Source organism: Oncorhynchus nerka, linkage group LG12 (assembly GCF_034236695.1).
Source record: "Oncorhynchus nerka isolate Pitt River linkage group LG12, Oner_Uvic_2.0, whole genome shotgun sequence".
In the NCBI taxonomy this organism is placed as follows: domain Eukaryota; kingdom Metazoa; phylum Chordata; class Actinopteri; order Salmoniformes; family Salmonidae; genus Oncorhynchus; species Oncorhynchus nerka.
The window spans coordinates 77,331,987-77,398,443 of record NC_088407.1 but is presented as its reverse complement, the minus strand read 5'-3'; the positions used below and the strand labels follow the sequence as shown (position 1 = coordinate 77,398,443).

The 66,457-nt window shown below is 42.4% G+C and overlaps 2 protein-coding genes and 1 long non-coding RNA gene across 3 annotated transcripts in view; all 3 read left to right on the top strand.

The window, feature by feature from the left end:
* The first annotated feature begins 5,808 nt into the window (after positions 1-5,808).
* On the top strand, positions 5,809-26,982 carry LOC135574195 (stAR-related lipid transfer protein 9-like). The gene is made up of 3 exons (XM_065025081.1): positions 5,809-6,043; positions 21,565-21,634; positions 25,436-26,982. The coding sequence occupies exons 1-3, from the start codon at positions 5,997-5,999 to the stop codon at positions 25,571-25,573; spliced, it is 255 nt and encodes an 84-aa protein (XP_064881153.1). The 5' UTR covers positions 5,809-5,996; the 3' UTR covers positions 25,574-26,982.
* A 17,860-nt stretch (positions 26,983-44,842) lies between these two features.
* LOC115138834 (uncharacterized) lies at positions 44,843-45,768 on the top strand. The gene is made up of 3 exons (XR_010465220.1): positions 44,843-45,183; positions 45,327-45,404; positions 45,595-45,768. It is a non-coding gene; the product is annotated as an uncharacterized LOC115138834 (long non-coding RNA).
* A 2,154-nt stretch (positions 45,769-47,922) lies between these two features.
* Positions 47,923-66,457, top strand: part of LOC115138731 (uncharacterized) — a 20,089-nt gene continuing 1,554 nt past the window's right edge. Inside the window, exons 1-12 of the mRNA XM_065025017.1 lie at positions 47,923-47,928; positions 48,092-48,864; positions 49,633-49,850; positions 50,025-50,895; positions 51,003-59,240; positions 59,355-59,570; positions 59,774-59,957; positions 60,219-60,365; positions 64,047-64,146; positions 65,495-65,661; positions 65,795-65,859; positions 66,038-66,240. Coding sequence (XP_064881089.1) covers positions 47,923-47,928; positions 48,092-48,864; positions 49,633-49,850; positions 50,025-50,895; positions 51,003-59,240; positions 59,355-59,570; positions 59,774-59,957; positions 60,219-60,365; positions 64,047-64,146; positions 65,495-65,661; positions 65,795-65,859; positions 66,038-66,240 — 11,188 coding nt within the window. The remainder of the gene's footprint in view (positions 47,929-48,091; positions 48,865-49,632; positions 49,851-50,024; positions 50,896-51,002; positions 59,241-59,354; positions 59,571-59,773; positions 59,958-60,218; positions 60,366-64,046; positions 64,147-65,494; positions 65,662-65,794; positions 65,860-66,037; positions 66,241-66,457) is intronic.

Sequence of the window (66,457 nt, the reverse complement as noted above, 5' to 3'; positions counted from 1 at the left end):
AACATTATTACCAGTATATTACCATACCAATATAACATTATTACCAGGATATCACATACCAATATAACAGTATTACTAGGGTATTACCATAATAATATTACCAGGGTATTACCATAATAATATTACCAGGGTATTACCATAACAATATAACATTATTACCAAGGTATTACCATAACAATATAACATTATTACCAAGGTATTACCATAACAATATAACATTATTACCAAGGTATTACCATAACAATATAACATTATTACCAAGGTATTACCATAACAATATAACATTATTACCAGGGTATTACCATAACAATATAACAGTATTACCAGGATATTACCATAACAATATACCAGTATATTACCATAACAATTTAACAGTATATTACAATATCAATATAACAGTATATTACAATAACAACATAACATTATTACCAGTATATTACCATACCAATATAACAGTATATTACAATAACAATATAACATTATTATCAGTATATTACCAGTATATCACCATAACAATACAACAGTATATTACCATAGCAATATTACCAGGGTATTGCCATAACAATATAACAGTATTACCATAACAATATCCTGTATAACCAGTATTTTACCATAACAATATAACATTGTTACCAGGGTATTACCAGTATATTACCATAACAGTATTACCATGGTATTACCATAATAATATAACAGTATTACCAGTATATTATCATAACAATACAACAGTATTATCAGTATATTACCATAAAGTTATTACCAGTATATTACCATACCAATATAACACTATAACTGGGATATTTCCATAACAATATAACAGTATTACCAGTATATTACCATAACAGTATAACCGGGATATTACCATAACAATATAACCAGTATATTACCATAACACCATAACAGTATTACCAGTATATTACCATAACAGTATTACCAGTATATTACCATAACAACATAACAGTATTACCAGTATATTACCATAACAAAATAACAGTATATTACCATAACAATACTACCAGTATATTACCATGCCAATATAACAGTATATTACCATAACAATATGCCAGTATATTACCATAACACTATAACAGTATTACCAGTATATTACCATAACAACATAACAGTATTACCAGTATATTACCATGCCAATATAACAGTATATTACCATAACAATACTGCCAGTATATTACCATGCCAATATAACAGTATATTACCATAACAATATGCCAGTATATTACCATAACACTATAACATTATTACATGGGTATTACCAATACAATATAACAGTATTACCAGTATATTACCATAACAATATAAGTGTATTACCATAACAATATAAGTGTATTACCATAACAGTAGTACCAGTATTTTACCATAACAATATAACAGCATTACCAGGGTATTACCAGTATATTACCATAACAATATAACTATTACCTGTGGTTTCCCCCAGATCAGAGCCATCCATGTTCTGTGTCATGTGCTTCTTTGCAGTGGAACAACGTCCTATTCCTTGTCAGACAGCTGGTAGAGAGGGAGATTCTGGCAGAGGAGGAAGTGGTCCCAGTTACCCTGGCTAACAGAGTTCATTGAGAAGATTCAGCAGGAGTCTATCCCCACTTTCTCCTCCTCTTCCTCTTTTATGCCTCTGTTACAGTCTTCTTCTGCCCACACCTCCTCCTCCTCCTATTCTCTACCAATGCCTGAGTTCTACAACCACATGGACATCCTGCAGGTCTCACTGCAACCTGTAGAGGGAGCCAACTGACCGCACAGACAGGCAACGGACAAAAAGTATCTCTGTTGGCCAACAATGCCCAGTCTTTTGAGTGAAAGGCTGACAGTAACAGGTGTAGCTGAACTAATGTACTCTGACCAGACCCTGTTGGGATTCCAGATCCCTGAGACAGGAAACATTATGTCCCTGTAATGTGGTTGGCTGGCACAGCCCTTATTGTCCTGTCTAGAGTTGCATAGGGAGCCAGAAAGTCCTACTGATCAGGACTGGTGGTGCCACAAACCAGGGTTTATCATGGAGGTCGACTTTGCATTCTGATTGAAGGTGAGGGGTGCATTATCAATAAAGGGATAATGACATACTTGATGGACCAGCACTTTTAAAAAATGAACAGAAAAAACACAAATAAAACCGAATCCTCTGAAAAAAATTATCCCAAATCCTACCTCTTGGAGTTGTTGATTTGGGATTGGGTGGAGGAATCCATTTATGTTCACAAAACTCAAACAGGTAATAGTGTCATATCTCAAATGATTTCACTCCTGCTATACTGTCCATGTTTCACTGTGTGAGAGTACAATACCTTAGACCTGCTATACTGTCCATGTTTCACTGTGTGAGAGTACAATACCTTAGACCTGCTATACTGTCCATGTTTCACTGTGTGAGAGTACAATACCTTACATTTACATTTACATTTAAGTCATTTAGCAGACGCTCTTATCCAGAGCGACTTACAAACCTTAGACCTGCTATACTGTCCATGTTTCACTGTGTGAGAGTACAATGCCTTAGACCTGCTATACTGTCCATGTTTCACTGTGTGAGAGTACAATACCTTAGACCTGCTATACTGTCCATGTTTCACTGTGTGAGTCCATGTTTCACAATACCTTAGACCTGCTATACTGTCCATGTTTCACTGTGTGAGAGTACAATACCTTAGACCTGCTATACTGTCCATGTTTCACTGTGTGAGAGTACAATACCTTAGACCTGCTATACTGTCCATGTTTCACTGTGTGAGAGTATAATGCCTTAGACCTGCTATACTGTCCATGTTTCACTGTGTGAGAGTACAATACCTTAGACCTGCTATACTGTCCATGTTTCACTGTGTGAGAGTACAATACCTTAGACCTGCTATACTGTCCATGTTTCACTGTGTGAGAGTACAATACCTTAGACCTGCTATACTGTCCATGTTTCACTGTGTGAGAGTACAATGTCTTAGACCTGCTATACTGTCCCATGTTTCACTGTGTGAGAGTACAATACCTTAGACCTGCTATACTGTCCATGTTTCACTGTGTGAGAGTACAATACCTTAGACCTGCTATACTGTCCATGTTTCACTGTGTGAGAGTACAATGCCTTAGACCTGCTATACTGTCCATGTTTCACTGTGTGAGAGTACAATGTCTTCGACCTGCTATACTGTCCATGTTTCACTGTGTGAGAGTACAATGTCTTAGACCTGCTATACTGTCCATGTTTCACTGTGTGAGAGTACAATGCCTTAGACCTGCTATACTGTCCATGTTTCATGAGAGTACAATCTTAGACCTGCTATACTGTCCATGTTTCACTGTGTGAGAGTACAATGTCTTCGACCTGCTATACTGTCCATGTTTCACTGTGTGAGAGTACAATGTCTTAGACCTGCTATACTGTCCATGTTTCACTGTGTGAGAGTACAATACCTTAGACCTGCTATACTGTCCATGTTTCACTGTGTGAGAGTACAATGTCTTCGACCTGCTATACTGTCCATGTTTCACTGTGTGAGTACAAGTACACTGTCCATGTTTCTTCTTAGACCTGCTATACTGTCCATGTTTCACTGTGTGAGAGTACAATGCCTTAGACCTGCTGTCCATGTTTCACTGTGTGAGAGTACAATACCTTACAAGACCTGCTATACTGTCCATGTTTCACTGTGTGAGTACAATGTACAATGTCCATGTTTCACTGTGTGAGAGTACAACCTGCTATACTGTCCATGTTTCACTGTGTGAGAGTACAATGCCTTAGACCTGCTATACTGTCCATGTTTCACTGTGTGAGAGTACAATGCCTTAGACCTGCTATTCTGTCCATGTTTCACTGTGTGAGAGTACAATGCCTTAGACCTGCTATACTGTCCATGTTTCACTGTGTGAGAGTACAATGTCTTAGACCTGCTATACTGTCCATGTTTCACTGTGTGAGAGTACAATACCTTAGACCTGCTATACTGTCCATGTTTCACTGTACAATACCTTAGACCTGACTGTCCATGTTTCACAATACCTTAGACCTGCTATACTGTCCATGTTTCACTGTGTGAGAGTACAATGCCTTAGACCTGCTATACTGTCCATGTTTCACTGTGTGAGAGTACAATGCCTTAGACCTGCTATACTGTCCATGTTTCACTGTGAGAGTACAATGTCTTAGACCTGCTATACTGTCCATGTTTCACTGTGTGAGAGTACAATGTCTTCGACCTGCTATACTGTCCATGTTTCACTGTGTGAGAGTACAATGTCTTAGACCTGCTATACTGTCCATGTTTCACTGTGTGAGAGTACAATACCTTAGACCTGCTATACTGTCCATGTTTCACTGTGTACAATGAGACCTGCTATACTGTCCAATGTACAATTCTTAGACCTGCTATACTGTCCATGTTTCACTGTGTGAGAGTACAATGTCTTCGACCTGCTATACTGTCCATGTTTCACTGTGTGAGAGTACAATACCTTAGACCTGCTATACTGTCCATGTTTCACTGTGTGAGAGTACAATGCCTTAGACCTGCTATACTGTCCATGTTTCACTGTGTGAGAGTACAATGCCTTAGACCTGCTATACTGTCCATGTTTCACTGTGTGAGAGTACAATGTCTTAGACCTGCTATACTGTCCATGTTTCACTGTGTGAGAGTACAATACCTTAGACCTGCTATACTGTCCATGTTTCACTGTGTGAGAGTACAATAGACCTGCTGTCCATGTTTCACTGTGTGAGAGACCTAGACCTGCTATACTGTCCATGTTTCACTGTGTGAGAGTACAATGCCTTAGACCTGCTATACTGTCCATGTTTCACTGTGTGAGAGTACAATACCTTAGACCTGCTATACTGTCCATCTTTCACTGTGTGAGAGTACAATACCTTAGACCTGCTATACTGTCCATGTTTCACTGTGTGAGAGTACAATACCTTAGACCTGCTATACTGTCCATGTTTCACTGTGTGAGAGTACAATACCTTAGACCTGCTATACTGTCCATGTTTCACTGTGTGAGAGTACAATGCCTTAGACCTGCTATACTGTCCATGTTTCACTGTGTGAGAGTACAATCCATGTTTCCTTAGACCTGCTATACTGTCCATGTTTCACTGTGTGAGAGTACAATACCTTAGACCTGCTATACTGTCCATGTTTCACTGTGTGAGAGTACAATACCTTAGACCTGCTATACTGTCCATGTTTCACTGTGTGAGAGTACAATGTCTTCGACCTGCTATACTGTCCATGTTTCACTGTGTGAGTACAATGTACACTGTCCATGTTTCACTGTGTGAGAGTACAATACCTTAGACCTGCTATACTGTCCATGTTTCACTGTGTGAGAGTACAATGCCTTAGACCTGCTATACTGTCCATGTTTCACTGTGTGAGAGTACAATGCCTTTGATCTTAACTGGTGATTGCTTTCATGGATGCTTCCTTGCATTTGTGATAAAGTTTTGTTCATGTTGGACTTCCTGTATTATGATTGTCTGCTGCTTTTAAACTGTACATTTTTTATGCTGCATGTCACGTATTGAAAGCAAAAACATACAACGTGTTCTGAGTTGGTCTATGCCGTTTAATTAAGACTATTTGGGGGCAGGGGACTCAATTTTTCAATGTCATATTTGTCATACTGTATGTCTCTGTAGGCCAACTGTATTTGCATGAACACGTTTTCATGAGCGATTGCAACCAGTTCCGAAATGTCAGATGCCCCAACATGTATTCTAATGGCAAGGCAAGCATCCTCTGCTCCGCCTCACTCAGGTCTATTTGTAGTGACTCCAGTCCAGCAGGCAGTTTTGTTCAGTGTTGTTCAACGGTCCGTTGAGCGTCGGGAAGAAGCGGGATCTTTACTGGGAGAAATGGCTTGAATGGCCGGCGAGTAAGACACATTTTCCCGTTTCATCGGGTGAACGTTTTAACTTTGGAGGTTTTAAATCCTGACGAATTGCCTTTACCAAGTAAGGAACTATGGCAAACGTGAAAGTCGCCATTCGAGTTCGCCCTCTCAACGCAAGGTTGGTAACGTTAAATGCAGTCTATTTCAATTCTACAGAGTCGCTATCAAAGTTGGACGAATAACTTTGATTAATATGCAAATGACTGGACAGATGATCTAGTCTATGATCCTTTCTAATAGATAATTGATATGATTAATTGTGCTGTTGTAAATGGTCAGTGTTGCTAAGCATGGTGACTGGGAAGCTCTGGCTGTGCGCTATCGAGCACATCCAGTCGATCTCCGAGCCTACTTGTTGATACAATATATTTAATGAAATTATGATGCAAAGTAGATAGCCTATGTATGCCTCAAATTGGCATTACTACTGTACTGTGCTCTGTGCATACACCCTAGATCAGTTAGCAAGTTACTTCTTCAAAACCCATGATAGCCATGTACACTGACAGAATATATTATAAGTAAATATATCATTTTAAAATACTTTTGACATTTTGAAAAATCGATTGGCTCTCTACTCACTCTGTTACTTTGCAATTACAACGCTACAGTTACAACACCATCGTAATTACAGTGTTACAGTGTGTATTGTCTTTACATTTACATTTTAGTCACATAGCAGACACTCGAATCCAGAGCGATTTACTCAGTACATTCATCTTCATGAATACACTTATTTTAGTGAATATACATCATTTTCTTAATGTTAGCCTACTGTTGTTATATCACACACAGTTATATCGCAATCTACTATGCAACCTTAATTGGTGAAACACTCATAGAAAAACGTTTAAAAAATATATTCTCAATTTTACAGTGCCATAAAACAATATTGGGGGAGCTAGACTAGTGTAGTAAGCAGTGTGCCCCTACCCCACAATCACCCCCTCTCTAACCGCCCAAATGACAACAGTATACTGAGTTACCACCCTGCATCCCGCGATCCCGCGGCTGGCTTGCCTCTGAAACTAAGCAGGGTTGGTCCCTGGATGGGAGACCAGATGCTGTTGGAAGTGGTGTTGGAGGGCCAGTAGGAGGCACTTTCCTCTGGTCTAAAAATAAATATTCCACTGCCCCAGGGCAGTGATTAGGGACATTTCCCTGTATAGAGTGCCATCCTTCAGATGGAACATTAAAGGGATGTCCTGACTCTCAGTGGTCACTAAAGATCCCATGGCACTTATCGTAAGAGTAGTGGTGTTAACCCTGGTGTCCTGGCTAAATTCCCAACCTGGCCCTCATACCATCATGGCCACCAAATCATCCCCATCTTCCAATTGGCTCATTCATCCCTCTCCTCTCCACTGTAACTATTCCCCAGGTCATTGCTGTAAATGAGAATGTGTCAATTTACCTGGTAAAATAAGGGTAAAATAAAAAATAAACAAGCTGTTTGGGTTTTTAAGCGGTGGGGTTGTAGAGGTAAATTAAATATAAGTTGAACTGTATTTTGCCATTGCATTTGCCCTAGCTATATAGTATAGTAATATAGATCTAGCTATATAGTATAGTAAAATAGGTCTAGCTATATAGTATAGTAATATAGGTCTAGCTATATAGTATAGTAATATAGTATAGTAATATAGATCTAGCTATATAGTATAGTAAAATAGGTCTAGCTATATAGTATAGTAATATAGGTCTAGCTATATAGTATAGTAATATAGGTATAGCTATATAGTATAGTAATATAGGTCTAGCTATATAGTATAGTACTATAGGTCTAGCTATATAGTATAGTAATAAAGGTCTAGCTATATGGTATAGTAATATAGGTCTAGCTATATAGTATAGTAATATAGGTCTAGCTATATGGTATAGTAATATAGTATAGTAATGTAGGTCTAGCTATATAGTATAGTAATATAGGTCTAGCTATATGGTATAGTACTATAGGTCTAGCTATATGCTATAGTAAAATAGGTCTAGCTATATAGTATAGTATGCTATTCTAGCTATATAGAATAGTAATATAGGTCTAGCTATATGGTATAGTAATATAGGTCTAGCTATATGGTGTAGTAATATAGGTCTAGCTATATGGTATAGTAATATAGATCTAGCTATATAGTATAGTAATATAGATCTAGCTATATAGTATAGTAATATAGATCTAGCTATATAGTATAGTAAAATAGGTCTAGCTATATAGTATAGTAATATAGGTCTAGCTATATAGTATAGTAATATAGTATAGTAATATAGATCTAGCTATATAGTATAGTAAAATAGGTCTAGCTATATAGTATAGTAATATAGGCCTAGCTATATAGTATAGTAATATAGTTATAGCTATATAGTATAGTAATATAGGTCTAGCTATATAGTATAGTACTATAGGTCTAGCTATATAGTATAGTAATATAGGTCTAGCTATATGGTATAGTAATATAGGTCTAGCTATATAGTATAGTAATATAGGTCTAGCTATATGGTATAGTAATATAGTATAGTAATGTAGGTCTAGCTATATAGTATAGTAATATAGGTCTAGCTATATGGTATAGTACTATAGGTCTAGCTATATGCTATAGTAAAATAGGTTTAGCTATATAGTATAGTATGCTATTCTAGCTATATAGAATAGTAATATAGGTCTAGCTATATGGTATAGTAATATAGGTCTAGCTATATGGTGTAGTAATATAGGTCTAGCTATATGGTATAGTAATATAGATCTAGCTATATAGTATAGTAATATAGATCTAGCTATATAGTATAGTAATATAGGTCTAGCTATATTGTATAGTGAAATAGGTCTAGCTATATAGTATAGTAATATAGGTCTAGCTATATTGTATAGTAAAATAGGTCTAGCTATATGGTATAGTAATATAGGTCTAGCTATAATGTATAGTAAAATAGGTCTAGCTATATAGTATAGTACTATAGGTCTAGCTATATAGTATAGGAATATTGGTCTAGCTATATGGTGTAGTAGAATAGGTCTAGCTATATAGTATAGTAATATAGGTCTAGCTATATAGTATAGTAATATTGGTCCAGCTATATGGTATAGTAATATAGGTCTAGCTATATAGTATAGTAATATTGGTCTAGCTATATGGTGTAGTAATATAGGTCTAGCTATATAGTATAGTAATATTGGTCTAGCTATATGGTATAGTAATATAGGTCTAGCTATATTGTATAGTAAAATAGGTCTAGCTATATGGTATAGTAAAATAGGTCCAGCTATATGGTATAGTAATATAGGTCCAGCTATATGGTATAGTAATATAGGTCCAGCTATATGGTATAGTAATATAGTATAGTAAAATAGGTCTAGCTATATAGTATAGTAATATAGGTCTAGCTATATGGTATAGTAATATAGTATAGTAATATAGGTCTAGCTATATGGTTTAGTAATATAGGTCCAGCTATATGGTATAGTAATATATGTCTAGCTATATAGTATAGTAATATTGGTCTAGCTATATAGTATAGTAATATACGTCTCGCTATATAGTATAGTAATGTAGTTCTAGCTATATGGTATAGTAATATAGGTCGAGCTATATTGTATAGTAAAATAGGTCTAGCTATATAGTATAGTAATATAGGTCTAGCTATATGGTATAGTAATATAGGTCTAGCTATATGGTATAGTAATATAGGTCCAGCTATATGGTATAGTAATATAGTATAGTAAAATAGGTCTAGCTATATAGTATAGTAATATAGGTCTAGCTATATGGTATAGTAATATAGTATAGTAATATAGGTCTAGCTATATGGTATAGTAATATAGGTCCAGCTATATGGTATAGTAATATATGTCTAGCTATATAGTATAGTAATATTGGTCTAGCTATATAGTATAGTAATATTGGTCTAGCTATATGGTATAGTACTATAGGTCTAGCTATATGGTATAGTAATATAGGTCTAGCTATATAGTATAGTAATATTCGTCTAGCTATATAGTATAGTACTATAGGTCTAGCTATATAGTAATATAGGTCTAGCTATATAGTATAGTAATGTAGGTCTAGCTATATAGTATAGTAATATAGGTCTAGCTATATAGTATAGTAATATTCGTCTAGCTATATGGTGTAGTAATATCGTATGGTAATATAGGTCTAGTTATATGGTAAAGTAATTGTTAGGGTTTTCCTGTGGTGAAGGATAGTCGGACCAAAATGCGGCGTGTAGATTGCGATCCATGTTTATTAAACTGAAGCAACACGAATCTAAATACAAACACTACAAAACAATAAACGAAACGAAAACCGAAACAGCCTAATACTGGTGCACATAAACACAGAACAAGGACATCAGGACACTAAGGACAATCACCCACGAAACACTCAAAGAATATGGCTGCCTAAATATGGTTCCCAATCAGAGACAACGATAAACACCTGCCTCTGATTGAGAACCACTTCAGACAGCCATAGACTTAACTAGAACACCCCACTAAGCTACAATCCCAATACCAATACACCACATACAAAAACCCATGCCACACCCTGGCCTGACCAAATAAATGAAGATAAACACAAAATACCAGGGTGTGACAGAACCCCCCCCCCCCCAAGGTGCGGACTCCCGGACGCACACCAAAAACCATAGGGGAGGGTCCGGGGCGGGACGTGGACCCCACTCTATCAAAGTCTTAGTCCCTCCTCCTCGCGTCCTTGGATAGTCCACCCTCGCCGCCGACCATGGCCTAGTAGTCCTCACCCAGAACCCCACTGGACTGAGGGGCAGCTCGGGACTGAGGGGCAGCTCGGGACTGAGGGGCAGCTCGGCACTGAGGGGCAGCTCGGCACTGAGGGGTAGCTCGGCACTGAGAGGAAGCTCGGCACTGAGAGGAAGCTCAGGCAGGTAGTTGGATCTGGCAGATCCTGGCTGGCTGGCGGTTCTGGCAGATCCTGGCTAACTGGCGGACCTGGAAGAGTCTGGCTGACTGGCAGATCTGGAAGAGTCTGGCTGACTGGCAGATCTGGAAGAGTCTGGCTGACTGGCAGATCTGGAAGAGTCTGGCTGACTGGCAGATCTGGAAGAGTCTGGCTGACTGGAAGAGTCTGGCTGACTGGCGGATCTGGAAGAGTCTGGCTGACTGGCGGATCTGGAAGAGTCTGGCTGACTGGCAGATCTGGAAGAGTCTGGCTGACTGGCAGATCTGGAAGAGTCTGGCTGACTGGCAGATCTGGAAGAGTCTGGCTGACTGGCGGATCCTGGCTGACTGGCGGCTCTGGAAGAGTCTGGCTGACTGGCGGATCTGGAAGAGTCTGGCTGACTGGCAGATCTGGAAGAGTCTGGCTGACTGGCAGATCTGGAAGAGTCTGGCTGACTGGCAGATCTGGAAGAGTCTGGCTGACTGGCAGATCTGGAAGAGTCTGGCTGACTGGCGGAGACTCCGGCAGCGCTGTAGAGAGGGGGGGTCTGGCAGCGCTAAACAGGCGGGAGACTCCAGCAGCGCAGTAGAGAAGGAGGGCTCTGGCAGCGCTGAACAGGCGGGAGACTCCGGCAGCGCTGTAGAGGAGGAAGGCTCTGGCAGCGCTAGACAGGCGGGAGACTCCAGCAGCGCAGGAGAGGAGGAAGGCTCTGGCAGCGCTGAACAGGCGGGAGACTCCGGCAGCGCTGTAGAGGAGGAAGGCTCTGGCTGCGCTGAACAGGCGGGAGACTCCGGCAGCGCAGGAGAGGAGGAAGGCTCTGGCAGCGCTGAAGAGGCGAGGCACACTGTAGGCCTGATGCGTGCTGCTGGCACTGATGGTACTGGGCCGAGGACACGCACAGGAAGCCTGGTGCGGGGAGCTGCCACCGGAGGGCTGGTGTGTGGAGGTGGCACAGGATGGGCTAGACCGTGAAGGTATAGTAAAATAGGTCTAGCTATATAGTATAGTAATATAGGTCTAGCTATATGGTATAGTAATATAGTATAGTAATATAGGTCTAGCTATATGGTATAGTAATATAAGTCTAGCTATATAGTATAGTAATATAGGTCTAGCTATATGGTATAGTAATATAGGTCTAGCTATATAGTATAGTTCTATTGGTCTAGCTATATAGTATAGTAATATAGGTCTAGCTATATAGTATAGTAATATTGGTCTAGCTATATAGTATAGTAATATAGGTCTAGCTATATGGTATAGTAATATAGGTCTAGCTATATAGTATAGTATTATAGGTCTAGCTATATAGTACAGTAATATAGGTCTAGCTATATGGTATAGTAATATAGTATAGTAAAATAGGTCTAGCTATATAGTATAGTAATATAGGTCCAGCTATATGGTGTAGTAATATAGGTCTAGCTATATAGTATAGTAGGAAGGAGAGCGAGGAAGAGGGAGAGAGAGAGGGAAGGGGAGAGAGAGAGGGAATGGAGAAAGGGAGCGAGAGAGGGAAGGGAAGGAGAGAGGTAGAGTTAGTGTGAAGGGGAGAGAGGGAGAGAGAGATGGAAGGGGAGAGAGGGAGAGATAGAGAGAGGTAGATGGAGAAGGAAGGGGAGAGGGGGGAGAGAGAGAGAGGGAAGGGGAGAGAGAGAGAGAGAGAGAGGGGCAGAGAGAGGGAGATGGAGAGAGAGAAGGAAGGGGAGAGAGATGGAAGGAGAGAGAGAGAGGGAAGGGGAGAGAAAGAGAAGGAAGGGGAGAGAGAAAGAGGGGGAAGGGGAGCGAGAGAGAGGGAGATAGAGAGGGAAGGAGAGAGGGAGAGGGAATGGGAGAGAGAGAGAGAGAGAGAGAGAGAGAGAGAGAAGGGGGGAGCGAGGCAGAGTTAGAGAGAGAGGGAGAGAGAGATAGCACAGAGCTGGAGAGAGACAGACCAAAAGAGAGGACAGCACTAGCTACTACATGTTCTACACTGTGTTAAACTATTACAGAAATAGGCCTATTTCTATTTCTGTTTGCTTCAAAACAGAAGAGGTCTCGTTTTCTTTTCCATCTCCTCTCATGCTTGTTGAGCTCCAGTTAGAAGGCGTCTCTCTGAGGTTGTAGTGGTTTAGGGTTGGGCCGTTGGGCCGATGCCTGGGTTGGCAAAATGATTCCCACGTGGTGGAGCATCTGCTTACTACAACTTACAACATAGCCCCTGGTCTGATATCTACCTCACGTACAAACAGACAAACACAGGGACACATGCGCACACGCACGCACACACATACACACACACACGCATGCAAACACACACACACACACACACACACACACACACACACACACACAGAGTGAGAGACACACAGACAGGCTTTTGTCCCAGAAAAGCCTTAAGCTTCATCGCCCGAGGGACACTTTGCTGGGTCCATTTTGGACTGTTTTCTTTTGAATAAGAACTGGTCAGTGGTCAGATCTACTCTGATTCAAGGCTTTTGTGAATTCCCTTTCACACACACTTCATGTTACATCATGTGATAGTCTCATGTCACTTAACTAGATTTGCTAGATTTGTCTGTTGTCCCTATTCCCCTTTCAAAGTCACAACAACAAACTAGTTCAAACGTAGTCACAACAACAAACTAGTTCAAACGTAGTCACAACAACAAACTAGTTCAAACGTAGTCACAACAACAAACTAGTTCAAACGTAGTCACAACAACAAACTAGTTCAAACGTAGTCACAACAACAAACTAGTTCAAACATTGTCACAACAACAAACTAGGTCAAACGTAGTCACAACAACAAACTAGTTCAAACGTAGTCACAACAACAAACTAGTTCAAACGTAGTCACAACAAACTAGTTCAAACGTAGTCACAACAACAAACTAGTTCAAACGTAGTCACAACAACAAACTTGTTCAAACGTAGTCACAACAACAAACTAGTTCAAACGTAGTCACAACAACAAACTAGTTCAAACATAGTAACAACAACAAACTAGTTCAAACGTAGTCATAACAACAAACTAGTTCAAACGTAGTCACAACAACAAACCAGTTCAAACGCAGTCACAACAAACTAGTTAAAACGTAGTCACAACAACAAACTAGTTCAAACGTAGTCACAACAACAAACGTGTTAAAACGTAGTCACAACAACAAACTAGTTCAAACATAGTCACAACAACAAACTAGTTAAAACGTAGTCACAACAACAAACTAGTTCAAACGTAGTCACAACAACAAACTAGTTCAAACGTAGTCACAACAACAAACTAGTTCAAACGTAGTCACAACAACAAACTAGTTCAAACGTAGTCACAACAACAAACTAGTTCAAACGTAGTCACAACAACAAACTAGGTCAAACGTAGTCACAACAACAAACTAGGTCAAACGTAGTCACAACAACAAACTAGTTCAAACGTAGTCACAACAACAAACTAGTTCAAACTTAGTCACAACAACAAACTAGTTCAAACGTAGTCACAACAACAAACTAGTTCAAACGTAGTCACAACAACAAACTAGTTCAAACGTAGTCACAACAACAAAACTAGTTCAAACGTAGTCACAACAACAAACTAGTTCAAACGTTGTCACAACAACAAACTAGTTCAAACGTAGTCACAACAACAAACTAGTTCAAACGTAGTCACAACAACAAACTAGTTAAAACGTAGTCACAACAACAAACTAGTACAACAACAAACTAGTTCAAACGTAGTCACAACAACAAACTAGTTCAAACGTAGTCACAACAACAAACTAGTTCAAACGTAGTCACAACAACAAACTAGTTCAAACGTAGTCACAACAACAAACTAGTTCAAACGTAGTCACAACAACAAACTAGTTCAAACGTAGTCACAACAACAAACTAGTTCAAAAATAGTGTTCATCTGGCATTTAAAAGATGGTACCAATTGAATTACTGTCTCTGTAGCAGCCTTGAATCTAATAATGATAAGTCTCTAACAGTCATGAATCTAATAATGATAGGTCTCTGTAACAGTCATGAATCTAATAATGATAGGTCTCTGTAACAGTCATGAATATAATAATGCTAATCTAGTAATGATAGGTCTCTGTAACAGCCATGAATATAATAATGATAGGTCTCTGTAACAGCCATGAATATAATAATGATAATCTAGTAATGATAGGTCTCTGTAACAGCCATGAATCTAATAATGATAAGTCTTTAACAGTCATGAATATAATAATGATAGGTCTCTGTAACAGCCATGAATATAATAATGATAGGTCTCTGTAACAGCCATGAATATAATAATGATAATCTAGTAATGATAGGTCTCTGTAACAGCCATGAATCTAATAATGATAAGTCTTTAACAGTCATGAATATAATAATGATAGGTCTCTGTAACAGCCATGAATATAATAATGATAATCTAGTAATGATAGGTCTCTGTAACAGCCATGAATATAATAATGATAATCTGTTAATGATAAGTCTCTGTAACAGTCATTCATCTATTAATGATAGGTCTCTAACAGTCATGAATATAATAATGATAGGTCTCTGTAACAGTCATGAATCTATTAATGATAGGTCTCTGTAACAGCCATGAATATAATAATGATAATCTGTTAATGATAAGTCTCTGTAACAGTCATTCATCTATTAATGATAGGTCTCTAACAGTCATGAATATAATAATGATAGGTATCTGTAACAGTCATGAATCTATTAATGATAGGTCTCTGTAACAGCCATGAATATAATAATGATAATATAGTAATGATAGGTCTCTGTTACAGTCATGAATCTAATAATGATAGGTCTCTGTAACAGTCATGAATCTAATAATGATAGGTCTCTGTAACAGTCATGAATATAATAATGATAGGTCTCTGTAACAGTCATGAATATAATAATGCTAATCTAGTAATGATAGGTCTCTGTTACAATCATGAATATAATAATGATAATCTAGTAATGATATGTCTCTGTTACAGTCATGAATATAATAATGATAATCTAGTAATGATAGGTCTCTGTTACAGTCATGAATATAATAATGATAATCTAGTAATGATATGTCTCTGTTACAGTCATGAATATAATAATGATAATCTAGTAATGATAGGTCTCTGTTACAGTCATGAATCTATTAATGATAATCTAGTAATGATAGGTCTCTGTTACAGTCATGAATCTAATAATGATAGGTCTCTGTAACAGTCATGAATCTATTAATGATAGGTCTCTGTAACAGCCATGAATATAATAATGATAATCTATTAATGATAGGTCTCTGTAACAGTCATGAATCTATTAATGATAATCTAGTAATGATAGGTCTCTGTAACAGTCATGAATATAATAATGATAGGTCTCTGTAACAGCCATGAATATAATAATGATAATCTATTAATGATAGGTCTCTGTAACAGTCATGAATCTATTAATGATAATCTAGTAATGATAGGTCTCTGTAACAGTCATGAATATAATAATGATAGGTCTCTGTAACAGTCATGAATCTATTAATGATAGGTCTCTGTAACAGCCATGAATCTAGTAATGAATGGTCTCTGTAACAGCCATGAATCTAGTAATGATAATCTATTAATGATAGGTCTCTGTAACAGTCATGAATCTATTAATGATAATCTAGTAATGAATGGTCTCTGTAACAGTCATGAATATAATAATGATAGGTCTCTGTAACAGTCATGAATCTATTAATGATAGGTCTCTGTAACAGCCATGAATCTAGTAATGAATGGTCTCTGTAACAGCCATGAATCTAGTAATGAATGGTCTCTGTAACAGCCATGAATCTAGTAATAAATGGTCTCTGTAACAGCCATGAATCTAGTAATGAAGGGTCTCTGTAACAGCCATGAATCTAGTAATGAATGGTCTCTGTAACAGCCATGAATCTAGTAATGGATGGTCTCTGTAACAGCCATGAATCTAGTAATGAATGGTCTCTGTAACAGCCATGAATCTAGTAATGAATGGTCTCTGTAACAGCCATGAATCTAGTAATGAATGGTCTCTGTAACAGCCATGAATCTAGTAATGAATGGTCTCTGTAACAGCCATGAATCTAGTAATGAAGGGTCTCTGTAACAGCCATGAATCTAGTAATGAAGGGTCTCTGTAACAGTCATTCATCTATTAATGATAAGTCTCTGTAACAGCCATGAATCTAGTAATGAAGGGTCTCTGTAACAGTCATTCATCTATTAATGATAAGTCTCTGTAACAGTCATTCATCTATTAATGATAAGTCTCTGTAACAGCCATGAATCTAGTAATGAAGGGTCTCTGTAACAGTCATTCATCTATTAATGATAGGTCTCTGTAACAGCCATGAATCTAGTAATGAAGGGTCTCTGTAACAGTCATTCATCTATTAATGATAAGTCTCTGTAACAGTCATTCATCTATTAATGATAGGTCTCTAACAGTCATGAATATAATAATGATAGGTCTCTGTAACAGTCATGAATCTATTAATGATAATCTAGTAATGATAGGTCTCTGTAACAGTCATGAATATAATAATGATAATCTAGTAATGATAGGTCTCTGTAACAGTCATGCATCTAATAATGATAGGTCTCTGTAACAGCCATGAATATAATAATGATAATCTAGTAATGATAGGTCTCTGTTACAGTCATGAATCTAATAATGATAGGTCTCTGTAACAGTCATGAATATAATAATGATAGGTCTCTGTAACAGTCATTCATCTATTAATGATAGGTCTCTAACAGTCATTAATCTGTTAATGATAAGTCTCTGTAACAGTCATTCATCTATTAATGATAGGTCTCTGACAGTCATGAATATAATAATGATAGGTCTCTGTAACAGTCATGAATCTAATAATGATAGGTCTCTGTAACAGTCATGAATATAATAATGCTAATCTAGTAATGATAGGTCTCTGTTACAGTCATGAATATAATAATGATAATCTAGTAATGATATGTCTCTGTTACAGTCATGAATATAATAATGATAATCTAGTAATGATAGGTCTCTGTTACAGTCATGAATCTAATAATGATAGGTCTCTGTAACAGTCATGAATCTATTAATGATAGGTCTCTGTAACAGCCATGAATATAATAATGATAATCTATTAATGATAGGTCTCTGTAACAGTCATGAATCTATTAATGATAATCTAGTAATGATAGGTCTCTGTAACAGTCATGAATATAATAATGATAGGTCTCTGTAACAGTCATGAATCTATTAATGATAGGTCTCTGTAACAGCCATGAATCTAGTAATGAATGGTCTCTGTAACAGCCATGAATCTAGTAATGATAATCTATTAATGATAGGTCTCTGTAACAGTCATGAATCTATTAATGATAATCTAGTAATGAATGGTCTCTGTAACAGTCATGAATATAATAATGATAGGTCTCTGTAACAGTCATGAATCTATTAATGATAGGTCTCTGTAACAGCCATGAATCTAGTAATGAATGGTCTCTGTAACAGCCATGAATCTAGTAATAAATGGTCTCTGTAACAGCCATGAATCTAGTAATGAAGGGTCTCTGTAACAGCCATGAATCTAGTAATGAATGGTCTCTGTAACAGCCATGAATCTAGTAATGGATGGTCTCTGTAACAGCCATGAATCTAGTAATGAATGGTCTCTGTAACAGCCATGAATCTAGTAATGAATGGTCTCTGTAACAGCCATGAATCTAGTAATGAATGGTCTCTGTAACAGCCATGAATCTAGTAATGAATGGTCTCTGTAACAGCCATGAATCTAGTAATGAAGGGTCTCTGTAACAGCCATGAATCTAGTAATGAAGGGTCTCTGTAACAGTCATTCATCTATTAATGATAAGTCTCTGTAACAGCCATGAATCTAGTAATGAAGGGTCTCTGTAACAGTCATTCATCTATTAATGATAAGTCTCTGTAACAGTCATTCATCTATTAATGATAAGTCTCTGTAACAGCCATGAATCTAGTAATGAAGGGTCTCTGTAACAGTCATTCATCTATTAATGATAGGTCTCTGTAACAGCCATGAATCTAGTAATGAAGGTTCTCTGTAACAGTCATTCATCTATTAATGATAAGTCTCTGTAACAGTCATTCATCTATTAATGATAGGTCTCTAACAGTCATGAATATAATAATGATAGGTCTCTGTAACAGTCATGAATCTATTAATGATAATCTAGTAATGATAGGTCTCTGTAACAGTCATGCATCTAATAATGATAGGTCTCTGTAACAGCCATGAATATAATAATGATAATCTAGTAATGATAGGTCTCTGTTACAGTCATGAATCTAATAATGATAGGTCTCTGTAACAGTCATGAATATAATAATGATAGGTCTCTAACAGTCATTAATCTGTTAATGATAAGTCTCTGTAACAGTCATTCATCTATTAATGATAGGTCTCTGACAGTCATGAATATAATAATGATAGGTCTCTGTAACAGTCATGAATCTAATAATGATAGGTCTCTGTAACAGCCATGAATATAATAATGATAATCTAGTAATGATAGGTCTGTGTAACAGTCATGAATATAATAATGATAATCTAATAATGATAGGTCTCTAACAGTCATTAATCTATTAATGATAGGTCTCTAACCGTCATGAATCTAATAATGATAATCTAGTAATGATAGGTCTCTAACAGTCATTAATCTATTAATGATAGGTCTCTAACCGTCATGAATCTAATAATGATAATCTAGTAATGATAGGTCTCTAACAGTCATTAATCTATTAATGATAGGTCTCTAACCGTCATGAATCTAATAATGATAGGTCTCTGTAACAGTCATGAATCTAATAATGATAGGTCTCTGTAACAGTCATGAATCTAATAATGATAATCTAGTAATGATAGGTCTCTGTTACAGTCATGAATATAATAATGATAATCTAGTAATGATAGGTCTCTGTTACAGTCATGAATATAATAATGATAATCTAGTAATGATAGGTCTCTGTAACAGTCATGAATATAATAATGATAGGTCTCTGTAACAGTCATGAATATAATAATGATAGGTCTCTGTAACAGTCATGAATCTAGTAATGAATGGTCTCTGTAACAGCCATGAATCTAGTAATGGATGGTCTCTGTAACAGCCATGAATCTAGTAATGAATGGTCTCTGTAACAGCCATGAATCTAGTAATGAATGGTCTCTTTAACAGCCATGAATCTAGTAATGAAGGGTCTCTGTAACAGTCATTCATCTATTAATGATAAGTCTCTGTAACAGCCATGAATCTAGTAATGAATGGTCTCTGTAACAGCCATTAATCTATTAATGATAAGTCTCTGTAACAGTCATTCATCTATTAATGATAAGTCTCTGTAACAGTCATTCATCTATTAATGATAGGTCTCTTACAGTCATGAATATAATAATGATAGGTCTCTGTAACAGTCATGAATATAATAATGATACTCTAGTAATGATAGGTCTCTGTTACAGTCATGAATCTAATAATGATAGGTCTCTGTAACAGTCATGAATCTAATAATGATAATCTAGTAATGATAGGTCTCTGTTACAGTGATGAATATAATAATGATAATCTATTAATGATAGGTCTCTGTAACAGTCATGAATCTAATAATGATAGGTCTCTGTAACAGTCATGAATCTAATAATGATAATCTAGTAATGATAGGTCTCTGTTACAGTGATGAATATAATAATGATAATCTAATAATGATAGGTCTCTGTAACAGTCATGAATCTAATAATGATAATCTAGTAATGATAGGTCTCTGTAACAGTCATGAATCTAATAATGATAATCTAGTAATGATAGGTCTCTGTTACAGTCATGAATATAATAATGATAGGTCTCTGTTACAGTGATGAATATAATAATGATAATCTAGTAATGATAGGTCTCTGTTACAGTCATGAATCTAATAATGATAGGTCTCTGTAACAGCCATGAATATAATGATGATAATCTAGTAATGATAGGTCTCTGTTACAGTCATGAATCTAATAATGATAGGTCTCTGTAACAGTCATGAATCTAATAATGATAGGTCTCTGTAACAGTCATGAATATAATAATGATACTCTAGTAATGATAGGTCTCTGTTACAGTCATGAATATAATAATGATAATCTAGTAATGATAGGTCTCTGTTACAGTCATGAATATAATAATGATAATCTAGTAATGATAGGTCTCTGTAACAGTCATGAATATAATAATGATAGGTCTCTGTAACAGTCATGAATATAATAATGATACTCTAGTAATGATAGGTCTCTGTTACAGTCATGAATCTAATAATGATAGGTCTCTGTAACAGTCATGAATCTAATAATGATAATCTAGTAATGATAGGTCTCTGTTACAGTGATGAATATAATAATGATAATCTAGTAATGATAGGTCTCTGTAACAGTCATGAATATAATAATGATAATCTAATAATGATAGGTCTCTGTTACAGTCATGAATATAATAATGATAGGTCTCTGTAACAGTCATGAATCTAGTAATGAATGGTCTCTGTAACAGCCATGAATCTAGTAATGAAGGGTCTCTGTAACAGCCATGAATCTAGTAATGAAGGGTCTCTGTAACAGCCATGAATCTAGTAATGAAGGGTCTCTGTAACAGCGGCCATGCTCTACCAACTGAGCCACATGGGACAAAATGAGCGTTTTTGTGTTCAACTAAAGTATAACGATGTCTCCTCTCTTTCACAGGGAAAGCGTGGGTGGAGGGAGGCTAGCTGTCCAGGTAGAGGACAAGTTGGTGAGGATAAAGAATACCAAGGTGAGTGTATTATTACACAGATAAATGTTTAACTGTACAGATGCTATTGTCATCACCTCATCAGGTGTTATGTGTGTTATACATGTTAAGGGCAGGTGGGGGGCAGCAGGTCTCTGTGAGGAGGGAGTAGAAGGGGGCGTCTAGAGGGTGTCTTTTACTGTATCTCTGTCACACAGGATGTTTACAGTCAGGACTGGCCACTTCCTGTCTGATTCCTCTGTTGTTTGTTATGAGTGTGCAGAGCCTCACACAAACTCTGAGACACTGTTTAGAGGGAGGGACCTTCCTGACACACACACGTTCTAACAACACACTCACGTTCTAACAACACACTCACGTTCTAACAACACACTCACGTTCTAGCAACACACTCACGTTCTAGCAACACACACAAGTTCTAACAACACACCCACGTTCTAACAACACACCCACGTTCTAACAACACACACACGTTCTAACACACACCCATTCCAACAACACACACACATTCCAACAACACACCCACATTCCAACAACACACACACATTCCAACAACACACAACACAACACACATTCCAACAACACACAACATTCCAACAACACACACAATTCCAACAACACAACACACATTCAACAACACATTCCAACAACACACACAATCCAACAACACACACACGTTCCAACAACACACACATTCCAACAACACACACACATTCCAACAACACACACACAATCCAACAACACACACACATTCCAACAACACACACACATTCCAACAACACACACACAATCCAACAACACACACACGTTCCAACAACACACACACTCCAACAACACACACACGTTCCAACAACACACACACATTCCAACAACACACACACATTCTAACAACACACACACGCTCTAACAACACACACACATTCCAACAACACACCCACATTCCAACAACACACCCACATTCCAACAACACACCCACATTCCAAAAACACACACACACGGATTCCAACAACACACACACATTCCAACAACACACACACATCCCAACAACACACACACACGGATTCCAACAACACACACACATTCCAACAACACACACACGGATTCCAACAACACACACACACTCCAACAACACACACACGTTCCAACAGCACACACACATTCCAACAACACACACACATTACAACAACACACATTTACACAAACAATACAGGAACCATTTGAAGAACACTTTCTGGTTCCAGGTAGAACTCTTTTGGTTCCAGGTAAAACAATTTTGAGTTCCAGGTAGAACCCTTTTTGGTTCTAGGTAGACTATTTTGGGTTCCATGTACAACCCTCTATGTAAAGGGTTCTACATTGAACTCAGAATTGTTCTACCTGGAACCAAAAGAGTTCTACCTGGAACCAAAAATGGTTCTTCAAATGGTTCCTGTATGGTTCTACATAGCACTTTGTGACAAGACAGCTCGGCGTCGACTTAACCACAGACACACCGGCCCACAATACACTGCAGTAATAAACAGGAACCCATTTTATTATTTTTCTCTCAGTGACTTAGCAGTCCATCTATTGTAACACACTGTCTGTACTTGTCTCTAGTAGTAACTTATTGTAACACACTGTCTGTACTTGTCTCTAGTAGTAACTTATTGTAACACACTGTCTGTACTTGTCTCTAGTAGTAACTTATTGTAACACACTGTCTGTACTTGTCTCTAGTAGTAACTTATTGTAACACACTGTCTGTACTTGTCTCTAGTAGTAACTTATTGTAACACACTGTCTGTACTTGTCTCTAGTAGTAACTTATTGTAACACACTGTCTGTACTTGTCTCTAGTAGTAACCTATTGTAACACACTATCTGTATTTGTCTCTAGTAGTAACTTATTGTAACACACTGTCTGTACTTGTCTCTAGTAGTAACTTATTGTAACACACTGTCTGTACTTGTCTCTAGTAGTAACTTATTGTAACACACTGTCTGTACTTGTCTCTAGTAGAAACTTATTGTAACACACTGTCTGTACTTGTCTCTAGTAGTAACTTATTGTAACACACTGTCTGTACTTGTCTCTAGTAGTAACTTATTGTAACACACTGTCTGTACTTGTCTCTAGTAGTAACTTATTGTAACACACTGTCTGTACTTGTCTCTAGTAGTAACTTATTGTAACACACTGTCTGTACTTGTCTCTAGTAGTAACTTATTGTAACACACTGTCTGTACTTGTCTCTAGTAGAAACTTATTGTAACACACTGTCTGTACTTGTCTCTAGTAGTAACTTATTGTAACACACTGTCTGTACTTGTCTCTAGTAGAAACCTATTGTAACACACTGTCTGTACTTGTCTCTAGTAGTAACCTATTGTAACACACTATCTGTACTTGTCTCTAGTAGTAACTTATTGTAACACACTGTCTGTACTTGTCTCTAGTAGAAACCTATTGTAACACACTGTCTGTACTTGTCTCTAGTAGTAACTTATTGTAACACACTGTCTGTACTTGTCTCTAGTAGAAACCTATTGTAACACACTGTTTGTACTTGTCTCTAGTAGAAACCTATTGTAACACACTGTCTGTACTTGTCTCTAGTAGTAACTTATTGTAACACACTGTCTGTACTTGTCTCTAGTAGTAACTTATTGTAACACACTGTCTGTACTTGTCTCTAGTAGAAACCTATTGTAACACACTGTTTGTACTTGTCTCTAGTAGAAACCTATTGTAACACACTGTCTGTACTTGTCTCTAGTAGTAACTTATTGTAACACACTGTCTGTACTTGTCTCTAGTAGTAACCTATTGTAACACACTGTCTGTACTTGTCTCTAGTAGTAACCTATTGTAACACACTATCTGTACTTGTCTCTAGTAGTAACCTATTGTAACACACTGTCTGTATTTGTCTCTAGTAGTAACTTATTGTAACACACTGTCTGTACTTGTCTCTAGTAGAAACCTATTGTAACACACTGTCTGTACTTGTCTCTAGTAGAAACCTATTGTAACACACTGTCTGTACTTGTCTCTAATAGAAACCTATTGTAACACACTGTCTGTACTTGTCTCTAGTAGTAACATATTGTAACACACTGTTTGTACTTGTCTCTAGTAGAAACCTATTGTAACACACTGTCTGTACTTGTCTCTAATAGAAACCTATTGTAACACACTGTCTGTACTTGTCTCTAGTAGTAACATATTGTAACACACTGTCTGTACTTGTCTCTAGTAGAAACCTATTGTAACACACTGTCTGTACTTGTCTCTAGTAGAAACCTATTGTAACACACTGTCTGTACTTGTCTCTAGTAGTAACATATTGTAACACACTGTCTGTACTTGTCTCTAGTAGTAACTTATTGTAACACACTGTCTGTACTTGTCTCTAGTAGAAACCTATTGTAACACACTGTCTGTACTTGTCTCTAGTAGTAACCTATTGTAACACACTGTCTGTACTTGTCTCTAGTAGTAACCTATTGTAACACACTGTCTGTACTTGTCTCTAGTAGAAACCTATTGTAACACACTGTCTGTACTTGTCTCTAGTATAACATATTGTAACACACTGTCTGTACTTGTCTCTAGTAGAAACCTATTGTAACACACTGTCTGTACTTGTCTCTAATAGAAACCTATTGTAACACACTGTCTGTACTTGTCTCTAGTAGAAACCTACGGTAATGGACAAAGTATAATGTGTACGTTTGTAGTTTTAAACTCTCAAGTCCTTGTCTGTATGTCTGTCTGTCTGTCTGTGCCCTTGTCTAACTGTCCGTCCATCTCTCCTCTCCCTGTCTTTCTCTCCACAGCTGGATGGACGTCACGACGGCCCTGGGGAATCCAGGGAGAAGGTGCTGGAGTTTGGTTTTGACTACTGCTACTGGTCTGTTGCCCCAGAGGAACCACACTACGCCTCACAGGAAGAGGTAACGAGTCCTGAGACCTGAACTTCGACTGTAGTTCCTCGACTGTAGTTCCAGGTCCTGCCAAACCTGGGCCCTTCTGTACACCAACTCTTCAAACTCCCGCACCGCTAGAGATTCCACATCGGCTACAATTGTTTAGTTACAGTGTTTTTGTGTCATGTTTTGTGCCTTCTGGGTGAAGGCAGCCCCAGTCATCTGCGTGTCAGGCAGCCTGGGGACGTTGGGTAGGGTGTGCAATCACAACCACTGGGCCGTGTTCAATAGGGCATTTAAACGAAAACGAAAATTAGGGTTTCTATTTGTACAAATCCAGGTAGTCACTCCCTGTTTTTTCCCCTTTGGTGCCTAATGAACATGACGCTCGTCTGAAGGAAGAGCCCAGGGGAATTAACACTGTCGTCCCCCCACTAAAGGGATAGGATATCAGCTCCATCTGTTCTCCAGAGTTCTGTTGAGCATCACGTTTCCTTTTATGTCTCTGTGATTGGCTGATTAGATCTGTTTGTGTTTCTCTGATTGGTGGGTGCTACCTTTTTCCTGGTACTGAGCGGAGGAGGAGCCAGAATAAGACCCACCCCCTCGGAACACAGACTAGTGGACATCGTTTCTCTTATCGCGCCACGGCAGGAAAATGTACTACAACATTGTGTCATGTTAGTTAGGGTTCCATTTATAGAACTCAAACTTGATGAATGCTGCATTGTCTTGCAGCTCTGATTCCCGGCTGATTTATTTACAAACCAACATTTCATCAAGGACAAGCTATGCAAGCAGTGTAGCAACATGGGGAAAAGTCTTCACCCACCCGGCCTGGTCTAGATGTCCCACAGTGTTGTTCTGGTCTCTGTCAGTGGAGACTGTGAAGACTTTCTGCTTCTCAATTCAATTGAATGGCTTTATTGGCATGGGAAACATATGTCAACATTGATCTTTATTGGCATGGGAAACATATGTCAACATTGATCTTTATTGGCATGGGAAACATATGTCAACATTGATCTTTATTGGCATGGGAAACACATGTCAACATTGATCTTTATTGGCATGGGAAACATATGTCAACATTGATCTTTATTGGCATGGGAAACATATGTCAACATTGATCTTTATTGGCATGGGAAACATATGTCAACATTGATCTTTATAGGCATGGGAAACATATGTCAACATTGATCTTTATTGGCATGGGAAACATATGTCAACATTGATCTTTATTGGCATGGGAAACATATGCCAACATTGATCTTTATTGGCATGGGAAACATATGTCAACATTGATCTTTATTGGCATGGGAAACATATGTCAACATTGATCTTTATTGTCATGGGAAACATATGTCAACATTGATCTTTATTGGCATGGGAAACATATGTCAACATTGATCTTTATTGTCATGGGAAACATATGTCAACATTGATCTTTATTGGCATGGGAAACATATGTCAACATTGATCTTTATGTCAACATTGATCTTTATTGTCATGGGAAACATATGTCAACATTGATCTTTATTGGCATGGGAAACATATGTCAACATTGATCTTTATTGGCATGGGAAACATATGTCATCCACCTCTGGCCTGCTCGCCTCCCTACCACTGAGGAAGTACAGTTCCCGCTCAGCCCAGTCAAAACTGTTCGCTGCTCTGGCCCCCCAATGGTGGAACAAACTCCCTCACGACGCCAGGACAGCGGAGTCAATCACCACCTTCCGGAGACACCTGAAACCCCACCTCTTTAAGGAATACCTAGGATAGGATAAAGTAATCAAGTAACCTCTCACCCCCCTTAAAAGATTTAGATGCACTACTGTTCCACTGGATGTCATAAGGTGAATGCACCAATTTGTAAGTCGCTCTGGATAAGAGCGTCTGCTAAATGACTTAAATGTAAATGTAATGTCAACATTGTTGAAGTAGATGATAAACAAAAGTGAAATAAACAATAAAAATAACATTACACTCACAGAAGTTCCAAAAGAATAAAGACATTTCAAAGTCCAAAAGGGAAAATAAATAACCATAAATATGGGTTGTATTTACTATGGTGTTTGTTCTTCACTGGTTGCCCTTTTCTCGTGGCAACAGGTCACAAATCTACTGCTGTGATTACACACTGAGGTATTTCACCCTGTAGATATGGGAGTTTATCAACATTGGGTTTGTTTTCTAATTCTTTGTGGATCTGTGTCTCCTCACTCTCTGTCTCTCTGTCTGTCTCACTCTCTCTCTCTCTCTCTCTCTGTCTCTCTGTCTGTCTCACTCTCTCGCTCTCTCTCTCTGTCTGTCTCTCTCACTGTCTCACTCTCTCTCTCTCTCTGTCTGTCTATTAAATTAAATTTAAATTTCCTATCACCCTCTATCGCTCTCACTGTCACTCTCTTTCCTCTCTTTTCTCTATCGACCCATTCTCTCCATCTGAGTTGTCGGGGCGGCCCCACCACTACATTCCTCTGGTGACTCGTGGTGGGCGAGGAGGAGGGCAAACTTGGGCATGGGTTTTCTATTTAATTCTGTGGAGCACGGTCACTGGATCACATGCTGACCTCTGAGGCCTGTGAGTGTGTGACTGTTCCACACAAAGCCTGACACAGTCAGTGGCACCAGAGCCGACATTTATCAGTCACACGTCACAAATAGTTGCTAGGACTACCCTTCTCTCTAGCCTCATCATTTCTACAGTCGTTAATTGCATTAAAAAAGTGTCACTATTTTAGATACGTGTTGGGTTTTAAGTGTAGTGTTTTTCTCAGGCACTATGTCAGTGTGCTGTAGTGTAGTTTTATGCTGTAGTGTAGTTTTGTGCTGTAGTGTAGTTTTGTGTATCCAGGGTATCCTGGCTTCACTTCCTGTGGAGTCCTGTGGGACTGAGTCAATCTGAGACCCATGGTAGAGAGAGAGAGAGAGAGAGAGAGAAAAAAACACCCTATGCTAAGCTCCAGGCTGACGTCATTCTGTTCACACAAATCTAACTGTGAAAAATGACTTATTGGAGCGGCTGTGAGTTTGGCAGACGAGAGATGGGGGGGCTGCAGAGGTTCTGTCAACCCCCTGCCCATTCCTCTCCTCCACCTCTGAAATGCACTGTTTGTCTCTCTCTCTCTCTCTCTCTCTCTCTCTCTCTCTCTCTCTCTCTCTCTCTCTCTCTCTCTCCCTCTCCCTCCCTCCCTCCCTCAATTGAATGGCTTTATTGGCATGGGAAACATATGTTAACATTGCTAAAGCAAGTGAAGTAGATAATAAACAAAAGTGTAATAAACTATAAAAATGAACAGTAAACATTACACTCACAGAAGTTCCAAAAGAATCAAGACATATGACATATAATGTCATATTATGTGCAAATAGTACAAAATGGTGTTTGTTCTTCACTGATTGCCCTTTTTTTGTGGCAACAGGTCACATATCTTGCTGCTGTGATGGCACACTGGTATTTCACCCAATAGATATGGGAGTTTATCAAAATTGGATTTGTTTTCGAATCCTTTGTGGATCTGTGTAATCTGAGGGAAATATGTTTCTCTAATAAGGTCATACATTTGGCAGGCGGTTAGGAAGTGCAGCTCAGTTTCCACCTCATTTTGTGGGCAGTGTGCACATAGCCTGTCTTCTCTTGAGAGCCAGGTCTGCCTACTGTGACATTTCTCAATAGCAAGGCTATGCTTACTGAGTCTGTACATAGTCAAAGATTACCTTGATTTTGTATATATTTTTCTCAAGGTTTTTAAATTCTCTCTCTCCCTCCCATGTGTAGGCAGGCATGAATAATGCATGAATAATGTTCAGAAGCCTGTGTATCTGTGTAGCTCTCAGTGTCTCTCCCTCTACACACCATCATATACACTGAGTAACCCAAACATTAGGAGCACCTTCTTAATATCGAGTTACACCCCCTGCCCCTATTGCCCTCAAAACAACTTAAATTTGTCAGGGCATGGAATCTATAAGGTGTTGAAAGCGTTCCGCAGGGATGCTGGCCATGTTGACTCCAATGCTTCCCACAGTTGTGTCAAGTTGGCTGGATGTCCTTTGGGTGGTGGACCATTCTTGATACACACGGGAAACTGTTGAGCGTGAAAAACCCAGCAGCGTTGCAGTTCTTCACACAAACAAGTTTGTCTGGCACCTACAATCATACCCTGTTCAAAGGCACTTAAATATTTTGTCTTGCCCATTGACCCTCTGAATGGAACACAGGGACTCCTGAGTGGCACAGCGGCCTAAGGCACTGCATCTCAGTGCAAGAGGTGTCACTATAGTACATGGTTTGACTCCAGGCTGTATCACATCCGGCTGTGATTGGGAGTCCCATAGGGCGCCGCACAATTGGCCCAGAGTCGTCTGGGCTTGGCCGGATCAGGCTGTCATTGTAAATAAGAATTTGTTCTTAACTGACTTGCCCAGTTAAATAAAGGTTAAAAAACATACACAAGCGGTCTAAGGTACTGCATCACAGTGCTTGAGGCGTCACTACAGACACGTGTTCAATCCCAGGCTGTGTTACAGCTGGCCATGACTGGGAGATCCATGAGGCGGCGCACAATTGGCCCAGCGTTGTCCGGGTTAGGGGAGGGTTTGGCCGGCAGGGATGTCCCATCATGCACTAGCGTCTCCTGTGGCAGGCCCGGCGTAGTGCTGGCCTGGTGCACGGTGTTTCCTCCGACACATTGGTGTGGCTGGCTACCGGGTTAAGTGGGCATTGTGTCAAGAAGCAGTGCGGCTAGGCTGGGTAGTTTTTTGGAGGTCGCACGACCTTCGCCCCTCCTGAGTCCGTACGGGAGTTGCAGCGATGGGACAAGACTAACTACCAATTGGATACCATGAAATTGGGAAGAAAAAAGGGCAATTAAAAAGTATATATATTTGTATTTTTTTTTACCCCTGTCTCACGGGCCGGATTGAAGTGCCCGGCGGGCCCCCCTTGCCATGCACAATGCCAAACGTTGGCTGGAGTGGTGTAAAGCTCACCGCCATTGGACTCTGAAGCAGTGGAAATGTGTTCTCAGGAGGGATGAATCACACCATCTGGCTGTTCGACAGACGCTACCTGCCCGAGTGCATAGTGTTAACTGTAAAGTTGGGTGGAGGAGTAATAATGACATAGGGAAGTCTTAATGCTACCACATACAATGAAATTGGTTCTCTAGATCGGTGTGGAAGAACTTGACTGGCCTGCACAGAGCCCTGACCTCAACCCCATCGAACACCTTTAGGATGAATTGGAACACCGACTGTGAGACAGGCCTAATTGCCCAACATCAGTGCCCAACCTCACTAATGCTCTTGTGGCTGGATGGAAGCAAGTCCCTGCAGCAATGTTCCAACAAGTGGAAAGCCTTCCCAGAAGAGTGGAGACTGTTATAGCAACAAAGGGGGGACCATATTAATGCCCATGATTTTAGAATGGGATGTTCAACGAGCGGGTGTCCACATACTTTTGCCATTTTAGCCATGTAATGTAGCTCATTGTAATATTTTTTCTACTTTACATTGCATTTTAGTTACACTGTTTATACACACTGCATATTTATTTATAAACTGAATTCTTAACATAGACATATTTGTGGACTTTTTAAAACATTTTACTGCATTGTTAGGAGCTAGTTACATAAAAATAATTCTGAACCCGCTATAACATCTGAAACTAAACTGTATTCACAACCAATAACCCTTCCCCATCCCTCCTCCACCTTCCTCGTCCTTCCTAACCCTTCCCCATCCCTCCTCCACCTTCCTACCTCTTCCCTCTCCTTCCTCGTCATTCCTAACCCTTCCTTCTCCTTTCTCTTTCTTCCTAACCCTTCCCCATCCTTCCTCCACCTTCCTACCCCTTTCTCCTCCTTCCTCGTCCTTTTCCTTCCCCTCCTTCCTCACCCTCTCTCCTCCTTCCCCCCTCTTCCCCTTCTCCTGCCTCACACTTCCTCCTCCTTCTATATTCTGCTTTCCTCTCTTCATTGTGAAGCATGTTTTAATTAGTTTCATTTTTTTCAAGAGAAGGAAAGCAAACCTCAAGCCTTTTGTCAGATGCCATTTCCTCTGGGCTGGTTGGACCTACACACACACACAAACACACACACGCACACACACACAGACAGATCCTTTCTGTTGATGCAAGTGTTTAGTCTTTCCCTGTGTGTTTTGGTCATTTATTCTAGACTCTGGTCCTTCTCCTCTGTTTCTGTTGGCTCTCTGGCTCAATTCTTTATGACCTGCTTGAATCTGGATCATCCGTTAGTCCAACCGTCCCATAATGCATTGCATTTCTTACCTTACTGGTCTGCTTTGTTGTCCACATACCTCCAGGTTTGCTGTGCCACCACACCTGTAGTCCAGGCAAGGGTTCTGTGATAGTAGGTTATAGCAGTGAGAGCCTATTGTGGTCTTTCAGGGATGCTTTCTACACAACAGCAGGGATTTCCCTCTACCAAATAATTGTAATATGACGAGACACAATAGAGTGTTTCAGATGAGAGTATGTCAGGGCCAGTGTTATTCATATTCCATAGAATACTCCCTGCCTGTGGAACTCAAAATGGAGGTGTGTGTGTGTCTGTCTGTCTGTCTGTCTGTCTGTCTGTCTGTCTGTCTGTCTGTCTGTCTGTCTGTCTGTCTGTCTGTCTGTCTGTCTGTCTGTCTGTCTGTCTGTCTGTGTGTGTGTGTGTGTGTGTGTGTGTGTGTGTGTGTGTGTGTGTGTGTGTGTGTGTGTGTGTGTGTGTGTGTGTGTGTGTGTGTGCGCGTGCGTGCGTGCGTGTATTCTCCTGGTCTGCATAAAAAAGAGGCGAGTGGGAGTTAACAGTAGTGAAGTGGAGTTCTATGCTGTTTGTATGCTGAGACATGACCACTACCCCCACTTCATGACCACTACCCCCACTTCATTACCACTACCCCCACTTCATGACCACTACCCCCACTTCATGACCACTACCCCCACTTCATTACCACTACCCCCACTTCATGACCACTACCCCCACTTCATGACCACTACCCCCACTTCATGACCACTACCCCCACTTCATTACCACTACCCCCACTTCATGACCACTACCCCCACTTCATTACCACTACCCCCACTTCATGACCACTACCCCCACTTCATTACCACTACCCCCACTTCATTACCACTACCCACACTTCATTACCACTACCCCCACTTCATTACCACTACCTCCACTTCATTACCACTACCCCCACTTCATTACCACTACCCCCACTTCATGACCACTACCCCCACTTCATGACCACTACCCCCACTTCATGACCACTACCCCCACTTCATTACCACTACCCCCACTTCATTACCACTACCCCCACTTCATTACCACTACCCCCACTTCATTACCACTACCTCCACTTCATTACCACTACCCCCACTTCATGACCACTACCCCCACTTCATGACCACTACCCCCACTTCATTACCACTACCCACACTTCATTACCACTACCCCCACTTCATTACCACTACCTCCACTTCATTACCACTACCCCCACTTCATTACCACTACCCCCACTTCATGACCACTACCCCCACTTCATGACCACTACCCACACTTCATTACCACTACCCCCACTTCATTACCACTACCTCCACTTCATTACCACTACCCCACTTCATTACCACTACCCCCACTTCATACCACTACCCACACTTCATGACCACTACCCCCACTTCATGACCACTACCCCCACTTCATTACCACTACCCCACTTCATTACCACTACCCCCACTTCATGACCACTACCCCCACTTCATTACCACTACCCCACTTCATGACCACTACCCCCACTTCATTACCACTACCCCCACTTCATTACCACTACCCCACTTCATTACCACTACCCCCACTTCATGACCACTACCCCCACTTCATGACCACTACCCCCCCCACTTCATGACCACTACCCCCACTTCATGACCACTACCCCCACTTCATGACCACTACCCCCACTTCATGACCACTACCCCCACTTCATTACCACTACCCCCACTTCATGACCACTACCCCCACTTCATGACCACTACCCCCACTTCATTACCACTACCCCACTTCATTACCACTACCCCACTTCATGACCACTACCCCCACTTCATTACCACTACCCCCACTTCATTACCACTACCCCACTTCGTGACCACTACCCCCACTTCATGACCACTACCCCCACTTCATGACCACTACCCCCACTTCATGACCACTACCCCCACTTCATTACCACTACCCCACTTCATGACCACTACCCCCACTTCATTACCACTACCCCCACTTCATGACCACTACCCCCACTTCATTACCACTACCTCCACTTCATGACCACTACCCCCACTTCATTACCACTACCCCCACTTCATTACCACTACCCACACTTCATTACCACTACCCCCACTTCATGACCACTACCCCCACTTCATGACCACTACCCCCACTTCATGACCACTACCCCACTTCATGACCACTACCCCCACTTCATTACCACTACCCCCACTTCATGACCACTACCCCCACTTCATTACCACTACCCCCACTTCATTACCACTACCCCCACTTCATGACCACTACCCCCACTTCATTACCACTACCCCCACTTCATGACCACTACCCCCACTTCATTACCACTACCCCCACTTCATGAGAGAAACTGTGCCTGGATGTTTTATTTTTTTAACCAGGCAAGTCAGTTAAGAACAAATTCTTATTTTACAATGACCGCCTACCCCAGCCAAACCCTAACCCGGACGACGCTGGGCCAATTGTGCGCCAGCCACCCTATGGGTCTCCCAATCACGGGCGGTTGTGATTCAGCCCAGGATCTAACCAGGGTCGGTAGTGACACCTCTAGCACTGAGATGCAGTGCTTTAGGCCGCTGCTCCACTCGGGAACCCTTGGCCGTCTCCCTATTCAAGTCTCCCTTCAGGGACTGGTTACCTGCCTGTCAAGGACAGATGTCAGGCAGATCCACCCGCAGTGCCCACCTTCTCTTTATGCCACAGGCCAGGACTGAGAGATCACCCGTATCCTACCTAACTAATCAACAAAACTCTTTGAGTCTCCCAAATGTACATATTGTCATGAATTGTACTTGTGATTTCAATGTAAATAGTTTATTGTGTGTGTAGTGTAATATCATGTATTTCAGTGACCTTGACTGACATGTGGATATCAGAACGTGAACCTTTTACTACATGGTGACGTAGATAGACTGTTACTGCCATTAGGATTTTCCTGTTAACATGTGGACATGTCTTAGCTGAGATTCTGTGTGTTATGGTTGTTTCTGTTATGGCATGTGGTCAATGGCAGTTTGATAAGACATGAGACTACTGCTACTAGCTGTGTTGGTCTCCATGTTCACTGACTGACTGACTGACCGTCTGACTGACTGACTGACCGTCTGACTGACTGACTGACCGTCTGACTGACTGACTGACTGGCTGACCGTCTGACTGACTGACTGACTGGCTGACCGTCTGACTGGCTGACTGACTGACCGTCTGACTGACTGACTGGCTACACATCTCTGGTCAATATTGACCCTCTTAGCTGGCGGGAGAAACTTTGACGTTGTTGATTTGACCTTTTACCTTACCTTGATTATTAACACAGTTCACACAAAGGGGCCTCATTGTCATTGAAACCTGACCTCTGACCTCACTGACCTCCTTACCTTTTGGTTATCATGTGAAGCTTATTGAAGTGGCTTTACATGGACTGTAATAAAATATTTGAGGGCTATATCCAACCATAACACCTTCCCTGGATTGGTGTAGATGTAACCGGTGTGAAATGGCTAGCTAGTTAGCGGGGTGCGCGCTAATAGCTGTTCAATCGATGACATCACTTGCTCTGAGACCTTGAAGTAGTTGTTCCCCTTGCTCTGTAAGGGCCTCGGCTTTTGTGGAGCGATGAGTAACGATGCTTCGTGGGAGGCAGTTGTTGATGTGTGCAGAGGGTCCCTGGTTTGAGCCCAGGTAGGGGCGAAGAGAGGGACGGAAGCAAAACTGAGGAACAATGTTTGATCCTGTGTGATACTGGCTCTGGATCAGGTTCCTGCTGCTGGTGGTGTGTTTACCTGGGCCTAGCCCGGGACCTCCTGGGCTGCTGGGTGCCATGCATATCCGTAGGCCTGGGGCCTGAGCGGCGGGTACTCCTCCAACCCCCTGATCTCGCCCTAGCCGAGGGGAGGAAGGAAAATAATACGCCCAGACTGGCTATGTGTCTACGTGTATGGGACTTTCTCCGGATCTCTGCACAATCAGATCCTTCTCCTCAGGGAGGTTTATTTTTCTGCCCAACAACTAGCTTTCAAATCCCCCACCGTTGCGGCCCTGCCACCCGGCCTCCCATCCTGCCACCCAGCCTCCCGTCCTGCCACCCGGCCTCCCGTCCTGCCACCCGGCCTCCCGTCCTGCCACCCGGCCTCCCGTCCTACCACCCGGCCTCCCGTCCTGCCACCCGGCCTCCCGTCCTACCACCCGGCCTCCCGTCCTGCCACCCGGCCTCCCGTCCTGCCACCCGGCCTCCCGTCCTGCCAACCGGCCTCCCGTCCTGCAGGACCCGGCCTCCCGTCCTGCCACCCGGCCTCCCGTCCTGCCACCCGGCCTCCCGTCCTGCCACCCGGCCTCCCGTCCTGCCACCCGGCCTCCCCCGTCCTACCACCCGGCCTCCCGTCCTGCCACCCGGCCTCCCGTCCTACCACCCGGCCTCCCGTCCTGCCACCCGGCCTCCCGTCCTGCCACCCGGCCTCCCGTCCTACCACCCGGCCTCCCGTCCTGCAGGACCCGGCCTCCCGTCCTGCCACCCGGCCTCCCGTCCTGCAGGACCCGGCCTCCCGTCCTGCCACCCCGCCTCCCGTCCTGCCACCCGGCCTCCCGTCCTGCCACCCGGCCTCCCGTCCTGCCACTCTCGCCCATGCCCCCGTCTTCTAACTGTAGCCCTTAAACATTGAACTTAATAAACACTGCCTGTCGTTGTGTTGTTGTGACCCAACACTTTCCCATCTTTACTATATAGTAGTTGGGTTTGTGTGCTCTCCTGTAGGTGTTCCAGGACCTGGGAGTGATGGTGCTGGCTGGGGCGTCAGAGGGCTACAACGTCTGTCTGTTTGCCTACGGGCAGACTGGCACTGGCAAGACCTACACCATGATGGGCACACTGGTGAGGAGGGGATTATAACTATCATATGGTAACACTTGACTTAATGCAGGCATAATGCATTATGATGCAGTTATAATGTGTTGTAAGGAAAGTGTTACCTATCATATCATCTGGAACATGGCTGTTGGCATTCTCCGCTCTGCTATATGTGTTGAAAGAAGACACAGTGTCAATGGAGTTAATGACTCTTCTCTTTCCCTCCCTCCCTCACTTCCTCCTCCTCCTCTCAGGACTCCATGGGCCTGACCCCCAGGATTTGTCAGGTAAGGAAGTGGTCCTATAATTCAGTCTACAGGGTCCTGGTGAGGTAGTGTTCTGGTTAATGACCAGTTCTACCTGTCTGGTCTTTACAGGGCCTGTTCAAATCTGATGACACATTCCCCGAAGGACACAACTCAAGCAGGGTTGAGATCAGGTAAGAGGGGTCTGTGTGTCTGAGGTAAGAGGGAACATTGTATTTGAGGTAAGGGGGAACATTGTGTTTGAGGTAAGGGGGAACATTGTGTTTGAGGTAAGAGGGAGCATTGTGTTTGAGGTAAGGGGGAAGAGGGAACATTGTGTTTGAGGTAAGGGGGAACATTGTGTTTGAGGTAAGGGGGAACATTGTGTTTGAAGTAAGGGGGAACATTGTGTTTGAGGTAAGGGGGAACATTGTGTTTGAGGTAAGAGGGAACATTGTGTTTGAGGTAAGGGGGAACATTGTGTTTGAGGTAAGGGGGAACATTGTGTTTGAGGTAAGAGGAACATTGTGTTTGAGGTAAGAGGAACATTGTGTTTGAGGTAAGAGGAACATTGTGTATGAGGTAAGGGGGAACATTGCGTTTGAGGTAAGAGGAACATTGTGTTTGAGGGAAGGGGGGAATATTGTGTTTGAGGTAAGAGGGAACATTGTGTTTGAGGTAAGAGGAACATTGTGTTTGAGGTAAGAGGAACATTGTGTTTGAGGTAAGGGGGAACATTGTGTTTGACGTAAGAGGAACATTGTGTTTGAGGTAAGAGGAACATTGTGTTTGAGGTAAGAGGAACATTGTGTTGAGTGATGGTCTGACTCCGACTATCAGTGAGTGTATTATTTACTATTCTTCACCCACAGTTTCCTGGAGATCTACAATGAGCGTGTTCGTGACCTGCTGCGAGGCAGAGAGCAGCAGAAGAAACCCTCCCTACGGGTTAGGGAGCATCCTGAGAAAGGACCCTATGTACAAGGTGAAGTACAGAACAAGTGTCTACTAACAAGTGTGCACTACACTTGCTAGCTGACAGCTGACAGATTTGAACTCTGTGTTTGTCTTCAGTTGTACAATTTGATTACCTATACATTTCTTGCTAATATAATCGTGTTAATCTCACTCTTAACAAGCAGATAGTTGTTATTCTGCATGACTTCTCTCTCTCTCTCTCTCGCCCTCATCTCTCTCTCTTCCCCTTCTCCCTCTATTCCTTCAAGCCCAACATCCACTCATTGTCCGTGTCAGGAGATATCCCAGAGTATCACAGGAAGTGATGTCACTTCCTGATGGTATTAAGGAGCACATTGCTCTACTCTACACACTGAACACATTGTAATGTTTGGTTCTCCAGAGTCCCTTTGTCTCTCTCTCTCGTTCCCAAACCCTAACCACCGTTAAGTCTCTTGGTCTAAGAAGCATTCTAAAACATTTTCATCATCACTGATTTCTAAATTTACTGCAGAAAAAGAATGATGTCATAATTTGGAAATTAGAAGTTGAGGGTTACTGTGGCTGTGAAACAAAACGTATGCAGCTCTGTGCTGGGAGTTTTTTCTACTGACAAACCGGAATCCTGAGGCAACAGAACTTAGTTGCTCATCACTTCCTAATCCCACACCACTGCCATCTCAACCAGGGTTGTTTAATGAAAGATTTGTTGGTCTGTCCTCTCCTCAGACCTGTCCCAGCATGTGGTGTCTGACTACAAGCAGGCGGTGGACCTATTGGAGGAGGGCATTGCCAACCGCATCACCGCGGCAACACACATCCACGACGCTAGCAGCAGATCCCATGCCATCTTCACCATCCAGTACACCCAGGTGAGGTCACAACCCGGTGTCAATCCAGTCCCAGCACTTAGATTCACTCACCCAGGTCACGACCCTGTTAATTCACCAATCACAGTAGTTCTTACTGCAATTAAAGCATTGAAAAAGTATGTTTTTTTTGTCCCATACAGTCTATTCTGGAGGACAACCTTCCCTCAGAGATTGTAAGCAAGATCAACCTGGTAGACCTGGCTGGCAGGTGAGTTTGTTAAAGAGGTTGCCATGCTTATTCAGAATCAGAATCATCTTTATTCGCCAAGTACGTACTCAGAATATTACTTGGTGATTTGGTGCTGCTAGTGATAGACAACATTTAGAGACGGATATCAGCCTAGTCATTCCAGAAGGTCTTTGTATGCATGACCAAGCTGCCCCCTAGTGGAGCTCTTCTGCCACGACTGTGTGTTCACTGAGCCGGCACTTTCATTTTATCACAACACAGCTTTTCAGTAGATACCATTTCCATCACAGGAGGTTGGTGGCACCTTAATTGGGGAGGACGGGCTTGTGGTAATGAGTGGAGTGGAATTAGTGGAATGGTATCAACATCAGACTCATGGTTTCCTTGTGTTTGATGCCATTCCATTTGCTCCATTCCAGCCATATTATGAGCCGTCCTCCCCTTTGCAGCCTCCACTGATTTCCAGTGTTGCGTTTCTCTGTAGACGATGTAATCTCCAGTGTGTGTTGTGTTTTATTGCTCTGAAAGTGAGAGAGCAGACCCCCACTACTGCAGAGACAGACTCACTGAGGGATCCAACATCAACAAGTCCCTGGTGACACTGGGTATCGTCATCTCTGCTCTGGGTAAATAAAGGGGACTTTTAATTTGAAGTACTGACTTTTATTCTCAAATCCCTTCAAATCCCATCTCTGTTGTTCCATCTCTTTGTCAGAATTTAGCTTATCGTACAAAACAACATACTGAACATAAATGAACATATTTAATTCATACCGGGTGAAATGAACATCTTTAATTCATACAAGGTGACATGAACATCTTTAATTAATACAGGGTGATGTGAACATATTTCATTCATACCGGGTGACATGAACATCTTTAATTAATACAGGGTGATATGAACATATTTCATTCATACCGGGTGACATGAACATCTTTAATTCATACCGGGTGACATGAACATCTTTAATTCATACAGGGTGATATGAACATATTTCATTCATACAGGGTGACATGAACATCTTTAATTAATACAGGGTGATATGAACATCTTTATTGCCTGCATCCGTAATGGGTCAGCGGTCAAACGACCTCCACTCATCACTGTAAAACGCCCCCTGAAACACTTCAGCGAGCAGGCCTTTCTAACCGACCTGGCCGGGGTATCCTGGAAGGATATTGATCTCATCCCGTCAGTAGAGGATGCCTGGATATTTTTTTTTAAATGCCTTCCTAACCATCTTAAATAAACAGGCCCCATTCAAGAAATTTTGAACCAGGAACAGATATAGCCCTTGGTTCTCCCCAGACCTGACTGCCCTTAACCAACACAAAAACATCCTATGGCGTTCTGCATTAGCATCGAACAGCCCCCGTGATATGCAGCTGTTCAGGGAAGCTAGAAACCATTATACACAGGCAGTTAGAAAAGCCAAGGCTAGCTTTTTCAAGCAGAAATTTGCTTCCTGCAACACTAACTCAAAAAAGTTCTGGGACACTGTAAAGTCCATGGAGAATAAGAACACCTCCTCCCAGCTGCCCACTGCACTGAAGATAGGAAACACTGTCACCACTGATAAATCCACCATAATTGAGAATTTCAATAAGCATTTTTCTACGGCTGGCCATGCTTTCCACCTGGCTACTCCTACCCCGGTCAACTGCACTGCACCCCCAACAGCAACTCGCCCAAGCCTTCCCCATTTCTCCTTCTCCCAAATCTGTTCAGCTGATGTTCTGAAAGAGCTGCAAAATCTGGACCCCTACAAATCAGCCGGGCTAGACAATCTGGACCCTTTCTTTCTAAAATTATCTGCCGAAATTGTTGCCACCCCTATTACTAGCCTGTTCAACCTCTCTTTCGTGTCATCTGAGATTCCCAAAGATTGGAAAGCAGCTGCGGTCATCCCCCTCTTCAAAGGGGGGGACACTCTTGACCCAAACTGCTACAGACCTATATCTATCCTACCATGCCTTTCTAAGGTCTTCCGAAAGCCAAGTCAACAAACAGATTACCGACCATTTCGAATCTCACCATACCTTCTCTGCTATGCAATCTGGTTTCAGAGCTGGTCATGGGTGCACCTCAGCCACGCTCAAGGTCCTAAACGATATCTTAACCGCCATCGATAAGAAACATTACTGTGCAGCCGTATTCATTGATCTGGCCAAGGCTTTCGACTCTGTCAATCACCACATCCTCATCGGCAGAATCGACAGCCTTGGTTTCTCAAATGATTGCCTCGCCTGGTTCACGAACTACTTCTCTGATAGAGTTCAGTGTGTCAAATCGGAGGGTCTGCTGTCCGGACCTCTGGCAGTCTCTATGGGGGTGCCACAGGGTTCAATTCTTGGAACGACTCTCTTCTCTGTATACATCAATGAGGTCGCTCTTGCTGCTGGTGAGTCTCTGATCCACCTCTACGCAGACGACACCATTCTGTATACTTCTGGCCCTTCTTTGGACACTGTGTTAACAACCCTCCAGGCAAGCTTCAATGCCATACAACTCTCCTTCCGTGGCCTCCAATTGCTCTTAAATACAAGTAAAACTAAATGCATGCTCTTCAACCGATCGCTACCTGCACCTATCCGCCTGTCCAACATCACTACTCTGGATGGCTCTGACTTAGAATACGTGGACAACTACAAATACTTAGGTGTCTGGTTAGACTGGAAACTCTCCTTCCAGACCCATATCAAACATCTCCAATCCAAAGTTAAATCTAGAATTGGCTTCCTATTTCGCAACAAAGCATCCTTCACTCATGCTGCCAAACATACCCTTGTAAAACTGACCATCCTACCAATCCTCGACTTTGGCGATGTCATTTACAAAATAGCCTAAATTACCCTACTCAACAAATTGGATGCAGTCTATCACAGTGCAATCCGTTTTGTCACCAAGCCCCATATACTACCCACCATTGCGACCTGTACGCTCTCGTTGGCTGGCCCTCGCTTCATACTCGTCGCCAAACCCACTGGCTCCATGTCATCTACAAGACCCTGCTAGGTAAAGTCCCCCCTTATCTCAGCTCGCTGGTCACCATAGCATCTCCCACCTGTAGCACACGCTCCAGCAGGTATATCTCTCTAGTCACCCCCAAAACCAATTCTTTCTTTGGCCGCCTCTCCTTCCAGTTCTCTGCTGTCAATGACTGGAACGAACTACAAAAATCTCTGAAACTGGAAACACTTATCTCCCTCACTAGCTTTAAGCACCAACTGTCAGAGCAGCTCACAGATTACTGCACCTGTACATAGCCCACCTATAATTTAGCCCAAACAACTACCTCTTTCCCAACTGTAATTTATTTATTTATTTATTTTGCTCCTTTGCACCCCATTATTTTTATTTCTACTTTGCACATTCTTCCATTGCAAAACTACCATTCCAGTGTTTTACTTGCTATATTGTATTTACTTTGCCACCATGGCCTTTTTTGCCTTTACCTCCCTTCTCACCTCATTTGCTCACATTGTATATAGACTTGTTTATACTGTATTATTGACTGTATGTTTGTTTTACTCCATGTGTAACTCTGTGTCGTTGTATCTGTCGAACTGCTTTGCTTTATCTTGGCCAGGTCACAATTGTAAATGAGAACTTGTCAAAATTCATAGAGGGTGACATGAACATATTTCATTAATACAGGGTGATATGAACATCTTTAATTAATACAGGGTGATATGATTATCTATAATTAATACAGGGTGATATGAACATCTTTATTTCAGACAGGGTGATATGAACATCTTTATTTCAGACAGGGTGAACATATTGATATGATATGAACATATTTCATTCATACAGGGTGATATTTGTAGATCATGTTCTCTAGAAGTATGCCTCACGTAACTGACCCAGTGCCCTACAGTCTACACTGTGAGATGAGCCAAGCGAGACTACCCTACTTTTAACACAATCCGTTACACTGTCCCTGTATCTCTCCCTAACTCTGTCTCAATATTGTTCCTGTCTCTTGACCTTCCCTCTCTCTACCTGTCCCTTTCTCTTTCCCTGTCTTTGTCTCTGTTCCTGTCTCTATAACCCAACCCTCCCCTTGTCTCTGTTCCTGTCTCTATAACCCAACCCTCCCCTTGTCTCTGTTCCTGTCTCTATAACCCAACCCTCCCCTTGTCTCTGTCCGTTCCTCTCTAGCCCAGAACTCTCAGATGTCCAGTAGTTGTCAGAGCATCAACAGTGTGGCCAGTGAGGGCGGGGCAGCAGTGTGGCCAGTCACACCAGCTGTCTGTCTGGTGGTGGTGGTGGAGGAGGGAGAAGACACTGCTTCATCCCCTACAGGGACTCAGTCCTCACCTGGCTCCTCAAAGACAGCCTGGGAGGAAACGCTAAGACCATCATGATCGCCAGTGAGTTGTAGTCTGTTCCTACAACCGCCGTGTGGAACACTGCCACCGAGTCTGGCAAGCGAGACTATCCAGTCACAAACATTGGCTAAACACATTTGAGTAAACTAGTGGGACTAGAGGGAAGTACTTGATCAAATCAAAGTTTATTTGTCACGTGCGCCGAATACAACAGGTGTTCACCTTACAGTGAAATGATTATTTGATGTAATAGTGCCAATGTTTGTTGGACTTTGGAATTATAAGATGGACATTGTCTTTTTTTCCAGACCAATAGTAGTTGTTGATATAGTCACAGAGGTTGTCATGGCTGTAGTGTTATTGTTACAGTATTGAGTCACAGAGGTTGTCATGGCTGTAGTGTTATTGTTACAGTATTGAGTCACAGAGGTTGTCATGGCTGTAGTGTTATTGTTACAGTATTGAGTCACAGAGGTCATGGCTGTAGTGTTATTGTTACAGTATTGAGTCACAGAGGTTGTCATGGCCATAGTGTTATTGTTACAGTATTGAGTCACAGAGGTTGTCATGGTGAGTCACAGAGGTTGTCATGGCCGTAGTGTTATTGTTACAGTATTGAGTCACAGAGGTTGTCATGGCCGTAGTGTTATTGTTACAGTATTGAGTCACAGAGGTTGTCATGGCCGTAGTGTTATTGTTACAGTATTGAGTCACAGAGGTTGTCATGGCCATAGTGTTATTGTTACAGTATTGAGTCAGAGGTTGTCATGGCTGTAGTGTTATTGTTAGAGTGGTAAATGTGATTCCCTGTCTGTTGCAGCTGTGTCACCATCCAGTAGCAGCTACAATGAGACTCTCAGCACCCTGCGCTACGCTGCTCACGCTAGGAACATCGTCAACAAGCCCAGGGTCAATGAGGTAAGGCTTCTGGAGATGTTGTTCTGTATTTGTGGGGCCATTGTGTTACGAATCCCTTTTGGCCCGACAGTCTAGGGGGATGGTAATGAGACCCGTAACATAACTCATGCAAATTATTATGGTGACAAAGTAAAAGTGTGCACGAAATAACCACGACAACAGAAATCTACCGTCAAACTCTAGGTTTATTTATAAACACACGGTAATGGGGGGAGCAGGAAAAGGAGCTGGACCCAAGGAAAGAAACAATAAGTATTCAAAAACACCCCTAAGCTAGACTAGCCTACTTTAACAACAGCTAACTAACTAACCAAAAATACAGTGGGTGGTCCGCCCAGTTCTAACTAGTGTATTTAACAAAGTTCACCTACGGGTAGTGTATGCCCATGGGCGACTTGTCTTGGTTTCCCCCTTTTCCCACCAGCAACAAACAAACAACATAACCAAAAACAATACTCACAGGTGATGACAAAGTGCTATGAGGTGCTTAAACAAAAGAGAGGTTAAGACACAAAGCGAGAGTGAAACACAGAGACCTCTAGACATGGCATTTACAGAGAGATTCAGCAATAGAGATTGAGCTAGAGATTGCTCTAGAACAAACAAATGATGGGGTTTTTAAACCATGGTGAAGGAACTGTGATAGGATAGGAAGTAGGAGGAGGTGTGTCTTCTGATTGATGATTGATTGTTGACTGATTGGGGAGTGATGGTTTTCACCTGTGAGGGGAGAAGGAGAGAAAAGTAACACACACACAGGATACACACACACACAGGATAACTGCATCCGTAACACATTGCCTTGTCATGTCATCCACTGCCTTTTATTACTGTGAGGTCTGAATTTGTTCAGTTGGGGACACCGTAGAGAAACGTTTTCAGATGAAAAGGGATGTCTTTCTACAGGATGCGAGTGTGAGGCTGATCCGAGAGCTACGTGAGGAGATAGACAGGCTGAAGAGAACGCTTCTCAGCTTCCAGATGGTACTTATCGTCCTGGATTATTATTAGGAATCATCTGAGATCACCTGGTTTTGATGTCAGATTATTAGTGCTCACTGCCTTCATGTTATTTGTCTTTGCTAAATTGACCAAAATGTATTATTTCTCCTTTAATTCCATCGTAGCAACGGAATCCTGGCCCTTTTCTGAGTGATCAGAGAGATGGGAGTCTGTCTGACATCGTGTTACAGAACCAACAAAAGGTAGAGTAACGATATATTAGATATCTACTTGACGCTGCTCCAGAATTGTATTCTCCACTTTGACTTATTTTATCCTTTCCTGACATCACTACTCTCTACTATACCTGAACCTACTGTCTCCAGCTGAAAGGACTTTACATGTATTTTCTATTCATTCAAACCAATCAATCAATCCTCTTCCATCCTCCAGGTGGATGAGCTGACGAAGGACTGGTCAGAGAGCTGGCGGGACAAGAAGGAGCTGTTGGAACAGTACAGTGTGGATATCAACAGAGACCGGGGTGGGTTCCTCATCCACTCCCTGTTACCACATCTCATTACCCTGGACCGGGACGTACTCAGCACCGGGGTCACCTTCTATCACCTCAGGGTATATACAATACACACTTTAGGATATTAACACATACTTCCTCATCCACTTCCTGTTACCTTCTATCACCTCAGGGTATGAGCACACACACATGAATACACAGACCATAATCATACACACACACACACGGAACCGCGGAACCATTGACATTCTTCTATACTACCTCTGTACATTCTGTTCTTGACTTTCTCTGACTAAAATGTCTCTCTTTTGGTCTATTACATTCTGTTCTTCCTTCTCTCTGTTCTGCTCGCTGTACCAGATGCATCTCACTCCATCCTCTCATGTTTCTCCCTTGTTCCTGGTGTTTTCACTTCTCTAATGGCTGAATGTGATTGGATAAGAGGCCGTTGTGAGGCGCTCAGGGGACGTAGCTACGACTGTCCTGATTCTCACAGCGGCTAGAATGTCTTTAGTGGCGATTATACCACTGTATTTAAAGAGTGGAAACCACCTGGGAATCCATAGTGTTCCTGTAGTTACATAATATAGCCATTTTTCCCACAAGATAGCATTTGATAAACAAATACTTGTTTTGCTGACAGGTAGCCTAAGTGTAGGGGTCAGAGTTTAAAGAAATATTTATGTCATTTAGCAGACACTCTTATCCATAGCAACTTCCAGGAGCAGTTATGTGCTTTTCTCAAGAGACACCGATAGATTTTTCACGTAGTCGGCTTTGGGATTTGAACCAGCAATCTTCCAGTTGCTGGCCCAACACTCTTAACCGCTAGGCTACCTGACACCAGAGTTCTGTGGAAGTCATATTTTGACATAGTAGAACACTGTGTGTTAGTCATTTTATCTCAACCCACCTATTTCAACCCAACTGTGCGTTTGTTGATTTTTTTTTCCCCTCAACAATCCACTGTTTCAATTCTCTGTCATCCTAAACTCTTGGCTGCCTTCTGTCTGTTGTAGGAGGGGGTAACAAGGATTGGACCTCAGGACAAACTGGTTGAATCACAAATAGGTAGGCAGATGTCATATAGATATTGCACATGCAATACATGTATTTTGGGGAGAATTGCAACTTCAAATGTGTGTTTTATTTTTGAGTCCTTGTGGTATGTCTCTCCTCTCCAGTCCTCCAGGGCGGCACCACCTGTGAGATAGAGAACCAGTCTGGGGTTGTGACCCTGAGGCCGCTGCCAGGGACTGTCTGCATGATCAAAGACAGGGAGGTGACGGAGCCCTGCAGACTGGCACAAGGTAGGCCCTCACCTGGTTCTCACACACGTTTTAATCCCTGGTTAAAGAGATTCTTTCTCGTTACACTTCATTTGACAGGGACAATTCAGTTGATGGCTTACAGAACCCAAAGGAGCATTTAGAGTAGCCCTTTGGGCCTCAACACGTCAATTTTTCAGTTTGTATCTCTATCTATCTTCAGGGACCTTGATCACTCTTGGAGGTGTCCACAAGTTCCGTTTCAACCACCCAGCAGAGGCTGAGGTCATGAGAGAACGGAGACAGGTGGGTGCTACTGACCAGTAATGTTGTGATCGTGAAGAAGCTCCTGATTTTTGGGGGATTGATTGGTAACTCATATTATCCGCTTGACAGGCCAGTGAAGGTGCACTGAACTGCAGCTACAATGATTTTCAAGCCTTGACCTCTGATTCCAGGTAAACACACACACTGAATGTAAACTCACCACTAACCACTGACAATCACAGGTCAGGAGCATCTTTGAATTCTGCTCACTACACATGTGCTAAAAAGATTCTGCTGAGTAAAGCCCCATTGGCCAAACCCTCCCCTAAACCTGACGACGCTGAGCCAATTGTTTCTGCTGAGCTCCCATAGTAGACCCATTGCATACATATTTGATATCTAGTCTTTGTAGTACAACCTACTGATGGTGCAGGTGCAAGGGATATAATGGTGAATGCTTCATACATGTTGTTTATTTATGAGAGAGAGAGAGAGAGAGAGAGAGAGAGAGAGAGAGAGAGAGAGAGAGAGAGAGAGAGAGAGAGAGAGAGAGAGATCTACTACCTCTTAGTTATAGAAAGATATGTTTTGGTTTGCTCAGCTCAAATGTTTGTAGATCAAAAGGCAAATACTGGAAGAAAGGGGAAAAAACACACTCACTGAAATATTCTTTCAGCTTAAATGTAAAAATGTTTTGCAGCAGAGGTCAAAATGAGCGTATGCGTTGCGGCGGCAGACTCCGGCAGCGTTTGGAAAGAAGCTTCAAATGAAGAATAATATACAAAAAAAAGGCACCTGTTGCTCACAGGAGTTCTTCATTAAAGCCTCTAGGGATCTGTGTTTGTAAGACATAGATAGAAAATGGCCCTCTGTGTAACAGCAACTTTTCTCTATCACCTACTCTCTTAAATGGCTGTACGACTTCTACACCAAGAAACCTCAGTTGACACACATCATGTCCGACCGCATTGAAGTGTCTGACTACAGGGGACTTCTCATCACCTGTTCTGACTACAGGGGACTTCTCATCACCTGTTCCGACTACAGGGGACTTCTCATCACCTGTTCCGACTACAGGGGACTTCTCATCACCTGTTCCGACTACAGGGGACTTCTCATCACCTGTTCCGACTACAGGGGACTTCTCATCACCTGTTCCGACTACAGGGGACTTCTCATCACCTGTTCCGACTACAGGGGACTTCTCATCACCTGTTCCGACTACAGGGGACTTCTCATCACCTGTTCCGACTACAGGGGACTTCTCACCACCTGTTCCGACTACAGGGGACTTCTCACCACCTGTTCCGACTACAGGGGACTTCTCACCACCTGTTCCGACTACAGGGGACTTCTCACCACCTGTTCCGACTACAGGGGACTTCTCACCACCTGTTCCGACTACAGGGGACTTCTCACCACCTGTTCCGACTACAGGGGACTTCTCACCACCTGTTCCGACTACAGGGGACTTCTCACCACCTGTTCCGACTACAGGGGACTTCTCACCACCTGTTCCGACTACAGGGGACTTCTCACCACCTGTTCCGACTACAGGGGACTTCTCACCACCTGTTCCGACTACAGGGGACTTCTCACCACCTGTTCCGACTACAGGGGACTTCTCACCACCTGTTCTGATGTTGCTCTTGTGTTCTGTAATAATATTACTTTCAATTGTCTCAGACACTTTCCAACATAATAGCCACATAGACACTTCAGTAAATAGACCACAAATGTTCATTTTAAAGGAAATTCTACCCCATTTCTTTCCTTTCCATTGATTATTGCATCACAGTTCACACAATTATGACATGGAAAATTGCTTGAGGGGAGGGTAGATAGACAATTCTGATGGGGGTACATATTATTCTGAGCTTACCAGGCAGTCCCTTAGGTTTCTGGCACATTTAAAAGTGAATTGAGGGATATTCTGAAAAGCCCCGCCCACAGAGGGCTCTATACACGGAACATGCCATTGTCTTTGCTAACCAGTACATCCAAAGAAGAAACAGTTTCTACATTGGATTCCAGAGTGAATTTCATAGTAGGCAACCTGAAATGAATGTACAGTCTGAACTCTTTCAGTTGCTCATATGTCCCACTCCAAATTTTAAAAAACATTAATGTTGCGGAACCAACATTTCAAAAGGGGGAAAAGTGTATTAACATTATAAACCAATCGTCAAACTTCCCCATAAATAAATGTGCGTAATTCTGTGGGAATGGGGACCCCATCGCAGTGCCCTGTGACTGGATGTAGAAAACATTCTCAAAGCCGTTTTTGGTTAACACCACTTGAGCCACGTAAAAAGTCAGCAGGAGGCCCATGTTCATCTCTCTTGTCTACCTCAAAGTATAATTGTGTATAACTGTGTCATATATGTGTGAAATATTATTTGTGTATCTGTATGTGAACAGGGCTGGAGGAGAGGCAGTCCAGGGGCAGACGGGTGACCGTGAGGCTGAGGGGAAGGAGCCTCCCCCCAGGCAGCAGTGTGTTGTGGACCAGCTGCGGTGCGTGGAGGAGCAGAGGGGGTATGTGGAGTGTCTACGCCAAGAAATCCAGACTGAACAGAGACGAGCTGAGAGAAATCTAGAGCGAGAACAGGCCCATCTGAGACAACGACACACTGACAGTGAGTACACCTCTACTTAAATATAGGCTACAGTGCTAAATACATAGGATATACTTTGAGAGAATAGCTTAAATATTTATTTATTGTATGTGTCTCTGTACAATTAAGTTATACAAGGAAATGATCACTTTTTGTATGTGCATGTTAAATATGCTCTGTTTTATCTGCCTTCAGTCCAGCAGTGGATCTTACAAGAGAAGCAGCGTCTGGCATCTATAACCTTAGAGGAAAGAGGAACTCAGGAGTTTAGTGTACAGACTGATCCTTTACAGGCTGATCCTTTACAGACGGATCCTATACAGACGGATCCTTTACAGACTGATCCTTTACAGACTGATCCTTTACAGACTGATCCTTTACAGACTGATCCTTTACAGACTGATCCTTTACAGACGGATCCTATACAGACGGATCCTATACAGACTGATCCTATACAGACTGATCCTATAAAGACTGATCCTATGCAGACTGATCCTTTACAGACTGATCCTTTACAGACCGATCCTATACAGACCGATCCTATACAGACTGATCCTGCACCAGCTGATCCTATACCAGCTGATCTTATACCAGCTGATCTTATACCAGCTGATCTTATACCAGCTGATCCTATACCAACTGATCCTATACCAACTGATCCTATACCAGCTCCCATCCTAGACAGCCTGCTAACGGAAGATTCTGAAGGTTCTGATGAAGAGTGTGATCAAAGAGTTGCTCCACCCTCTAAAGTGGTTCTATACAGGAAGAAGGTGGTTCAGGAGGAGTTGTTAAGACATCATACCCTGCGGCGCGCCGAGAGCCATGTTCGACGCAAAAGGCTGCACTACCAGCTGGAGAGGATCGCTCGTAAGCGCCATCTACTGGACGCTAAGAGGGAACTGCAGAGGCTAGAGAAGGCCCTGCCACCTGGACTAGAGAGCCCTGTGTCTCCTGGCCTGGGGTCCCCCTCAAGGTCAAGAGGACGTCAACCTGTTTTGCGCAGGCATTCTGTCTCATCAGACCTGCTGTCCCGCTTATACCCCCAACACACCCCAATCTTCAGGTCAGCACAAGTAGGCTAGTCTCCCACATAGATATTTATTCAAGCTAATATTTATGTTGTAAATGATAATGTCCTTATCCCTTGTTTTGTTTTGTTTTCCCCAACAGCCACTTCCTGAAGAGAAACAGACTATCTGAACTGACATTTGGATCCATCTGTTCCAGACAGTGGGTGTCTGATGAATGTCTTCCACGCGAGAGGACAAGGAGTCGCTCCAACACATTCTCCTCAGGAACACAACACAGTAGTCAGGTGCATGGGTACAGGAGTAGAGCAAGTTCCTCAGAGAACCTCAAGCCGCCTGTGAAGGAGGAGGCTCTAGTTCAGCCGCCATGCCATGAAAGACCAGAGAGGAAACCACTGCTTCCAAAACATGGACTTGAATTTACATTCAAGAACAATCAGAACCCATCACCATCACCAAATGGAGCGACTCTACAGTCAAGCAGTAATGTCATCATAAAGGGACCCACAGTTACAGTAAGCGAATCTATCAGTCAGACTCAGCGGGCTTCATGTCAGGGAGTGAAGAACCTTCCCCGTGGTAGTAGCAAAGGCTTGGAAACGATCCAGAAGGTCTTATCACGCTCAGTCGGCCCTGGGATAAAGACACCGTTAGCCAGGGTGTTTAGAAAACCACCATCAGGATTGAGTATTGGAGGCAGAGGGACCAAGCCTAGTGGTAAAACAGCAAGCCGATTTCACTGGAAACTAAAGAGAGGTGTAGAAGGCGTCAAGATGAGCAGGAAGAAATGCACGATGAAAACAGCTGTCTCATGTGAGGACCTTGATAAGAATCCTTCACATGATTGTGGGTGGAGACAAAGATGGTGGCATAGTGCAGAGACTCTGGTGAACCAGACCAGCATCCTAAGGTGGGTGGAGAGACTGCAGGGATTGGGACTGGCAGGATCGGAGAAGTATGACGGTGAGGAAGAAGAAATGGGGGAAGAAGAGGGAGACCAATCCTCAGACTGTGACAGCTTGTTCTCTGTGGACTCCCTGTCCTCAGTCCACGCTACAGCCCTGGCAGAGCAGCTGAAGCAGGAGGAGGCTATCCAGAGCGAAGGAGAGAGTGAAGACAGTCAGATGTTGAAGGACTCAATGGCTATGGAGAGCAGAGGGAAGCATATTGCAGCAAGGCCTGCACAGAGACGGACTGTGGTTGTACCCAGTCACTCTGTGGTGAGGGATTGTCTCAATCCCTCGATTGGAAAAACTATAAACATGGCGTCGGAGATTCAGCCAACTGAAGAGGGAAGAGAAGACATTGGGAAACCTAATGAAATGCCAGCAGAGGCTTCCTGGAGCCATCATGGCGGCCCTAAAACCCGAGTCAATAAAGCAACTGGCGCAACAAGGGAATCACTGTACCAGAATCAGCCAGCAACAGAACCCAGGTGTAGGGACCCTGTATCAAAGCTGAGTGAAGAGCTTGGGCATGTCCACACCATGTTGACCAGCAGCCCTTGCTCTCTGAGCAGCTGTAGTGTGGGGGAACCAGAGAGTTTGCTAGTGCTTACAGATGAATGGTCCTACACTGATGCAGCAGATAGTCCTAGGATCCTTAGGGACTCTGCCGTGTTGAGGAGGAGGATGGTATTTAGTCATGGTGCGTTGGACCTCAACAGTAGTCCTAGCCCCATCAGTGTGGATCTGTCTGACTGTCAGTGTGGATTTGGATCCACTGGATCCCATAGCTCTGCATCTACCGACAGCACAGAGGGCGAACATGTTCCAGTAGAGGAACAAAGACTTGGGGTTTCAACTGATTCTTTGAATTTCCCTGATTCTCAGCTTCTCCAAATGTCACCGCTACGTTTGATGATGCCATTGAATCACGAGGCGGTGTGTTGTAAGGGCTATTTTGAACGTCAGTTAGTCAGTTCAGAAGGTTTGCTGAAGGGATCTATTAATGATCCAGGTTTACACCAAAATCAAAGTAGAGATGTCTCAGCAGAGCTTCTTTCACATAGATCTGCATGTGCTCCAACCATTGACTATAAGATTCAATGCACCCCATCAACATCAACATTGGAGGCTGACATTTTTCATGGGCCTCAGATGCAGCAGGTCACATTATCTCCAGAAGTGATGTTTGAGGGAGTAGCAGACCTAACAAACTACACCAATACTAGTTTGTCTACCTACAGTCATCTGTCAAAAGCCAGTCTGTTAACTTACCCTAAAACTGAAGGTGAGATGTTGAATGAGACACCTGCCATCGAAAGTGCCCCAAATAATTATTCTGGAGATAATGAACTATGCAATTTAGATGGAGACATGGAAGAAGTCAGAGAAGAGGAGTTTTGCGAAGCAAGCAATACCAAAGACATATCACTTGAAAGTGAGTTTAAAATTCTGCAAACGCTTGAAGCCAAAGTCACAGAGCAGGACTGTGTGTTGCCAGAGCAGGACTGTGTGTTGCCAGAGCAGGACTGTGTGTTGCCAGAGCATGAGTTTTTCAAAGTGTATTGTAAAAATTCCATAAAGAAGAACAAAGGCCTGCAGGACAATTTCATTGGCAGCTTGAAAATTCCAAAGAGGAGCAACGGAGGGGACTTCACAGCGCTGTCTACTGTAACAGTCAAGAACAGCCAGGAAGTTATTTCACCAGATGACAACAATAACACCAGTGAATTAAAAGACAAACAAACTTCCTCTGCAGTCGATTCATTTAAACTAAATCTGAGCTGCAATGAAGGTCACTTCCAACGAGATACCTCGGCTTTAGTAGCAATGTCAGTGTCTGTGCACATATCCCATGAAAATCTCTCTCCATGTGGCCATAAAACCATTGACACGGGTGGCCATAAAGAGTCTCCTTTTGGAGAGAAGGCCGTTATTGAAAAGAGAAGAGAAGTAGAACAAGTTGAAGAAAGAGAATTTCAAGGGCGGGGTGAAAAGCTCAACTCAGGAAGCAAGAGAAGAGAAGTAGAGAATGTTAGATTGGGACATCACCATGGTGATAGTAACTGTAGTACATCAGACCACCGAATCTCAGAGGTGATGAAGGAGGATATGAGGATGTCATTTATAGATGGGGGTGGAGACAACAGTAACAGTGAACTGGACAGTCAGAGTAGTCAAATCCTTAATGCCTTGCCAACAAGCAATCCTAACAAATGTGATTCACCAAAAGGTCTACAAGCAGTGAAGGATCATCAAATAGCTGATGATCCACTGGTAATCATTAAGCCAGGCTCTTGTTCAACATCAGAAAAGTCTTGTATCGATTCTGAGATTCTAAAAATGGACAACACGAGCCACGGAAAGGTTCTTAGACCCTCTACTTCCATCAAATTCAATTCTATGAATCAACTAAGTTTGATAAGTAAAGAGAATGATCCAGACCATAGGACAAAGATCTCTTCGGGGTCCCAGTTAAGTAAGAGCTTTCAAGAGAACATGAGAGAAGTGCAACTGAAAAATGGAATAACTGATGTTGATGCAAGGGAATACAAGGGTCAGGATGCTTCTGGCTGTTCTGTCATTACACCAAATGCAAGTGTCAATTCTGGTGCAGCATCTTTCACCGTTAAAAGCCATGAAATCCAATTAAGTCTGGCATTGAACAACCGAGGGAAACCTGAATACATCAACAAGCCTGTACTGCTGCCAATGGGATGTTCTTCAATGTCTACTTCCACCCCCACTGCACCCAAAGAATTCTTACTTTCTCCAGGGAAAGTGTTTGAAAGGGATGTCCCTTTTTCGCATATGGAGAACATAAAGAAAGAAACAGGTCCTGAGAAGTATCATCCTCATCATGCTTGTCTTAGTAATAACGATAAACAAACTGTCAACCAGGCCGCTTCACCTGAGCAAAACCTGAAATCTAGTGCTCTACAACCTCTCCAGAACTGCCCAGGAACAGTGTCCTCAGTGACTACGCCACCCAATATGGCCTTTGCACATGCAAGGGACCTCATAATGGATTCAGAATATGAGGTTCAAGGCGAAAACAAGAACCAATGCAAATTGACCTCAACGGGTGCAAGTGGACAACTTTACTTAAATGATTGTCATCGGCAAGCACTCTCAAATAATTTCTGTGAATCACAGAAGCTACAGGAGACAGGCAGAAAAAATCACATTGAGGTCAGAAATGAGCTCCAAAAAGACCCTCCCTATGCAACAAATCTGAGTCAGGAACTACCACAGTCAAAGTGCTCACTGAGTCAGGAACTACCACAGTCAAAATGCTCACTGAGTCAGGAACTACCACAGTCAAAATGCTCACTGAGTCAGGAACTACCACAGTCAAAATGCTCACTGAGTCAGGAACTACCACAGTCAAAATGCTCACTGAGTCAGGAACTACCACAGTCAAAATGCTCACTGAGTCAGGAACTACCACAGTCAAAATGCTCACTGAGTCAGGAACTACCACAGTCAAAATGCTCACTGAGTCGGGAACTACCACAGTCAAAATGCTCACTGAGTCAGGAACTACCACAGTCAAAATGCTCACTGAGTAAGGAACTAGCACAGTCAAAATGCTCACTGAGTCAGGAACTACCACAGTCAAGATGCTCACTGAGTCAGGAACTACCACAGTCAAGATGCTCACTGAGTCAGGAACTACCACAGTCAAAGTGCTCACTGAGTCAAGAAGTACCACAGTCAAAATGCTCACTGAGTCAAGAACTACCACAGTCAAAATGCTCACTGAGTAAGGAACTAGCACAGTCAAAATGCTCACTGAGTCAGGAACTATCACAGTCAAAATGCTCACTGAGTAAGGAACTACCACAGTCAAAGTGCTCACTGAGTCAGGAACTACCACAGTCAAAATGCTCACTGAGTCAGGAACTACCACAGTCAAAATGCTCACTGAGTCAGGAATTAACACAGTCAAAATGCTCATCTGAAACTCAGGTTGACAAATTTCATAAGACTTTTGTGACCGTCGATCCTGATCCTAAAAATAAACATCCCAGTGTAAAACACAAAACATGTCATGTTGAAAAATGGCTGAAGACTCAGTGCAATGTGAGCAACTTTGCCTCTGACAATACCAAAGATTGCCAAATGGCTAAAAATGAAGAAGGGTCAAGGACTGATGGATCTCTGGCAAAATCTCCTGAAACCTTGTTTGATGTACCAAGTAAAATAAATAGTATTGGATCTTCTCCGTCCCAAATAACACATGGAAGTAGTGATGCTAATATGAAGATATTGGGTGACATTTGCAGAGATATCATGTCCAGAGAGGGAAATACCAAAACATCTAATTGCAGGCAATCTCATCAGTTCTGTGGCAGTAGTGTTGTTCATTACAAGAAGGGAAAGTCCAAGAGGTTCAGAAGGTCCAAAGCCCAGGCACCTCCTAGCTCATCCTCTGACTCCACACTCAAGTCTTCCTCAGATGAAGAAGAGAAAACCCCTCCCAGGTTGGATCAAAACAGGTCTTCATCAACAAGAATGAAGTCAGGAACTCAAACTAATGGAAAATTAGAGGAGATGATTCAATGCAATGGTGGAGAAATGTCTCTAGTGAAAAGACAATCACCACAGTCAAAAGACAATCACACTCTGGAAGCTTGTACTGACCAGACCCCATATAAATATGATGATAAAGCTGGAGTTGGCATCAGTTTGGGTCAGAAAGAACACAGCCCCAATGGACAATCACCACATATAGAGAAAAGGACAAATCGGGAGAAAATCATGTCTTCCAGTATCAAAGAAACTGAGATGTCACACTACACACCAAAGACTCAAGATTTGCCAATGCATTTTGCCTCCAGCGACATCAATCCCTTTGCTCACCAATGGCAAGAAGAAGAGCCAAACCAAAGCTGCTACAAGAACCAGGTGTTTGGAAGTGCCGCTGACATTTCTTGTAAATCACCGCTGCTGGATTCCACTACCAAACATATCACTAGATGCTGCAGAGTCGACAATGGTTTAAACGTGCAGAACTCTCTTTTCAACTCTCACCTGAGCACTTACGCCAACAACAAGGGACTCTCCAGCACCCTGAGCAGCATGGAGGAAGATTTCAAAGATCAAACGTCCCTCAAAGCCCATCTGAAAGAACGTACTAACCAAGTCTCCGGTGTTGACGATCACAATCAACAAGTGACTCCGACCATGAGCTGTAACTCATCTTCTTGCTACAATGTATTTGGAGATCTTGGTAACAGCACTGGCCAGGTGGATGAGATCATGTTGGTTTATGACTCTTCAGAGCGGGCGTTTCAGGGTAACGGGTTTCAGAGGTCTGAAACAAACACCAGATGTGACCAGAGCACCCAGACAACCTTCACTCAAGAAACCACGACTCAGACAACGATCAACCATGGTGATCTACAGAGGAGAAACAACCGTCACAGAAAGAGCAGCACTCAGGTACCAGTGTTGCAGAAGACCACAGAGGCCTGTAGAGAGACCACCACATGGGCCAGCCTTCAGAACATGTCTGAGCATCTCTCACAGCTGATAGTAAACACGTCTGATCTTCTGGGGAATGTTCAGGGTATGAGGTCTGGCGAAAGCCTCAAACATAGCCTGATAAGAAATGTTAAATCTTCATCTCATCTGTACTCCTCCACAGATTGGATGAAGAGAGACTGCTCAACCAAAACTGCAGTAGATATTGGGATCCAGACCAAAAGGACTTTAACACCCGTTCAAGACAAAATGTCTATCCCCCAAACTCTGTCCACAGAGAGGTCCAAAGCCCATGAAGTTAACGTGATAGTCAAAGTGATTGGCTCAGAAGTTCTCACTGTGTCACAAGACAAAGGGCTTCCTCTTCAACATCAACTCAAGAAAAACCTGGATGATAATATTCAGAGCATGCCTGACCTGCGACTCAATGGCTTCACTGTTAACCAAAGATCTATCTTGGAACCAGAGAGTCTCCCACACAAAGTCCCTTCCCTGGAGACTGTCCAACGCCACAATCATTCAAATCCTGCCATTCGTCATATAAGCAATGAGGACTGCAATCCTGAAAGAGTGTCCTCCTCCAAAAGCTTGGGAGTATCTGAAGTCTGCCATCATTTGTCAGAAATACTCAGACCAGAATGCCATAATATCTTGAGAAGGAGTGACCCGGGAATAGGCTATAGAAAACAAGTGAGCTTCACAGACCGTGCATGCTCACCCATTCTCACTGTGCGTCCCAGGGCTGGTTCCAACCAGAGCAGAATAAAGTATTTACAGAGTCCCAAAGAAGAACATAAGTTTGAGACGCAAAATAGAAGTAAACACCACATTTCGGACCAGTCAACACCTTGTTTAAGTTACAGCGGACACAAAACATGCATGTCTTTCATAAAGAATGATAAGATATCAGGACATGACTCCCTTCATCTGTGTGACAAGCCAGGTGATAACTCCACCACAGAATCAATGGGATTGATATTCCTCGAGAATGTGAGTGCCCTCAGCCATTCAAGACCAAAAGGGTCTGATGGATGCTCAGGAAGTCTTAGTTCGTCCATCGACAATTACATCCACAATGAAACCAGCGTTGTCATCCAGGACGAAGAAAAGGAAATGAGCATATGGCACAAAACCAGGCAACGTCCAATATGGTCCCTTCCTTCTGTTCTAAGCAGTAACAGAGTCGCTATGCAGAACCACACCTCTCTCGTCTTTAGTCAGACTGGTGAGTCCAAACACGAGGAGAAATCCTTCTCTACTTTTGGAGATCAACTAAGCTACAGAAGACATTCAATAGATTACCACAACAGTAGATCATCAGAGCGTCCAGTGGAGCACTTCACTGGTGCTTATGAACATTCCCCTATCAGTGACAGCACCATCCATGTTCAGGAGGATGACATGGTGTCGTTGGGCCCAAGCGAGTGCAACACAGACATTCTAGTGAACACCAACCCAGTCACCCACACTCCCAACTTCCAACACTCCCCATGCCAGCTAGATCACCAGCGGCTCCCTGAGGACCTACCTGTGCACAACAAGTTCACCAACTGGTCTGGTATCAGTCAGCATCCCTCTGAGATAGGACGGACTAATAGTTTAATGAAACCAGCCGTGTATCTACCTACTGGTCATGAAGCACAGAGGAACCAGCCAGAGTGGGCTGAGCTGGAGAGCCAGGAGTCAGAGTCCAGCTTGAGTCCAGAGCCCATGTTCCATAAGGACAAGAAGACAAGAGAGATAGAGAGGCTACGTAAAGAGCGCGAGCAGGTCATGGCTACGGTCCAACTGAACATGAACCCTCATCATCTGACCTTGGAGCTGACTGAAGCTAAGCTGCACTACGGTCTGGGAGAGATGGACACGTTGTTAAAGATGCTGACATCTGGTGGAACCAAGGAGGAGGAACAGTCCCCTGTCCCTACCAAACAGCAGCTCTATGACCAGTAAGGTTAAATGTCCCTAAGGATGTGATTGTGTTGATATTATGATGTAATTAGATGAATTTAAAATTGTAGTTTATAAAATGTAAATGATTCCCTATGTTCCTCTTGTATCAGGCACCGGAGGAGCATTGAGAGTTTGAGAAAGGACAGGGAAGCTCAGCTTCAGACCTGCCGTAGGACTCGCAGCCTCAGCCCTAGCAAGCACCACTTCACCCGGTCCCCTCCTCAACCCAGATCCCCTCCTCAAAAAGACCCCAGAGTTTCAGCCCTGCCTAGTCGCTGCAGAGGCTACCTTCAACAGCTCTGTCAGGAGGTAGTGACGAGTAGGATGTAAGACACTCCACAATCCACACCAAGTCACATTTTGGTTTTGATTATTTCTACGTTGCTCAACGGTTTTCCATGTCCAATTCTCAAGTGTCTGAAGTGTAAAACATTTTGTGACAAATATTATTCTAAAAAGGACTTTATACAGTTGTTGATTGATTGATTCATCAATTGATTGATTGTAAATCTTCCTCATCTTTCCCCAGGATCCCAGATCCATCCAGAGGAGAGGGTGAATATCCCCCTGAGATAGAGCATCTTCTGCGTGACTACGGCCGTGCACATGAGGAGGCCATGACAGAGATATACCGTGCACGGGAACGGTTCCGCGAGAGGACAGAGCAGGAGAAAAGACGGCTCCAGCAACAGACTCTGTCTCAGATGGTCAATGTTAGTCACAGCAAGAAGCCATAGTTTCACACTCCATAGACAGTTGAAAGCCCAAGATGTGTTCAGCATATTTTCTCCATGGATTCTTTTCTTTTTTCACATCGACTAGAAGACGGAGCTCTTTTTCATGGATCCGACACAAAGGACCATGAAAGAAAACTCACCTTATAGTCAGAGACTTACGTTGTCCTCTGATCAGTTGCTGTTTTCCTAAAACATCTTTCTCTCTTCTCTGTCAACTGATCATTTATTCACATTTAGGATGACTTGCGGTATCGGACCAGAGTCAGCAGCAGTACACTGTACACTGGGTCGAGTCTGAGCCTATCCTCTGGACCAACCTCTGGCTACAACAGTGGCAACACAGCTCAGCTGAGGGACGGCAGTAGACACCCACTGACACAGGAGGTACTGTACTAGTCTTTGAAGATGTTTTTGCTGCTTTCTTAAACTCAGGGACTGCACTTGAAAACAGGCACATTTACATAATGTTGATTAATTTGCACTGTCCCTGAACAACTAAATTCAATAAAGTAAAGATAATCCTAATGGCTGGTTCATAGTCAATTTGACAACAGGTCTATAGAGCACAACACTCTAGAGAAAAAAGGGTTCCAAAAGGGTTCTTCCGCTTTCCCCATAGCAGAACCCTCTTTGGTTCCAGATAGAACCCTTTTTTTATAGGCAGAACAATTTTGGGTTCCATAAGGAATCCTCTGTAGAAAGGGCCCTACATGTAACCCAAAACAGTTCTACCTGGAACCAAAAGGGTTCTTCTACCTGGAACCAAAAAGGGTTCTTCAAATGGTTATTCTATGGAGACAGCCGAAGAACCCTTTTAGGCTCTAGATAGCATATTTTTTCCCCAAGTGTGAAGAATATTACACATATCTATGGATAGTCGGTAGACTTACTGTAAATTAACCTTAAGGGTGTTGGAATTTACAGCAGACTATATTCACTATGGTGCAATGCATCAGACAATTGTTTATTCAAATCAAATCAAATTGTATTTGTCACGTAGACATGTTTAGCAGATGTTATTGCTGGTGTAGTGAAATGCTTGTGTTTCTAGCTCCAACAGTGCAGTAATATCTAACTAAATGCTTGTGTTTCTAGCTCCAACAGTGCAGTAATATCTAACTAAATGCTTGTGTTTCTAGCTCCAACAGTGCAGTAATATCTAACTAAATGCTTGTGTTTCTAGCTCCAACAGTGCAGTAATATCTAACTAAATGCTTGTGTTTCTAGCTCCAACAGTGCAGTAATATCTAACTAAATGCTTGTGTTTCTAGCTCCAACAGTGCAGTAATATCTAACTAAATGCTTGTGTTTCTAGCTCCAACAGTGCAGTAATATCTAACTAAATGCTTGTGTTTCTAGCTCCAACAGTGCAGTAATATCTAACTAAATGCTTGTGTTTCTAGCTCCAACAGTGCAGTAATATCTAACTAAATGCTTGTGTTTCTAGCTCCAACAGTGCAGTAATATCTAACTAAATGCTTGTGTTTCTAGCTCCAACAGTGCAGTAGTATCTAACTAAATGCTTGTGTTTCTAGCTCCAACAGTGCAGTAGTATCTAACTAAATGCTTGTGTTTCTAGCTCCAACAGTGCAGTAGTATCTAACTAAATGCTTGTGTTCCTCGCTACAACAGTGCAGTGGTATCTAACTAAATGCTTGTGTTTCTAGCTCCAACAGTGCAGTAGTATCTAACTAAATGCTTGTGTTTCTAGCTCCAACAGTGCAGTAGTATCTAACTAAATGCTTGTGTTCCTCGCTACAACAGTGCAGTAGTATCTAACTAAATGCTTGTGTTTCTAGCTCCAACAGTGCAGTAATATCCAACTAAATGCTTGTGTTTCTAGCTCCAACAGTGCAGTAGTATCTAACTAAATGCTTGTGTTCCTCGCTACAACAGTGCAGTAGTATCTAACTAAATGCTTGTGTTTCTAGCTCCGACAGTGCAGTAGTATCTAACTAAATGCTTGTGTTTCTAGCTCCGACAGTGCAGTAGTATCTAACTAAATGCTTGTGTTTCTAGCTCCAACAGTGCAGTAATATCTAACTAAATGCTTGTGTTCCTCGCTACAACAGTGCAGTAGTATCTAACTAAATGCTTGTGTTCCTCGCTACAACAGTGCAGTAATATCTAACTAAATGCTTGTGTTCCTCGCTACAACAGTGCAGTAATATCTAACTAAATGCTTGTGTTCCTCGCTACAACAGTGCAGTAATATCTAACTAAATGCTTGTGTTCCTCGCTACAACAGTGCAGTAATATCTAACTAAATGCTTGTGTTCCTGCGTATCTAACTAAACAACAGTGCAGTAATATCTAACTAAATGCTTGTGTTTCTAGCTCCAACAGTGCAGTAGTATCTAACTAAATGCTTGTGTTCCTAGCTCCAACAGTGCAGTAGTATCTAACTAAATGCTTGTGTTCCTAGCTCCAACAGTGCAGTAGTATCTAACTAAATGCTTGTGTTTCTAGCTCCAACAGTGCAGTAATATCTAACTAAATGCTTGTGTTTCTAGCTCCAACAGTGCAGTAATATCTAACTAAATGCTTGTGTTTCTAGCTCCAACAGTGCAGTAGTATCTAACTAAATGCTTGTGTTTCTAGCTCCAACAGTGCAGTAATATCTAACTAAATGCTTGTGTTTCTAGCTCCAACAGTGCAGTAGTATCTAACTAAATGCTTGTGTTTCTAGCTCCAACAGTGCAGTAGTATCTAACTAAATGCTTGTGTTTCTAGCTCCAACAGTGCAGTAATATCTAACTAAATGCTTGTGTTTCTAGCTCCAACAGTGCAGTAGTATCTAACTAAATGCTTGTGTTTCTAGCTCCAACAGTGCAGTAGTATCTAACTAAATGCTTGTGTTTCTAGCTCCAACAGTGCAGTAGTATCTAACTAAATGCTTGTGTTTCTAGCTCCAACAGTGCAGTAATATCTAACTAAATGCTTGTGTTTCTAGCTCCAACAGTGCAGTAATATCTAACTAAATGCTTGTGTTTCTAGCTTCAACAGTGCAGTAGTATCTAACTAAATGCTTGTGTTTCTAGCTCCAACAGTGCAGTAGTATCTAACTAAATGCTTGTGTTTCTAGCTCCAACAGTGCAGTAGTATCTAACTAAATGCTTGTGTTTCTAGCTCCAACAGTGCAGTAATATCTAACTAAATGCTTGTGTTTCTAGCTCCAACAGTGCAGTAATATCTAACTAAATGCTTGTGTTTCTAGCTCCAACAGTGCAGTAGTATCTAACTAAATGCTTGTGTTTCTAGCTCCAACAGTGCAGTAATATCTAACTAAATGCTTGTGTTTCTAGCTCCAACAGTGCAGTAGTATCTAACTAAATGCTTGTGTTTCTAGCTCCAACAGTGCAGTAGTATCTAACTAAATGCTTGTGTTCCTAGCTCCAACAGTGCAGTAATATCTAACTAAATGCTTGTGTTTCTAGCTCCAACAGTGCAGTAATATCTAACTAAATGCTTGTGTTCCTAGCTCCAACAGTGCAGTAGTATCTAACTAAATGCTTGTGTTTCTAGCTCCAACAGTGCAGTAGTATCTAACTAAATGCTTGTGTTTCTAGCTCCAACAGTGCAGTGGTATCTAACTAAATGCTTGTGTTCCTAGCTCCAACAGTGCAGTAGTATCTAACTAAATGCTTGTGTTTCTAGCTCCAACAGTGCAGTAATATCTAACTAAATGCTTGTGTTTCTAGCTCCAACAGTGCAGTAATATCTAATTAAATGCTTGTGTTTCTAGCTCCAACAGTGCAGTGGTATCTAACTAAATGCTTGTGTTTCTAGCTCCAACAGTGCAGTGGTATCTAACTAAATGCTTGTGTTCCTAGCTCCAACAGTGCAGTAATATCTAACTAAATGCTTGTGTTTCTAGCTCCAACAGTGCAGTAATATCTAACAATTCACAACAATACACACAACCTAAAAGTAAAATAATGGAATTAAGGAATATAGAAATATTATTCAGTGTGTCAATGTGTTTGTATCTGTCCCTATTCAAATAGACCAGGAATAAATAAAGAGCCCTAATGAGTTCTCTGTGTTGTTTTTGTCTGGTGCCAGGTCACTGAGGTCCTGGGTGATGGGCTGAAGGTCAGGTCTCGCCCTGCCATCTGTGGTTCTCAGAGTGTGAAGACCCAGCGTGCCTGGCTCTCTGCCCAGGGTGAGGACTGACTCACCACCACAAGACAGCAACCACTCTCAACATCTTCATCACACGTTCAACTGACTCAAAAAGGCTGTTATTTAGCCAGTACAGGATCACTATGAAATTATAATAAGACATTCAAGGGGGGGGGGTCATACATGTATCGACCTCACGGCCTTCGTCAGAGTTTTACGTATCGACCTCACCTCCTTCGTCAGAGTTTTACGTATCGACCTCACCTCCTTCGTCAGAGTTTTACGTATCGACCTCACGGCCTTCGTCAGAGCTTTACTTACCGACCTCACGGCCTTCGTCAGAGCTTTACATATCGACCTCACCTCCTTCGTCAGAGCTTTACTTACCGACCTCACAGCCTTCGTCAGAGCTTTACGTATCGACCTCACGGCCTTCGTAAGAGCTTTACGTATCGACCTCACGGCCTTCGTAAGAGCTTTACGTATCGACCTCACGGCCTTCGTCAGAGCTTTACGTATCGACCTCACGGCCTTCGTCAGAGCTTTACGTATCGACCTTCACGCCTTCGACCTCACCTCACCTCCTTCAGTCAGAGCTTCGTCAGAGTTTACGTTCGACCTCACGGCCTTCGTCAGAGCTTTACGTATCGACACGGCCTTCATCAGAGCTTTACGTATCGACCTCACCTCCTTCGTCAGAGCTTTACGTCAGAGTTTACGTATCGACCTCACGGCCTTCGTCAGAGCTTACGTATCGACCTCACGGCCTTCGTCAGAGCCTTACCGACCTCAGAGCTTTACTTACCGACCTCACAGCCTTCGTCAGAGCTTTACTTACCGACCTCACGGCCTTCGTAAGAGCTTTACGTATCGACCTCACAGCCTTCGTAAGAGCTTTACGTATCGACCTCACCTCCTTCGTCAGAGCTTTACTTACCGACCTCACGGCCTTCGTCAGAGCTTTACTTACCGACCTCACAGCCTTCGTAAGAGCTTTACATATCGACCTCACAGCCTTCGTAAGAGCTTTACGTATCGACCTCACGGCCTTCGTCAGAGCTTTACGTATCGACCTCACGGCCTTCATCAGAGCTTTTACATATCGACCTCACGGCCTTCATCAGAGTTTTACGTATCGACCTCGCGGACTTCGTCAGAGCTTTACGTATCGACCTCACAGCCTTCATCAGAGCTTTACATATCGACCTCACGGACTTCGTCAGAGCTTTACGTATCGACCTCACGGCCTTCGTCAGAGCTTTACGTATCGACCTCATGGCCTTCGTCAAGACTGTCAAGAGCAGTGTGCGGGTTCCTTATTTTTTCCTACTTTGTTTTTAATACATATTATAACCATGTGTATGTCTTTTCTATTATGTATTTTCTAGATGTATGTCTGGCGCCTGGTGTGTCAGGGTATGACCCTCTGATGTCATCCTCACCATCATCTCCTACGAACCTACGACAGCGCACCTCCTCTTTTGGCTCCGCCTCGTCCATATCGACAGCCTATCAGGACTTCACTTCCTGTCTGCTTGGTCGAGCTATGGCTGAGGTACAATTCAAATAAACTTTATAGAATAACACAAGACAGCAAAATTACACATTTCCAATATACCGTGGACTATGTACTTGTTCGTTGTTGCACGTTTGCTAAAATAAGAAACATGTTCTCACCTGTGCCCCAGGTGCGCTTGGCTGCTGCTAGTGACATGGGGAACCTAGTGATGGGGAAAGCTGCAGCTGGTTGGAGGTGAGTTGCATCATGGTTTCTCCTTTATTACATTCAGGTTAACCAATAGTAAACCATGTTATAACTAGCTACACTCCCAGCAGGTTGTAATGATGTGATTTCAACCGGCTTTTCCCACTGGGTTTATATTACAGATTGTGTATTTGCAACCTTCCTGTCCTCTCTCTCTCTCTATCAGGTACCAGGGCGTGGAGCGAGGTGTCCAGGCCTTCTACAAGCCCTCCTCCAGCCCATCTGTGCACTGTTTCCTTGGGGCGGTGGAGCTGGAGAGGCCCCTGGCCAGCCTGTGGAGCATGGTCCGAGACCACTCCAAGACCCACCTGTACCATGAGGCTATCCGGTCTGCCTGGACACGACCACTAGATGACAGCACTCAGTTGGGTTAGTCTGCTGCCTGGAGTATAGCAGAGTTGGAGTTAATTCACTACTTAAAACTGGTGAAAGCCTTCAATGGGGCTGCCCATGCTAAAACACGCTTTGTAGCAAATGCACCATCTATCTATCGCTATGAGTCAATTCCATTTCACTTCAGTCAATTACTTCCAGGAAGTAAACTGAAATTCAGATTTCAATTGTAATTTTTCCTCATGCTTTTCCA

Excerpts from the sequence above, each read along its gene's own strand:
- LOC135574195 (XM_065025081.1), top strand. The coding sequence starts at position 5,997 with ATGGCAAACGTGAAAGTCGCCATTCGAGTTCGCCCTCTCAACGCAAG. Across the intron at positions 6,044-21,564 it reads GTTCGCCCTCTCAACGCAAG|GGAAAGCGTGGGTGGAGGGA; the intron begins GTTGGTAACGTT and ends TCTCTTTCACAG. Across the intron at positions 21,635-25,435 it reads TGAGGATAAAGAATACCAAG|CTGGATGGACGTCACGACGG; the intron begins GTGAGTGTATTA and ends TTCTCTCCACAG.